The sequence below is a fragment of the Panthera leo genome, chromosome F3 (genome assembly GCF_018350215.1).
Source record: "Panthera leo isolate Ple1 chromosome F3, P.leo_Ple1_pat1.1, whole genome shotgun sequence".
NCBI lineage: Eukaryota > Metazoa > Chordata > Mammalia > Carnivora > Felidae > Panthera > Panthera leo.
Window position 1 is genome coordinate 64,699,307 of NC_056696.1, and position 70,039 is coordinate 64,769,345.

A 70,039-nucleotide genomic window follows, 5' to 3' on the forward strand; every position below is an offset into this window, starting at 1 on the left:
AATTGCCAGGGCCCGGAAGGCAGGGAGGGAGGGGCACAGGTGATCCTTCCCCTGTGGCTGAGGGGGCTTCCCAGCCCAGGGACGGAGAGCGACTGGGAGGGTTCACAGGGTTGCTGGCCCTGAATCTAGGAATTCTAACTCCCAGCCTTCCCCTCCTCCCCCACTGGGGACCCTTTGGGGGCAGGGAGGGCTTGCAGCAGAACCGAAGTCCTGACTGGGAGGAGGGAGCAGACCTTCCCTTTCCCCCAGTAGCAGCAGGTGAGCCGTTCAGGACCCAAGGTTGTGTAGCAGGAAGCCCCGAGGGCAGATAACAGGCAGGGCCTCCTGCCCTCAGCACAAGTGAAAAGAGAAGTGCCCAGGCCCAGAAGCTTTCTCTGTCTTGCCGGGGGCAGTCCTCTCAAGTGACCTCAGCCCTCTCTCCTGGGGGTTTCTGGCCCAGGGCAGAGGAAGTCTTGATTGGGCAAACATTGCGACTCAAGTGGTGCCCCTTCTCTGCTCAGCCCCTTCCCTGCTCGCTGCCCCCTTCCCAGGTCTGGGCCTGCTCTCAGCCCCACCCCCCGCACCGGCCGCTCCCTCCCAGGGCGGGGGTGGGGAGTGGGGCCGCAGCTGGCGCCCAGGCCACGGAGGGTGCCCGTGGCGGGGGTGGGTGGAGGAGGGTGCGGGGCCCCCCTCGGCAGGAGGACCTCTTGCCCACAGCGTGGGGGAGGCCCGAGGCAGCCGCACACACCCTGCAGCACCGCTGGCCCTGGCCCTCTGGCCCTTCGGCCACGCTCCCCGGAGCCGGAGCTGGGGCTGCAGGTGCCGCCTTCCTCACAAGCCCAGACACCCCGGCTGCCTCACCCCCACCCCCGGCACACACCGATCTTGCATCCGGTGGCGGTCCCGATCCGACCCGCAGCCCCCCAGCCTGACAACTCGGAGACCCTCAGGCTTAAGTTTGAGAACTTGCTCGTGTCTCCTGCCCACACCACTCCCTGGAATAGAGGGCAAGAGATGGTAATAGATGGGGGAAACTGAGGCAAAAAGTGGGTGGGCTCAGACTGCCCACCTGCTTCTTTCCCGGCCCGGCCTGGCCCCCAGAGTGCTCCCCTCCCCCATCGTGACCGGTCCCGTGGCTTTTTCCACTTGCAAAGGCCTTTGTGGCCAGTGGCTGGTTTGGGGGCCCTAGGCGAGGCTCCCTCTGTTGTCTCCCTAGGGGAGCCCCCAGGGACTAAGATCTCTCCAGTCTCGGCCCTGCCCCACCCCCTGCCTCCACAGGCAGGGCCAGCAGCCCCCCAGCTCCCTCCTCTGGGCTGTGGGACAGGGAGAGGGCCGAGGGGCTGGCCCTGCATACTAATGGCCTGCCCATTGTCAAAGCCCCTTTGTGCCAGAGAGCTCCATTGAGGCGGCTCCGGGGCGGGCACAATGGGGGCTCTGTCCCTGAGTTCCCCCAAACAGTCACCTGCTTTCAGAGCCTCCCCCCCCCACCACCCCCACCCGCCCCAGTGTCCGGAGGGCCAAGGGAGCGCGGGGGAGTGGGCCCAGGGCCAGGGGGGATGGGCAGGAGGCGACCCTCCCCCCCCCACCCCCCGGGGCAGGCTGGGGAGCTGGGCACTGGTGGGGAGAGGCCCCCAGCTCACGGGGAGGGGGTTGGGGGGGGGAGGGTGCAGTCTGTGGATGGAGCTGGGATGCAGGCTCTGGGAGGCCAGCGAAGGGGAAGGGGTGTCCCCAGCGCCCACTCCTCCGTTCCACATGCCCGGGCCGGGCCCGCGGCTGCCCGCCTCCGCTCCTCCTCCGCTGGGCTCATATATGCAGAGACACACAGGCACACACTCATCTATGCAGCCCCAGACACGGATCCCGCACGCACGCTGGAGCGGATGTGCGCAGACCTCGGTCCTCCCGCCACCCACGTGCGTATGCACCTGCACGGCCGCGCCCCACCCCTCATCCCCTTTGCACCCCTCTGCCAGCCGCTGGCGGCTCAGCGCCACCCCCCCTCGCCCTCTCTGCCCCCTGCTGCTCCAACACAGGTTATAACAAGTTTGCACTTGTTGTGACCTCAAGAATGTAGCCCTGGGGCGGGTAATGTCCCGCTGCCGCAGACCTGACCGCTTATACGTTAACCACGGACACGGCCTCCTCTGCTGAACTGAGTGCAGCTCCCACCTCGCCCCACCTTGGGGGTTTCGGTGGCCGGGAACCCCGCCCCACCGCCCAGCCGAGCGCACAGAGGGGAGCTGTGCGCCACGAGCAAACCCAGCCCGCCCGGCGCAGGTCCAGTGTGACTGTCCCTTGCTTTTGCCCAATGCGCCCCGTGTCACAGCCCCTCGTGGCCCGAGAGGTCGACGGGGCAGTGCTCATTGCCCGTCTCCCACTAGGGCTCTGGGAGGTGATGCCACGTGTCCAGGTGGCTAGGCTGGGACTGGTCACTGTCAAGTCCCCACCTTCCCTGGGATGGGGTTGGGGGAGTGCTGGGGCGGGGGGTGGGGAGAACAGCAGGTACAGGGACCTTAAAGAGGATTCTGGGTCTAGAAAGGACCTCAGAAAGTCACCTTGGCCCTTCCACTGTCCCAGGGCAGGGTGACCCTACCTCCGTTCACTTCCTGCCCTCACGTCGGCCCCACTCCTGCCATTGATTCTGGATGGCTGGAGGGAGAAACCCCGTGGGTTCCTTAGCTGGGCTTTAGGGTTTGGGATCTGCGTTTAGAAGTCCTTCAGATGCCTGGCTCTGACCTTTCGTGCTAACACCCTCCGTATGTACAAGGATCCGTCCAGGGTGTCTATGCCTCCCTCCCCTGCTATTCTGGTCTGGGGCATCCTTCGGAAGCTGGGACCAAGCAGACTAAAAAGGGAAGAGACAGAGGGCCCAGTAGGACCCCAAGACCTGGGGCGGCAGATGGGGTCACAACACCTGCAGCAACTTCCTTAGATGGACGGCTCCTGATGTTGGGTCCCTCGCCTGCGAGGGTCGTTGGACGTTGATCTCCATGATGTTTCCCTTATGTCAGAACTGACAGGACCCTTTGGCTGTTTAACTCCCCCCCCCATTGCCCCCCCTCTGGCTGCAGGGTTCTGCTTAAGCTGCCTCATCCATCCGTCTTCTTGATGTAGGAGCACCGCCCCCCACCCCCCAGCCCTTACTCCCTGGTGTGGTTCTTCTGCCTCCAGACTTCCCTTCACGCGTCCCCTGGTGGAGAAGGAGGGTGCCATCGGCGCCCCGGCTGCACTCAGGCCGTCAGTCCCTGTGAGAAGGAGGATGGAAGGCAGCCACCTCTGAATCTAGTTCTAGACTCATCTAGAATCTACAAGTGTCTCGTTAGTGCCTTCATGCCGCTCCTGCCTCATTCTCGTCTTCGAGTGGGGAAGGTGGGTAAGAAATAAGTAGAATGGGGGGGGGGGTGGGTAGACAGACTCCCTCTTGGGTGACGGCGGGGCCCCCTTAGGCCCCCTGTGTGAGGGTCAGGGGTGCCTCTGCACATAGAACCAGGAGCCCCAGGGTCGAAAGGGAATGGACCCCTGGCTGGGAAGGTGGCTCAGTCCCTGAATATGCATCATAAGAACGGGGTGCCTCGGGTCCCCATCTCCACCAGGGGTGAAGGTAAGATTAAATTGCTTCGGGGCGCCGGGCTGGCTCCGTCGGTTAAGCATCTGACTCTTGATTTCGGCTCAGGTCATGATCTCACGGTTTGAGTTCGAGCCCCGCGTCGGGCTTGGTGCTGATGGTGTGGAGGCTGCTGGGAATTCTTTCTCCGTTTCTCTCTGTCCCTCCCCCACTCGTGCTCTCTCTCAAAATAAATAAAATTTTAAAAAAATTGCTTAGATGGCAGTCAGTGCATCTAGGCGGAACAGGAAGCATTTCCCGGGTACAAGGTATTATGAGGCAAAGGGGAAGGACGGAAAGAAGTGGTCAGCTCACTGTCCCCGATGACAGAGGGAACCACCTTTGGTCTCCATTGGACAGAGGCTGGTTGGCCTGGGAGGTAGTTCCCATGACACGCAGGGCCCCGGTGCACCGTGGGATTCCCAGGTCTCTCAAAGAAGTCCCTTGACCATTTCTTTGCCCCCAGCAGAGAGCACCCCTGAATCCGTCCCCTCCCTGCAGGCCCGCATTTTCTCTGTTCCTTTTAGCTCTCTCCTTGTTGGCCTAGATGTGGGCTGGCGGCCGCAAGGCCGAGGGGATTCTGGAGGCCTGAGGATGGGAGGGGGGTGCGCCCTGGGCCGTGGCTGTGGGTGGACAGGGGACGAGCTCGGTGGGTCATGTTCCCAGGTTGGCATCTGGCCCTTCGAGACCCCAGGTCAGTGAAGAGTCTCATGGGAAGAGAGGTTGGGACGAGGAAGAAGTCAGCGGTTCTTGCTGTGGTTCTGATCAGAAATCACGTGCGCTGCTGGCCAGCTATGAGGTCGTAGGGAAGTCGCTTGTTTTTCCTAGGCCTTGTTTCCTCTTCAGGAAACCCGGGGAATCCGCCTGGATGACCCGGGGGCCTCCCAGAATGTGCATTCCGTGACCCTAAGGTGGCAAGGTGGGAAGCGTGGACTCGGCTGCAAACACACTTTGGCCTGTGGTCACCTGGGCCAGTCGGTAACCTCGTGGGTCTGGTTTGCACACCATTGACGGGCGGGCAGTGACGTTCCCGGCAACCCACGCGGGGGGCGTGGGCGTCTGCAGAGGCTTCCCGGAGACCTTGGCCTCTCAGCTGAGGCCTGGGAGGAGGGTAGGGATTGACCAGGCCCAGCGGGAGGGGGCAGAGGGTTTCCCAGACGAGGCCCCAGGGTTTGCCGAGAGCTGTTGGTAAGAGGAAGCCATGGCCTGTCCAAGGCCTGGGAGAGGCTTGGCGTGACTGCACAGGGGACACCGCGAGGGCGGAGAGAAGACAGAGGATGCTGATGCTGGGGAGGCCGGCGGAGACCGGTTATCCCCGACTCCGTCCCAACTGTAATTCTGGGGCTTTCGAGGTGGGTCTTCTGCTCCCCCTCCCCCTCCTCACCATCCTCTTTCTCGGGCTTCTCCTCCCATTCTTCCAACGCTGAGCCCTCTGGCACTCGGTACTCGCACTGGGCTCACCAGGAGCACGTGGTCGGTCCAGGGAGAAGCTCAAGTCCAGAGTGGTCCGACCCTAGACCGTGCAGAGGGTCTACCTCCCACAGGAGACTCTGGACGTCTGGCGTGGAAGCTGTCCTGCCGAGCACTGTGCACCTGCTGTTGGCCTCAGTTTCCCCATCTGGACCCCCACTAGAGAGAGTCCGGAGGGTGTGACAGAGGTGGGCTGAGGGAAGCTATGGGAAACCCAGCTCTTCACCCCGAATAAAGGCTTAGAGGCTGATGGGGAGACCGGGTCAGTGTCCCCACCTGTTCCTAAGGGAAGTTGGGAGGCGGGACCTCCCAGGGCTGAAGGATGTCACACGCAGGAAAGGGGCCGGAGGGAAGAAAGAGTCACGTGGAGGCGCAATCCGATGGGCTCTTGTAAGAAATAGCCCAGCTCCATTCTGGGCACCGCAGAGCACAGAAAGATGAGCAAAATGCAGTTCAGGAATCAGTTCCGAAAACAGTCCCCTGTTGGGGAAGATGGGCTGCTTCCTTCCTGGAAGGAGGGGGGCAGGTACAATGACCCCATAGGAGCTGCTTCTGATGGGCTTCCACACCGGGGAGCATCTCTTCTGGCTCCCCGTCCCCTACGCTCTCGGACCTTCTAGCGCCCCAGGCCCAGCAACTTCTAAGGCCACAGACAAGAAAGTGCGTGGACGCTTTCAGGCCCCCGTCCTAACTCAGGCAGGGAGCCCCACTGGTCCCTGGGACCCTAAGGTCCCATCAGCTTGGCTCCTGTCTAGTTTCTCAGACCCTGCTGGCAGATCTGGTGACAGCTCTCGGTGGCTCGCCGGCCTTCCCACCAAAGCCCTTATCTCCTGGGGCCTGGCCATCCCGGGCTTTGAGAAGCTTGCCAGCTGCCTGGAGCCACCAAGGCGGGGGCCAAGCAGGAGGGCACAGGGTCGAAGGGAGTCACTGAGGAATGTGGCCCTTCTGCATCCCACACGTTCCCTACCTCTTGGCAGGTTGAAAGGGTTTTGCAGGGAGCCTCATCTTGGGAATGATCAGGAGGTGGGATGGAGAATAGTGCATTGGAAGCCTCTTCCGATTCTGGGGCCACGGCCAATCCTACCCCACGAGTCACTGTTCCCCTGAAAAAAGAGCATCATCAAACCCCCTGGCATATGGAGAGGCGGGGCGGGTGAAGGGCCACGGGGCTCGGAGACAGACGTTCGGGCTGAGCCATTGAACAAATGTCAGCGAGACACTTTGTCTCTCTGAGCCCCGCTTCCTCTAATTCTGTGGACACTTTCCTTCATCTGCAAAGTAGGATAATAATAATAATATCTTCATATTTGCATAAGGGCCTTACAGATTTCACGTACTTCATCTCATGTGATCCTGACCATACAATGGAAGGTTTCATTGCCTCCTTAGGTGAGGAAACTGAGCCCCGCAGAGATTAAGAGATTGACTGGAGTTCCCATAGCTAGAAAAGGACCCAGACCAGGATGGCAAATAGTGGGAAAGAATAGGTAGGGGCTTTGGCTGTGACCCAGACAGGCCAGGAAAACTAATAGGCTTTGCTTGCGAGGCTAACTCCGCTTGACTGAAATGGTTCTCTGGGCCACCATGTTGAGGAAGATTCCGAGGCTCAGCGAGCAAAGGTCTGAACGGGTGATATCTGCTAGGGGTGGGAGGGGTGGGGGGGGGTGTGCGATGGCCCCCAGGCTGTGTGGTTGACATCCCCTTCCCCCCGGGGTCAGACTGGGGGTTTCCAGTCTAAGTCCTTCCTCTATGTTAAACAATTGGGTTAAACGCAGAGACGGGCAGCTTATGAGATAACTACGGCTGGTCGCCACCTTCCGGGGGCTGGCGGTCTCTGGAGAAGGAGCCGGACGTGCTCCAGGGAAGATGTGACAGGGAGACAGTGGGCGTCTGCCGAGGGCTCCGAGGCTGGGGAAGCGCAGGAGCCCCTCGCGGGCACAAGCAGGCCGACTGAAGGCCATGGTCAAGAGTGAACGGTCGCTCTACGGCCAGAAGAGGGGGTGCTTAGGGACAAGTGCTGGAAGAAGAGGCTGTGGCCATCAGAGTAGAATGGGATGGGGGGTGGGGAGGGTATGCCAGGAAGCTGCCGAAGCCGTGGAGCCCATCAGATTTCAGGCAGAACGACGGGATGGGGGGCATCCGTGTTGTTGAAGGGCCTGGGGCAGCTCAGGGGAGCAGGGGAGGAAGGTGAGGCCGGAGGCAGGGAGGCCAGATCACTGCAGCGCCCGGCGGAGGTGAGGGAGAATCCAAGGCTGAACTAAGGCCGCCTCAGGGAGACGGAGAGACGCCCACCCGGATGTGGGGCTGGAGGGGAGCCCAGGGTGACTCTAAGGTTCTGAATGGATGGCAGTTCTGTGAAGAGGGGACAGCCCGAGGGGACTCCCTCCACCCCCTGGAGGAGAGAGGACAGGCGTCGAGCACGCTGATGCTGGAATGCTCCAGATAGAGGGCAGAGGTGAGGAGGGGTGAGGAGGGAGGGCTGGGCAGCTGAGGAAGGGCCACAGAGTGGCGGGAGTTGAACACCAAGGGTGGGGCCCACAGTCAGGGTCAGAGGAGAGGTCACGGCAAAAGGGCTGGGTGCAGAGGAAACAGCCAGGCACGGGTGGCAGAGAGCCTGGAGGACAGGCGGGGAGGGAGAGAGGGCTGTGCGACCCGCAGCCCGGGGACCCTGCACCGAGCTCTCCTGGAAGCCTCCACCTCCACGGGCAGGCCCTGCGCCAGCCTCCGTGCAGGTGAAGGGAAGGGAAACGCAGAGACTTTAACCCATTTGCCCCAAATCTCGAAGCCTGGAAGGAGCAGGGCCATTTAAGAGGGGACCGACGTCTCCCAAACCAGGGGGCGGGGGCAGGGAGGCAAGGGGCAAGAAGGGCCAGAGGACAGAGTGCCAAGAAGGGACCACCGGCCCCGGGTCCGGGTGCTGCAGACTGCTGGCGTCGAGGCCCCGGAAACGCCCTTGGCTGTGGCGATGGGAAGGTCAGCTGTGACCTTGGAGAGAGCTCCAGAGCACTAACCACCGCCAGCTTGCGACCGAGGGCACTTGCCTCTAACGTGCTCTGTGGTGGCTGATGCTTTTACCTTTGTTGCTATTAAGTATTAACAGATCGAACCGTTTGATATTGCTGACATGGGACCTGGTTTTTTGTTTTGATTGGCAATTTCTTATGGTTCAACCTAACGGTGAAAGGAGAGGGCCGGGGAGGGGGCCGGAGAGGTTGGATGGGGTGGGGGTGGGGGGGGGGAGCAGGCAGGGAGCACCTAGAGTGGAGGAGCCCTGCCCCCTGGTGGCGGGGAGGTAATCTCCCGCGCGGGGCTGAGGGGCACGTCTGGTGACAGCCTGGTCTCCTCCACTCCCCCGCACCTGTCTGCGCTCTGGACGGCCCCTCGGCGCAGCCGGGGGCGAACTCTCCCACTCATAACCAACCTCTCCGCGAGGATGATGCCCTCAGCCAGCATCTTGGGGCATCAGCTGGGTATAGACTCCCCCGTGGAGACTCTCAGGAGCCCCGCAGACCTCTCGGTCCTCGCCCTGCTTCTACCCAACCCGCCCAGACCCTCCGAGGTCTCCCCCGTCGAGGTGAGGAGGGGTGGGTTGACATCTGGGGGCAGTTGTTGCTCTGAGGTGAAGACCCAAGCGGGGCCAGGCCGGGAGGCTCTTGGGATTGCCGGAGCTGGGACTGAGGGGGCAGTGGCACCCCTTCGTCCTCAGCTGAACCCTGCCCGGAGCCAAGTTCCCCGCACAGGACCGGGATGTGCGGCCTCGCGGCCCCAGACGCTGGGTAGGAGCGGACACTGGCCCGCGTGATGAGTCGGGGCGGGAGGTGTGCTCGGGGGTAGGGGTGAAGGGTGGGGAGGCAGGGGCGTCAAGGAGGCGGTGCCCGTTTGCCGCACGTGACCGGAAGTCATCCTCCATCTAGCTGGGGAAAGAGGGGGTCCCCGAGATGCCACCCTCTGGGCAGTTCTCTGCAGGAACATGGTTCCCTGCTTGCAGGGGGCAAGAGACACTGCCGGGTGGGGGGGGGGGGGGGATGGGGGCAGAGGAAGGGGCAGTGCTCCCCGATCAGCCCACGCTGACAGGCAGGGGTGGTGCCTGGACGGAGGAGAACATCTGACATGGCCCCATCTGTGTCCCTCCCTCTCTTGACTGGAAAACACACAGAGGGGTCAGCAGGGCCAGACAGGGGTCACAGGCTCCCAGGAAATGCTTTGACGGCTTTTAGCCTCTCTTTTGATCAGACTAGGAGAACTTTCCAAACGTTGACACAAGGGAAGAAAAGCCTATTCTTCCCTGGGCCAGGGCCTTGGTGTCAGGCCGAGGCCAGAGGATGGGAGGGAAGGGGACGGAGGCCGAGGGTGGCGGGCAGAGGCAATAGAGACTCAGCTGGAAAGGCAGGCCCCCGGACACGCTCGCTGCCCTCCTGTCCCCACCTCCACCTCCAGGGAGCATCTGGCTCCCTTTCTATTTGTTTATTTTCTTTGGGGCAGGACAGGAGGGAGATTAATGAATAAAGCCATCCCGTCTGAAAAGAACCCCAAACCGACTCCATTTTTCTTGCAGCCTCGAGGGCTTATGTAACCCGGCGCTTTTCTTACTGGCCTCCCTCTCGTACCCGTCCCTCTTCCCCCCTCCCCCTCTCTGCGTTAAGAGCACTCGGAAGCCCAGAACTGCTTCTTTTCAGGCCCCAAAGCTGCCCAGCCATCTCCTTGGAAGCCTCCAGGGTCGCTATTCAACTTGGAGTCAGTGTCCAAAGAAGAGATAATATATTTGGGGACAGGAGGCTGAGTGGCTGTTTCCTCTCTCTCTCTCCCGACGTGGGGGGAGGGCTCGGGCCGGACGCGGGGTCTTAAAGCCAGGAGGGACCTTGATAATCCTCAGACACAGCGCCCCGGAGACGGACCCACCGACTGGTCCTGAAAGGCAGAAGGGAGGGAATGTTCCCTGAGAAGATACAGACATGAGCCCTCACCTGTCACACGTCGGATGTCCTTGAAATCTGTTTTGTCTCTTAAATTAGGTAAAATTTTCATTCCACTCTCTGTCTGTTGTTGGTTTAGGATGAAAACAAGATTTCCCCTCAAAGTCTTTGAGCAAAATTGAAACCACAGGAAAAATGCATTTAATCCTGTGGCCTCGAGGACCTCCTGGCCCACTAGTCTGAGAAGTGGGGGGCCAATGCAACAAACGCCCTTAGTCCCTGATTAAGGAAACAATGGTTTGATGGGCTCGGACACTGCCCAAGGTCACCGCTGTCAGTGGCAGAGATGAGGCTGGCCCCTAAGTTTCTTGCTTCCCCGTCCAGCCCACTCTGCACGCGGTGACATTGCCTCTTAGCTCCTGGCAGGGTCTTAAAACACCCTTGCTTTTTGCCTCCTTCTACCTCCAGGATGCTGTGCTCAGACACACGCCTCGCTCGCTGTCCCGGGTGAGCCTGGCCTCGGGTTCTGAGGCCGATGGTGCCCCAAACCCCTCAGTTTGTGTACAGGGCTTGCCCAACACACAGCACTTGAGTGAGGCGGGCAGGTGCTGGCACGGAACGGGGGGTACCCCAAAGGCGGGTTTCCAGCCAGACGCTCATGATGCCCACGCCCCCTAGTGGTGGCTTCAGGGACACCTTTGAGCCTAAAGCGACTGGACTGATTCACAGCAAGAGCGGGTCCCTGAGGAAACTGCCCCCCTTTCTGATCCCATTTCCAGCCCCTAGATCAAGAGGCTCTTTCCTGGAGGGAGGAAGCGGGGAGAACAGGAGGGTAGGGGGCTTACAATGCCTCTCCTGACCCCTGGGCCTCAGGATGTAGACGGAGGGCAGAGTGTGATGGGGAATTCACAGGTCTGAGCTCTGCCTGCACCTCGCCACCTTCACAAAGCACATCTCCAGGGTGAGACACGGGAGGCTGAGGGACGATCCAGACAGATGTGCGCGGGGGGAGCAGACCGACAGGAAGGTGACAAGGACGGAAGGGGAAACGCACGTTAGTATCAGCCGGCACGACGTACCAGGGGCCGAGTGGGCAGCAAGGACGGCGGAAGAGGGGGGAAAGCAGTTGGGAGCAGAGTCCGAGGAGGAAATGGGGACAGTAGGGACCTGCCACGCCAGCCTAAGACAACAGATCATGGGACGCAGAGATCACAATAAAAGAGCATCGCCGCCAATCATGAGATGCACTCTGGGTGTCACTGCTGGGGACACTGCTGTCCTCCTAACCTGTCAGCAGGTCGAAGCGTCACCTCCTCTGGTGGCTGAGTGTGGAACTTGCCCAGTGGAGGCAAATTCGCTAGTATTAGCCTGAAGCTATAGGAGGAAGGACTTTGGAATCCAGCCAAAAGCTTGGCTCTGTTGCTTGTAAGTTGCGTCTCCTGGCCTCCCCGAATGTCAGCTTCGTCCCCTGCCCTCCCCTCCCCTCTCCTCCCCTTTCCTTCCCCTCTCTCTCCTCCCCTTCCCTGAAGCACCTTCTCTCTGACCCCCTAGCCCCCAGCCTCCAAGTGTCTAAATCCTGGCTAACCTTCAGACCCGCCGGTCCCAATGCCACCTTTCTCTGTAAAAAGCCTTTCTTGAGTGAGACAGCCAGGTGTGGAGGGAAAACCCAGCTCCTGGCTGGTAGTCACTGAGTTGGTTTCCTGGCCTAAAAGGGGATAATAACATTCTTACGGAGTGCTCCCTTGAGCCAAATGTCGCCTTTCCCTTTGCACATCCCCCCAGTGCCTCACGGATACCTCGTCTGTGGCCCTTACCACCTCCTGCCTGCTTTATGGCTGCCTCCCTTTGGGCTTGGCAGGTCCTCAAGGCCAGAACCTACGTCGAATTCATCTCTGTGGCTCCGGGGTCTGTCGTCCTTAGAACCTGGCACGCAGGAGACGCTGAAGAAAGCGTCTGTCGTGTAAATGCGGGGAACTGCCAGGTACTTCCCGCGGCGGCCGCGTCATTACACACGAGGACATCTTTTCCTTGCTTGCACATCTGTTAGTGTTGGCGACCAGTTATTGGGGTTTCCGTGTGTTCAGGAGAAAGAGAAAACATATGAAAAGTCAAGAGCAAAGAGGGAGGGAGGATGGAGAGCCTCGGAGGAGAGGCTCTGGGCCCAAGCGAAGTTCTGTCCGTCCGTGCGGGACAAGAGCTCCCACCATGCGGGAAGGGGCGGTCCGTTCTCTCCCTTCTGCTCATTCACTCACTCCAGAAATACTCCTGGAGCACCTACTATGTGTCCTAATCGTACGTCGGGGTAGTGAAAACGTAGTATGCCTGGATCCTTACTTCAGTAAGCTTATTTGTAGCAGAAGATGGGCGCTTTGCCAGATCGATGTCCCATAAAACGTACAGATGGTGATATATATGTGCGTGTATATGGAAGGTCAGAGGAGGGAGGTATTAATTGAAGCTGTGGGGATCAGGGGCTTCATTTATCCTGGGCTCTGAAGGATATTTCGGTACGTAGGGACAAGGACAGAGGGGAGGCGAGGGAGGGAGAAGAGCACGAACGCATGGGTGCGTAGGGCAGGGACCAGCTGGTTTGCCCAAAGCCATAGGAGAAAAGAGGTGGGAGATGAGGCTGGAAAGGAGGTTTGCAAACAGATCAGGGAAGGCCACCTGTGCCCGGCTGAGTCTGGTCTCTCCTAGATCGATAACGCAGAGACACGGACATTTCCTGAGCTGGGGACGGCACTGAGACGGTGACACTATAATGAAAAGCCGGTGGGCTCGGGAGACAGGGGACCCGAGCCTGAGACCAGCCGCACAGTCCAAGTCAGTCACCTCCCCCAGCCTCAGGTTCCTCCGCCACGAGACAAGGAGTCTGATCTTAACCCCCCGTAGGTACTGAACCTGGGTAAACGCTCTCGGGTTCGTGATCGGAGGTGTGTTTCCGGGAGAGAGAGCGGGCGTCGCAGTGTGGGAAGGACTCGGGGAGAGAAAGAGCGGACAGGTGAGTGGGAGGCCGAAAGGCAGAGAGGACCCGACGTCAGGCCGGGAGATGAGAGGAAGGGACACGAGTGGAAATGGGCAGTTTGTGACGCATGTTGGCGTGGCGAGAGTCTGAGTGTGGTAACTCAGGATGATGGCGTCCTCAGCTGTTCGGGAACCCAGGATTCGTTCACATCGGGGAATGAACACAGGTGGTGTTAGGGCCCAAAGCTCCTTTCAGGCAAGTCGTCACAGAAAACAGATGGAGCCTTTGCCCAGGGTCCTTTCCCTGCCTCTCCAGCCTGACCGGTTTTAGAAGGTGCACGGCTCTCCCCTGTGCCTTCTGCCACGGCCCCGGGTGGGGGTTGACGCATCTTTTCCAGGCACGTAACTTGGCGTAGCTCACTCCCCTGCCCACCGCCACGGCCAGGCTCAGTCTCTCTCTCCATCTGGCGTGGCCCACTCCCGTGTCCACGGCCACGGCCAAGCTCAGGCTCTCTCTCCATCTGGCGTGGCCCACTCCCGTGTCCACGGCCACGGCCAAGCTCAGGCTCTCTCTGCATCTGGCGTGGCCCACTCCCGTGTCCACGGCCACGGCCAAGCTCAGGCTGTCTCTCCATCTGGCGTGGCCCACTCCCGTGTCCACGGCCACGGCCAAGCTCAGGCTCTCTCTGCATCTGGCGTGGCCCACTCCCGTGTCCACGGCCACGGCCAAGCTCAGGCTCTCTCTGCATCTGGCGTGGCCCACTCCCGTGTCCACGGCCACGGCCAAGCTCAGGCTCTCTCTCCATCCTCCCGCTGACCCAGAGGGGAGATGGACGGGTGCCTTGGGACTTGCTTTCTCCTGCCTTTGAAGCTCGTATCTGTAACCCCCTGCAGCATTAGTGGAGCCAGGGTAAGCCTGGGTCCCTCCCCCTGTGTCGTGGCTCCACCTCGAGGTCTCCGGAGGCTCGGCGGCCAGTCTCCCGGGAGCTAAACCAAGGCTGCAGCCCTCACTCGGGCCTCTCTGGGTCCGGGTCAGCTTTCGTCCCCTTCCTCAGTCTTTGGTAATAAGCTGTACCCGGTGCTGGGGAAACAGGCGAGAGTCACGGTCCACGGCCTTAAATGAAGACCTCACAGCTGACAAACCACGGCAGAGCGCTCAGATGGTCTAACGTAGGAACGTGTACAAGGCCCAGGCTTCACGGACCCACGCTGGGGTGAGGCCTGGGGGATGGGGAGCACCGATTATTTCTTGGATGGTCAGGGAAGGCTTCAAAAAGGGGGCAAGTCACCCTCGAGTCGAGAGAGATCGGCAGGAGGTCCTCAGGCAGGCACGGAGCCAGCGACGCCACGGCAGGTCCAAAGGCAGAAAGGGTGAAGCGGTGAGGCCCTCCGCGGAGCTGGAGCCCGGGGTGCGGGTAGACAAGCGGCAGGAATCATGCCGCCAAGTAGGCAGAGACTAAACCATGCAGGGCCTTGAATGCTAGGCTCAGTGGTTGCATTTGATCCCCAAAGCGGTAGGATTGATTTTAGTCACGACGGTCACGACAGCTGGGTGTCCTCGCTCCAGAGCAGAGCTGTGCTCCAGAGGGGCTCTGACAAACCCACCGATTCTGGAGAATAACTGACTCCCGAGCTCGCAGGCGAATCCAGGTTACCTGCAGCGTGAGTCTGGACCTGGGGGGAAGCGGGCCGGGCACCCCCGTGGGTCTGATGGCCCTGGTCTTAGAAAGAATCGTTAGTACATTCCTTAGAGACGGGAGAAGTTGATGGTGTCCCCTTCCCTCTGTTCACCACTTGGGGGCTGGTTTCACCGTCAGACTGTGTCCCTGGGATCTGGCGGGGACCGGGCTGGGGACACAGCACCCCCTGGAGGCAGGACTGTGTGTGTGCCCGGCAGGGCTGGGGCTGCTCCCTTCCCAGGAGCCCGGCCAGCTTGGGGGTGGGGGCGTGGCGGATTGTTTGTCCGCTTCTGCCTCTCGCCCCCTCGGAGAACAAAGCTGCCTGGCCGTGGGAGGTGGCGTGGCAGCTGGGGGACAGCCGGACGAGGCGGAGAGAAAGGCTGGCACCGCAGGCACGCAGCTGGAGGCGGCTGTCACAACAGAGTTCCAGCCAGTGGCCAAAATCTCCGTCCGGTGCCGTGAACGCCCAGCCCCGACGCCGGGCTCCGTGTTCCCCGCACAGGGCCCCGCAGAGGCGCTTTCCCCAGACCACGGCACCCGTGAGAATGGACCCGGGTACACGGAAGCGGTTGTTGCAAAAGTCCTGGGGGCGCCTGGCTGGCTCGGTCGGTGGGGCGTGTGACTCTTGATCTCGGGGTTGGGAGTTCGAGCCCCGTGTTGGGTGTGGAATCTACTTAAAAACAACAACAACAACAACATAACTAAATAAATAAAAAGAAAAAAAAAAAGCGTTCTGGACCGGATCCCAAAGCCCTGGGTTCTGGTTCCAACTCTACCATTAATCTACTTGGGGCAAATCTCCTGAGCCTGTTTCTAATGACTTCTGTACTTACTTCATAGTGTGAGGGCCAAATTACATATTTTACGGACTGCGATGGGATAACATCATCACAGGCTATTGTTTGGGGAGGATAAGCGAGGCTTCCCTTGGGCCCCAAGAGCTTCCGTGCCTGAAGTCAGGCGGAATCTTTCCTCAGCACAAAGCTAGGACTTTGAGGATGGGTCCCCGAATGTCGCCCTAGGATGTCTGGGGTAGCGATGGCGCGGAAGGGGCAGGCATCCTGTCCCCCGTGAGGGTAGGTGAGAGCCTGCACCTCCTCTGTGGACTCTGCGAAGTGCAAGTCCATCCTGCCCTTGGACACCCCCAGGCACGGAGCGCTGTCTGCCTCCCGAGAAGCTCTTTCACGTTTGGCTGTCCTGATTGATACATTGTGCCTTGTCGTCTGGATCTGGAGTCTTTTCCTCTGTGGTGTGGATTCATCGGTGCTGGCGGTTCCTCTTGGAGCTCCAAGAGCAGGTCCAAACCCCTGTTCGTGTGATCGCCCTTCAAACCAAGTATTTGCGATCCGGAATTGCTCAGATAATCTTTGGGCCCAAATACGCAACCCAACATTTATCCTTTTTGTTAGACTTAGCCCATTCCTCTGGCTCCTTTTGGGTCCTAATTCTGCCCCAGACCTTGCATTTGCCATCTGTCCCAGCTTTGTGTCACCCTCGTAACTGGCGGCCGTGTGTTCTATAGTTCTGAATAAAATTAATGTTGCAAACAGGGGCTCCTGGGTGGCTCAGTCGGCTAAGCGTCTAACTCTTGGTCTCGGCTCAGGTCACGAACTCGCGGTTTGTGAGTTCGAGCCCCGCATCGGGCTCTCTGCTGACGGTGAGGAGCCTGCTTGGGATTCTCTCTCCCTCTCTGCGCCGCCCTAGGGGCACCTGGGTGGCTCAGTCGGTTAAGCGTCCGACTTGGGCTCAGGTCATGATCTCACGGTTCAAGAGTTCAAGTCCCGCATCGCGCTCTGTGTGGACAGCCCAGAGCCTGGAGCCTGCTTCCGATTCTGTGTCTCCCTCCCTCTCTCTCTCTGCCCCTCCCTCACTCGTGCTCTGTCTCTCTCTCTCTCTCTCAAAAATAAATAAAAACATTTAAAAAAATAAAAAAAAGAAACTAAAATAAAAAAGTTATGTTCACTCATCCACAGCTTTCCAGGGCTTCCTCCATCCGCTGATAGTTTCTCAGAGTCTCTCAGGAAGGTTCCACATCTTTTCCAGTTTGAGGATCAAACGAGAAGGCACGCTAATGGGCGAGCTTTAAAATGGTAGAGATGTGGGGGCTGTGCTTTGTCTTTACTGCTGCTATTGAGTACTGAAGGGGGCTCTACCTGGGCTCGAATCGTAATTCTCCAAACCTCAGAATTATAAAGCTTCCCTTTTGCTCCAAAGTAGATAAGGGTATTGGGAAGTGGACAAAAGTCCCAAGTGGACGAGCGCTGGTAAGCAGGCTCCTGGCTGCCTCTGAACATTCCGGGATTCTCATCCATTGGTGACCGCCAATTCAGGGTCTACTTGGGTGGGGGGTTTAAACGGGCCCAAATAATTTAGTTTTCCAGATGTCGGGCCGTGGGGAAGATGGGGTAAGGGAGCAGCGTGAAGAATGATAATGCGATGGCCCAGATATTTTGGAATGGAGAAGGAGATGAGCTTCTCTGTTCTCCAAGAAGGACCCAAATCCCTGGAGATCACCCTCCTTCTTCCCAGAAGGTCTGGTCATCAGATCCAGAGTCCAAGGGTTCAGTGATTGAAATCCTATCTCTGCTGGAAAAGTACAAGCTACTCCTTGGGCAGAGCTACCGGCACCTTGCGTGAAGCGAGCTGGCTCCTATTTCAGAGCCTTGTCCCACTTTCTTCCATCAGGACAAACAACGATCCTGAATTTGAGCTTGTGCGGACGTGACCGCTAATCCACACCAACTCTCCTACCTCACCCAGTCAAGGCCAGTCTGCCGCCTCTGACCTGGCATTTCCCTCTGCACCGCCAGGAGGCCTCGGCGTGGTGGTTCCCTCCTCCTTTCCCATCGCTCAGCTCTTTCTGCTCAGGTCCTGCCCGTGCTATTCCCAACGCCACCTGACCCAGACCCAATTCCCCCGGATGATGCAAATAGATGATGGTGATGGCGATGATAAAGTAGTAATAATAATATGCAGTGAAATGGTCCAGGTCCTTAGAAAACATCTCAAAGGGTAGCAGGTTGGGCAGTTTCCGCTGTTTTCTGAGCCAGATGAGTCCCCTGGTTGTCACCAGTGAGTACTGCCCTGGGGCTAGGGGAAAGGCAGGGAAATGAAGGGTTTGTGTGTTTTCGGGGGGGGGGGGGGGGGTGGCCTGGAAGGATTTCAACAGGATAGTCTTTCTTGCCCTGCCATTTATGAGGGTGGGGAGGGATCCTATTTCAGAATGAGAGATCTTGACAGAACTGGTTTTGCGGGGAAGAGAGACCAGTAGAACGCTTTCCTCTGGCCCCACCTTCCAGGACCTGTGCTTGTTACAGAGAATCACAAAGATCAGACTTCCCTGCGATTATCTGCTCCCTGAATGTGTCTGGCTCACCAGGCTGGGAGTTCTTGGAGAGCAAGGGTGAGGTCATTTGCATTGTTGGCCTACCAGCGGCCTGCACGGCGCCCGGCGAATAGCGAGTGCTCAGTAAATACGCGCTAACGGTAAGATCGGTGACCCCGAAACGCACGTCACTTCTTCCTTCGCCGTGGGCGGTGGCCAGGAGTTGGCTGGCCTCCTGCAATAACCCCCGCTGTGCCGTCTCGCTCCCTCCAGATGACGTCGGTGGCCAAGGTGTACTACAGTCAGACCACTCAGACGGAGAGCCGGCCCCTCGTGGGCCCAGGGGTCCGACGGCGGAGGGTCCTGACAAAAGACGGCCGCAGCAACGTCAGGATGGAGCACATCGCCGACAAGCGCTTCCTGTACCTCAAGGACCTGTGGACGACCTTCATCGACATGCAGTGGCGCTACAAGCTTCTGCTCTTCTCCGCGACCTTCGCGGGCACCTGGTTCCTCTTCGGCGTCGTGTGGTACCTGGTGGCCGTGGCCCACGGAGACCTGCTGGAGCTGGGCCCCCCGGCCAACCACACCCCCTGCGTGGTGCAGGTGCACACGCTCACCGGGGCCTTCCTCTTCTCCCTCGAGTCCCAGACCACCATCGGCTACGGCTTCCGCTACATCAGCGAGGAGTGCCCGCTGGCCATCGTGCTGCTGATCGCCCAGCTGGTGCTCACCACCATCCTGGAAATCTTCATCACGGGCACCTTCCTGGCCAAGATCGCGCGGCCCAAGAAGCGGGCCGAGACCATCCGTTTCAGCCAGCACGCGGTCGTGGCCGCCCACGACGGGAAGCCCTGCCTCATGATCCGCGTCGCCAACATGCGGAAGAGCCTCCTCATCGGCTGCCAGGTGACAGGCAAACTGCTCCAGACCCACCAGACCAGAGAGGGCGAGAACATCCGGCTCAACCAGGTCAACGTCACTTTCCAGGTGGACACGGCCTCGGACAGCCCCTTCCTCATTCTGCCCCTCACCTTCTACCACGTGGTGGACGAGACCAGCCCCTTGAAAGACCTCCCCCTCCGCAGCGGGGAGGGGGACTTCGAGCTGGTGCTGATCCTAAGCGGGACGGTGGAATCCACCAGCGCCACCTGCCAGGTGCGCACCTCCTACCTGCCCGAGGAGATCCTCTGGGGCTACGAGTTCACGCCCGCCATCTCGCTGTCAGCCAGCGGCAAATACATAGCCGACTTCAGCCTTTTTGACCAGGTCGTGAAGGTGGCCCCTCCCAGCGGCCTCCGCGACAGCGCCGTGCGCTACGGGGACCCCGAGAAGCTCAAGCTGGAGGAGTCCTTGAGGGAGCAAGCGGAGAAGGAGGGTGGCGCCCTCAGTGTGCGTATCAGCAACGTCTGATGGCCCGCGGCCCCGCCCACCCCGTCTCTCTGGTCTCTCCTCTTTCGGCAGCCCCGGGGGACGGCCGTCGCCCAGGCTAGCTGGAGAGCCCCCGGAAGCACCCATTCTCCACTCCCTCCGCTTTAACCTGGCGGCCCGTGGGTGGGCGAGGCCAACTGGAGTCCGAGCTTTCCTTCCATCGGCCCCTTCGGCCCAGCCCACCCCTCCCCAAGACACGCAACTCCCCGACACCAGGATGGGGGAAGGAGAGGGAAGATTAAGGCTGAGGTGGCTCAGGACGCATCGGCCACGCTTGGAGACTCACATCGGGAGGACCGCGCAGTTGGATGGATAGACTCCCCACCCCACCCCCCCCCACCTCCCACCGCCACCACGAAGTTTGGTGGCCTGGGGCCGGAGCCCCCACCCGCCTCTAATTTCCCACCCAGCTAGTTCCCTAAGGCAAGACTCCGATGGTTGTTTTGGAGTCCGCGCCCTCAGAAATACGGGAATCCGGAATTAATTGATCCTGGGTTCTCTACCAACCCCTGTTGAAAGGAGTCAGGGTTTCTCATAGCATAATTTCTGCTGGCACATTCTGACTAGAACCTTGGTCACCCCCGTTTTCCTTTCTATCTTCTCCAGTGGACCCTGTCTTAGGGTACCCAGTTTTCTCACAAAGCCGCCTCCTCTCTCAGAGAATAGAGGTTGATGTGCGCCCGTCCCGGAATCTGAACCCTTCGGTGTGGAGTGACGAATGCAGAGCCCTCGTCCAAAGCCCTGACCCTATCCTCCAGACAGCCCTGGGGGGGATCTGTCTCCTGTGAGCCGTGGATGGGATGGCCCTTGCGGGTATGTTCCCAACCCCCACGGAAAGGTCTGGAAATGGTGTTCCAGGTACTTACAGGGCACAGATTCCCAAGGAAAGCAACATTAACCCTACCATGCAGGACGAGTACATTCTCAGACCTCCAGACTGCCGTGTGGAGCCTCTGGGAATTGGGGGTGCTTTATGAGGGTTTGGGCTGGGGCAGAACTCTGGCTGGCGGACACCATTCTCCCTGTCACCCTTCTGAGGTGTCAGCTGTTTCACCAGGCAGTGCTGGGAGGGAGGGAGACTATACTTCCTGACCCAACCACCGGGGTCTCCCTGAGCCATTCCCGAGACTTGGGCAAAGTGGGCACGGGTCCCATCTCCACTCCCCTCTGCCGTGAAGAGGAAGAAGTTAAAGGGTACGCTTTAGATCAACCTCAGGCCAGTCCTTGTTCCCTGGTGGGGACTGTGGGAGGGGCCAAGAAGGGCGTTTGGGCACCAGAACGTTCTCTAAAGCCCCAAACCCCAAGAGTGCCTCCTGGTCTCATTTACGTGCCAAGGAACTGCCCCCGTGCCCCCACGGTGGCTTGGCAGAGAGTCCTTGTGCAAATGCAGTGGCAGTTTAAGGTGGACTCAGCCAACCGTTACGAGCTCCAACACTCGCACAGGCCGTGGACACGCGTCTGCGTGCCGAGCTTCGGAGAAACGCACGGTTCTGAGGCTGGACCTGTGGTCACGGCTCACGCGACTGCACCAGGCCCCCTTCTACGCAGCTCTCCTTGAACTCAACTCCATTTTGAAACTGAAGACCCTTCGTTCTTCCCTGACCGTAAACCCCACCAACGCTCCCTAGCTCTCAAGAAAACGAGGACCAGAAAAACTTGAAAATCTGATACAGAGAACAGAAGGCAAAGAGCCAGTTTCTGGGCTCTCGACTTTATTCAACGTTAGACTTACCTGATTTCTTTCTGTGTGTAAGGGCCCAAAATACTGGAGTGTGTGCGTGTGTGTGTGTGTGTGTGTGTGTGTGCATGTACCTTCTCCATCAGCAAGCCATCCTGTGCTAGTTTCTTCTGTGCACGGCTGTGTCCCTCCTGAGGGAAATCCTCTCTCCCGAGTGCCCCGCTGTCTATTTTAGGCCCCCAGACTCAGATTCTTGCATAACAAAATAAGGACATTTTCTGCCTTAACCTTTTTGATTCTCCTCCCAGACCCCAGACTTTGCTCTAAGCTGCACTTTAAATCATACTGTCCTTTTAACACAACCTGGCTTCCTCTGCCATAAGCCTCCCTGGAGGACAACGCTCCCCCCCCACCCTAACCGGCTCTTTGTATCACCCCCTCTTCCTCGGAGCTGAAATCCTTTCTCCGGCTGTCGGACAAGCTTTATAAGCAGCCACGTCTGGTGAGCAGTGGGTCCCCTGACCACAGCAACCATGGACTTGGGATGTCAGGAGAGCACTGGGCACCCATGTTAACCGGGAGATTCCAGACGGGCAAACAAGCGACAGGGAGGGTACTCAGGGTGTGACGAAGACAGAGGGTGGTGCTGAGGGACCTGGTGAAATCACGAAGCCGGAGTCTCCCTTGGACTAGCGGACGAGTCGTAGGCGGAGGCTTGGGAAGTAGCACATGGTACAAATGGAAGGTTTACCTAAGGAGAAAGCGACAGAGATAATATATATATGTAGACAGATGTATGTATATAGATGTTTATAGGACCAAATATACTGAATGTACAGAAAGGAGATCTTAGCATGGGGGCAGTTCTGTTGCTCTGGTTCGGGGGGAGGGCTCCCCAGATTTCCAGACTTCTGCCCAGTGATCCTGCTCTCCATGCGGAGACAGCTGATGAGGCTTTCAGGTTTGAGGACGGGAGAGGGAGGCGTGGAAGCCGCTCTTCAGATGCCCATGAGGCTGCTGACAACCCCTGTGTGCTGAGGCCCGGGAGGAGGGGGACAGGAGGACGCGGGGGGAGGACGCTTGGGCCACGGGCATCTAGAGTCCACTTAACGCTGCGCGCTCCGCCCCAGCAGTGTCCTGTCACTGTAGCACTTTTTTTTTTTGGTTTTAAAATAAAAAGCACCTTCTGTTTCCTGGTCTTGAAGTCTGCTGTATTTCCTTCTTCTACAGGGGTGGGGGTGGGGGGGGACTGCAGTCCCAGCCCCGTGGTGCGCGGGCGGGGTGGGGGGGCTGTCACACCAGAAGCTGACCCCTCGGGGGGGGATGGGAGGCACGGATGGGGATGTCCCCACCCTAGACTCCAAACGCCGGGACTGCACAGGTGTTGGGCTGTGGACGAGCCCCGAGACAGAGCCCCAGCCCTCGCCCTGGCTGCATCCGGCCCCGACACTGTCTATGCCGGGAGTCCTACTACCGGCACCGGGCATCGGGGAGGGCGGGGTGAAAAGGGGGAATGGGGCCACCCGCCCCACGGGAGGCTTCTGAAATCCTGACTCTGTGCTTCACCTCGTTAGCCACGGCCCACCCCTGCCAGCTAAGAAGACCTTGCAAAGATTTCCCTGTGAGGCCCCAGCAGGGAAGGGCAGGCAGTTCTCACACCGCTGCAAGTCGGGGACGCTGCCCCCTCCCCTCGGCTGCTACCGGGTCCTCCCCGCGCCGGTTAACCTAGTGTCTCTGTAAGAAAACCCACCGCCTGGGATGTAGCGTCCGCACGGCCCGTGGGCTTCGGATCGGCCGGTTCTGCCGAAGCACACGTGTCCAGGGACGGCTTTTCCGTTCCCCGCGTTCAGACGAAACCAGCTCTTTTTACCTGGTTAAAAAAGACGTGAGCTTCTTCGGTTTATTTTATTTTAGTCTGTTCACAACATGCTGCTAAACAAAATGGGACGAATCTCTGCTCTAAGTGGAAGCCAATCCTAGTACGGGCCGAACTCACAGGCCTGAGGGAAGGGAGGGTGGAGTGAGGCGGGGACAGAAGAAGGGAGCATGTGGCCAGGCCCCTCCCCTTTCCCACTGCCCTCCCTCCTTCTGGGATCTCCCTTCATCAACCTCATCAACCTCGGGGGCCTTTAGTTTAGCAAATCCCTTTCACACTCGACTTTGGTTTTTTTTTAAAGACCCAGAAATGTGGATATTGGCTCAGCTCAATCTGGGAAAGCCCAGGTGCTTTGGGTCCCGGGCACTGTGCCCTTCCAGCCGGTGATTCACGAGCCCGATTTCCCTTCCATGCTACCGTGTGCGCGCACTCCTTACACATCCTCAAGGCTCTCCAAGCCCGTTCATTTAACTGTGGGGCATCTTGTCCCGACATTCAGAGAAATGGGTTTCTCTTCTACGCTTACCCAGCACTCACCCGAAAAAGATCTGGTTGTCGGTCCCCGGTCCCGAACCCTCTCTGACAAGTAACACATCGTGGAGTCACTGACTCCTGTTCCCTAGAAATGGAAGGACAGAGGGAGGAGGAGGGAGAATACGGGTCTCGTATCATCATCAACAGATGCTTTACCCATGACATTTTCCGCAACACTAGTTTAGGGACGAGCCAGTCATAAGACACGGGAGACAGAGGATGTAGGAAACATCCAGTCCCTCAAACTTTGAAGAAACTTGCAAACTTGTGTGGAAAACAAGACAGAGCCACAAGTCACGGGCACCGAGGCCAATGGCAGGTGGCATCCGCTAAGGACCAGGTATGCCATTTACAACACGTGCTAGAGAGTGAGACCTCGGGGGACAACAATAGTTCACAGGGACAAGCACCAGGCAAGGGAGGATAACAATCTACGAGGTCTGGCTAGAACACATTTGATGGAACGTTCAAGAAACATCAGCAAATGCTGAGTTCCTCTTATGTGGATGGTAAGAGTACCGTTCGAGGAACAGGGATAGAAGACATGACACCTGCCATGAGGGATGGACGGCCTCACTGGGCTTTGCTCTGCTCTCCTGCGCAACTCCCTCCTGTCCGCCAACCCCAAGCCTTGCTAACTCTTACGACGCCCTTCTCAGACCAAAACGCCTGTTAAAACCTATGGCTTGGGGCGCCCGGGTGGCTCAGTCGGTTGAGCGTCCGACTTCGGCTCAGGTCATGATCCCGCGGTGTGTGAGTTCGAGGCCCGCATCGGGCTCTGTGTGGACAGCTCGGGGCCTGCAGCCTGCTTCGGATTCTGTGTCTCCCTCTCTCTCTCCGCCCCTCCCTTGCTCATGCTCTGTCTCTCTCTGTCTCAGAAACAAATAAACATTAAAAAAAAAAAAAAAAAAAAAAAAAGCTATGGCTTCGCCACATACCCCCCTTTCATAGCACTTATCAGGGTGGCAACTTCACTTGTGAATGATCTCACTGATGTCGGTCTTGCTCACCAGACTTTAAGTGCCATGTGAATGGGACTCATGTCGGGGTTTGGTCACGGGCACGGCTGGCACTTAGCCCAGGACCTGCATGTATGCTACTCAAGAAGGGAAGAGGGAGGGAAGGAACTTGCCTGGAGTTCACACCGCTAGTATACAGTGGAGCTCATACGTCTGTTAAACACCCACGGAAGACTTAGGTAGCAGATTTCCTAAGGCATGACGCAATTAACTGATTAAAAACAAAAAATAGAACAGACACTAAACTCTACTGTTCTGCAACGAGAGATCATTCCCACTAGTTAAGGTCTAGGGAGAGTTGGCATAGGAGTAGAGGTTGGAATCCGGCATCCAAGGACCAACAGTAGGTAAGGAAGTGAAAAGAAATTCGGCCCTTTGTAGATGGTACAGCATGAGCAAAAGCATGGCAGGAAGAAAGCACAAGGCTTAAGTAAGGGATGGGTAATAAAGCCGCAACAGAGGGCTTTATAGGTGAATAGATGGCAAAGGTAGGGTAATGGAGGGACTGAATGGCACGTTAAATGGCCCGTTATTTTTTTTCTGTAGGCAGTTGGGAGCCATTGAAAATGTTTGAGGAAGGAAAGGATCTAATTAAAGGGCTGTTTACGGCTATCAGCCTAGCAGCAGGATTGAGAGACAGGAGACAATAAGCCAGTTAAAAGACCTACAAAAGCTTGGGGGGAGGGGCGGGGGGGGGAGGTAAGCACCACAGACCCTCGTGTAGTGTAGGTGGTCAGGACGTATGATTAAATGGAGTTGTTGGAGGTCTGGACTAAGGTACAGGATGCTGAGCCTGAAAAGAATTAGGAATCGATCAAAAAGAAATGACAAAGCGGGAAATATAAGCAAGATCCATGCAAAAGAGTGACTGAATCGGTCAGTATTCCAGCAGAAGCCAGATGGTGCACTCCAAGGGCTAATATGGAGAGGACTCAGTGAAGGGATTTTTACAAAGGTGTGGGCAGGGCTAATAAACCAACAAGGGCTGGTGAGGCACCCAGGGACTCCCGACAGCAGGAAGCCTTTAGCAGTCTTAAACCTGCCCGGAAGGTTACTGGAACCTGGTGAGAGTTGGAGGCAAAGGGAGGGGGCTGGAGTAGCTCCAGTGGAAGTCAGGGTCTCAGGCAGCCGAACTCAGCCACTGCCGAAGATCTGCTAGTCCCCCCCACTGGCCTATTCTGATGGGGAGCCAGAGGGCAGGGGAGGCCGCGTGACGCTGCCCAGAACAGGGCAGAAAAGATGGAGAGTAGATCTGGAAAGGTAATGAGAGCAAGAGATCAATGAGAGGAGGCAGAGAGGGAGATCAGAGTTCACCAGCAACATTTTATTTGCAGGTTAGCCACACGGTAGTTAGAAATGATCTGAGCCAGGGGAGCCTGGGTGGCTCAGTCGGTTCAGCGTCCGACTTTGGCTCAGGTCATGATCTCACGGCTCGGGAGTTGGAGCCCCACATTGGGCTCTGTGCTGACAGTGCAGAGCCTGGAGCCTGCTTCGGATTCTGTGTCCCTCTCTGGCTCTGCCCCTCCCTGCTCAATCTCTCTCTTTCTCAAGAATCAATAAACATAAAAAAAAAAAAATTAAAAAAAAAAAAAAAGATCTGAGCCAGATAGAATTGCTTTTGCTTTCCAGCTCTGCCTTTAGGTCATGATGTGACTTAGGAAAAAAATTACTTGACCTCCGTTGAGTCCTGCTTTCTTCATTTGGGAAGGCAGGGTATCCACCTTGCGTGGTAAGTGTCGAGCACGATGCCTGACACACTGCAAACAAGGCCTCAACAGAGCCGGCTGTTTGAAGTCATCATCACCGCCATCACCAGCAGGACGATGCGCTGTCACTACAGACGCAGCCACGGTACCAAAACGACGGTTAAAAGGAACTATCCACATAAGGCACGTCGTTACACCGAGGCACACAAAAGGAGAAAAAGGTATCGGGATATAAATATGGAGTGTCCACGATTAATACGGTTCATCCAAAGGGTAAATGTACATTGCGTGACGGATGAACGGGGCAAGGGAGAGCAGTCCTGGGAGCTGCATGCTGAGGCTGAATGGACTCACCTACTCTGTAAAACCTGTAAGTCAATATCTGCCCGACATTTCTAATGCGCCTAACATGGCAGTCAATTATGAGTGACTGAAAAGAAACTAAGGATAAGGTATCATCCCTAACCTCAGAAACCCAACAATCTCATTGAAAGCTTACGAATAGAACCCGAAATACATGAGAACATCCTGTGGTTCTGCAGACCAAGTGCAGTGAGTGTCCAAGAAGGGAAAGAGCTAACGGGCTGGAGTCCTTGGTGAGAAATTCAGGGGAGCACGGTCGGGGGAGGGGGGGCCGGGGAGGAAGGGGACGGAAGCTGAGACAGGTGAAGGACATCAGAGAGAGAAAAGCGCTGGGAGTAGGGAGTCCTCCGAGGATGCCACCCTAGAGGGACTCTGGTCAGAGGACGATCCAGATTGCCCTGCAGGTGCCGGACCTGCTGTTCTGCTGCACCTGTGACGTTGGGGCAAAGAGGAAATGGCTGTTTCCACGCTCAGTGCTCACAACAGTGAGCACTAAGCACGGTCTGTAGCCCCACGTGCCCCACAGCTGCCGCGGAGGCAGTTTTTATGTGCACGTGGCAGGAGACCTACCTTTGGGCTTCTAGCTGGGAACGCCGAGCAAGGCACTAACCGCTTTGGTTTTCAGGTTCTTTGTCTACAAAAGGAGACTTGTCATGAGGGTTACAGGAGATGTGCATAGAGATGAGCATGTGACCGGCCTCTGGCACAACGGGGACTGACCAGGAAGAGGGTCTCCCCCTCGTGGAAGTGCTCATTCTGTAGGTCTGTCTGGGGTAGGGCTTTCTGGAAGTCTGGGCAAGTGTGCTGTGTACCCCCGGCTGCTATGAGTGGCCTGGGTCCTGCCGTTGCTCCCTGCGGGGGCTTCCAGGCCCTGTGCCCACACACCCTGCTCTAAGGACACTTGAGACAAACAGAGAACTCTTAGCTGAACAGGAGGCAGGCTGGGAAGGAGAGAGACAGCAGAGGGCCACACCTGGCTTTGTCCTGCCAAGGAGACATGATGGGGCGACGGGCAGCCAGCAGTGGGCTAACTATAACCCTATAAGCAGCCCTCTAAACCAGGGCACTGGAGAGTGGAGAGGGGTTGTTTTTGGTAACCCCACTGCGGTAGCGGGTGTGACCACGGCTAAAAAAAATAAAAATTTTAGATTTAAAAAAAAAAAAAAGAGGAACGTCCAAAATCAATTCAACTTGTACAGAATGCCTACTACCAGCCTGCTAATGTGTTAGGCGCTGAGGCACAGAAAAAGAACAAGATAGTCTCTGTTCTCAAAGAACTCAAGGCGTCCCCACGGAAAACGAGGGAAGCGAGAGGAACAAAAAATCGGGTATCACAAGGCAGTGCGACAAATGCTGTAACAGAGACTGGTCATTCCGTAAGAGAGGGCCGGAGCACCGGGATGGCAGGCACCGGCCAGGGCTTAGGTAGCAGGCAGGGTCTCGTGCGGGAACGACCTAGAGCTTAGAGGCCCCTGCACCCCAATCCGTCCACCCTCGGCGGAAAGGAGGCAACTACATCACACTGCGGATGAAACCGTAATCTGAGAGCCAGGACGTGCTTTTTAAGGCCGGAAGGGTCGAATTGCTGGCTGGGACGGGAAGGCCACCTTGACACAAGGAAGGGCCAACTCCGCAGCGGCGAGACCCGGGGACACCTTCCCCGCTCCCTCCCACCCAGGGCTGCCGGACAAAACAGCAGCCGTCCAGTTCGGTTCCAGTCCGGGCACACGAGGCATAGTTTCAACATATAGGCGCTTCCCGAGTACTCACGGGGCACGCACGCTGGGCCCGGCCCACACGCCTCGGTTCCCGGCGGGCTGGCGGAGGGACGCCCAACAAGCGATCGCGGGTCATCTTCCCTTCATCCGCGGGTCTCCGGCCCGGGGGACGCGGCCCGAAGTTCGTCCCGTCCCAGGCTCCGTCTCCGCTGACCGGAGATGCGGCGGGGGAACAGGCGGCACGCGCAGAGCTAAGCCGCCGCGACTCCGGGACCACGCCGGCCGCCCTCCGGGAGCCAGGGCACCACGCCTCCCTCAAGGACCGGAAGTCCCGCCCCCGCCGAGGGAAGGCGCGGCAGCGACACAGCCAATCCGGAGGAAGGCACGCTCGGCCGGGCCACTGAGAGCGCGGCGCGGCGCCTCCGACCGGAAGCGGGGCGGGGGCGGGGCCTCCTGCCGGAAGCGACCGCCCGGCCGAGGTTTCGGTTGGCGGCCGGCGGTGGGAGATGCGCCCGCGAGCGAAGGGCGGGCGTTCGAAGGCAGCTCGGCGCTGGGGCTGAGCGGCTGAGGCGCCGCGCGGTCATGGCCCCCACCAAGCCCTGGGGAGAGTGGTTCCTGGGCCTGCGGGTGCCGCCCGCCGGCGTCTTCGGGGTGGCCTTCCTCGCCCGGGTGGCCCTGGTTTTCTACGGCGTCTTCCAGGACCGGACGCTGCTCGTGCGGTACACGGACGTCGACTACCGGGTGTTCACGGACGCCGCGCGCTTCGTCACCGAGGGGCGCTCCCCGTACCTGCGGGCCACGTACCGCTACACCCCGCTGCTGGGCTGGCTGCTCATGCCCAACGTGTACCTGTGCGAGCTCTTCGGGAAGTTTCTGTTCATCAGCTGCGACCTGCTCACCGCCTTCCTCCTCTACCGCCTGCTGCTCTTCAAGGGGCTGGGCCGGCGCCGGGCTTGCGGCTACTGTGTCTTCTGGCTCCTTAACCCGCTGCCCATGGCGGTGTCCAGCCGCGGCAACGCCGACTCGATGGTCGCGGCGCTGGTGCTGGCGACGCTGTACCTGCTCGCGAGGAGGCAGGTGGCGTGCGCCGCGGTGTCGTACGGCCTCGCCGTGCACATGAAGATGTACCCGGTGACCTACATCCTGCCCATCGCCCTGCACTTGCTCCCGGAGCGCGGCGACCCCGGCCGGCCCCGCTGCCCCTTCCAGGCCCGCCTGTATGAATTCCTCAAGAGGCTGTGCAGTCGGGCCGTGCTGCTCTTCGTCGCCGTCGCCGGGCTCACGTTTTCCGCCCTGAGCTTCGGCTTCTACCAGAAATACGGCTGGGAGTTTCTGGAGCACACCTACCTGTACCACCTGACGAGGCGGGACATCCGGCACAACTTCTCGCCCTACTTCTACATGCTGTACTTGACCGCGGAGAGCCCGTGGAGCTTCTCCCTGGGCCTCGCCGCCTTCCTGCCGCAGTTCCTCCTGCTGTCGGCCGTGTCGTTCGCCTACTACAGGGACCTCGTCTTCTGCTGTTTCCTGCACACGGCCATCTTCGTGACTTTTAACAAAGTCTGCACCTCCCAGTACTTTCTTTGGTACCTCTGCCTGCTGCCCCTGGTGATGCCGCTGGTGAGGATACGGTGGAAACGCGCCGTGGTTCTCCTGATGCTGTGGTTCATCGGGCAGGCGCTCTGGCTGGCTCCTGCGTACCTCCTGGAGTTTCAGGGAAAGAACACCTTTCTGTTTATCTGGTTAGCGGGTTTGTTCTTCCTTCTTATCAACTGTTCCATCCTAATTCAAATTATTTCCCATTACAAGCAGGAACCCCTGGCAGAGAGAATCAAATATGACTAATTCGGGCTCCCGTTCTTCTGCCACTTCTAGTACATTCGGATGGTGCCGAACGGGCCAGAAGAGAGCTTTGGAGACATTTTTGAACATCCTGTGCACGCTGGTGAAAGTTCAGTTGGGAGCATGAATCCCGGCCCGAGGGAGATTAAAACGAATGGTTGCCTTGTATATAAAGGGGACTCAATAATTGAGGTCCACCTCTAGGAAATCTTAGGCCTCATTCATCGGGAACACGATGGGAAGGAAAGGTCACTTGTTTCAACACCGAAAGGCTGATGAAACTATCAGATGCCAAAAGGTTTTGGAAGAAAAATAGAGGAATGTAGTCAGTCCCGGGGTCTAACCCAGTATTCATACCAGCTACACTATGCTGCAGTCTAAAGCTGTCTTTTCAACCCCCCCACTTTTTCTTTTGAAAGCTTTCCCAATAGCTGTGAAAACTCGCGGAATGTTCCTAAAGTACAGCTTTTAGATGTAAAGTGGTAAATATTAACTCTTGTGCTTAGGTTGGGAAAGTTCATTCTGTATTAAAAGTGGGGGCTTAGAAAAGAGCCCAAAGAATTTAAACTGTAATCATGTTTCACATATCTGTTTCATTACTTAGTTTTTCAGCACTTAGTCTCATGGTATTACACTACCATTTGGTTTTATGCAGAAAGGATTAAATTAAAATTCAGCCATCTTTAAACTGAAGTCATTACATTATTTTAAAATAGCATCTTGCTTTTGATGTTTGAAGTCCACAAACTATTAAGGACATTTTAGTGTTCTTTTATACCCCTTTGTTTTTAATTTTCTGATTGCTTTTTTTTCTAGTTTTCTTTTTTTTTTTAAATGTTTATTTATTTCTGAGAGACAGACAGACAGAATGCTAGCAGGGGAGGGGCAGAGAGAGAGGGAGGCACAGAATCCGAAGCAGGCTCCAGGCTCTGAGCTGTCAGCACAGAGCCCTACTTGGGGCTCGAACCCATGAATCGTGAGATCATGACCTGAGCCGAAGTTGGACACTTAGCCTGACTGAGCCCCCCGGGCGCCCCTAATTTTCTGATTGCTTAAAAATATTTTTCGTCTGGAATTTAAGTGAATCTTGTGTCATCTGTGTTGCGAAAATGCAAAGTAGTAGATTTTAAGTGATAAAAAAATTACACTGTTAGTAAAGTGTTTTCCAGCTTAAAAATACCCCTCTGAAGAAAATTCTATGATGGAAATGGAGACCTGTGTGGGAGGCTCTGGAAAGCATTAAGAAGCATCATTAGTCTTCAGACCAGGAAATTGAGGGAGAGACTGTGGACCTGAGACTTTGCTGGGCAGATCCATTTCCCTTATTACTATCATATTTCTAGGAAAAAATGTTTTCTGAGTTTCGAACAAGCAACCTAAAATTTTTTTTAGTCCCCATCTAGGTTGGGGACTCCCTAAGAAGCTAAAATGTAGGAGTTTGCTTTTGTGGTTTTAAAAGATGAGTAATTAAGTGACATTGTTCTTTCATAGTACAACACACACACACACAGCGCACAACTTTAGAGAAGTAGTATATTTCATATCAGTTTCGGCCAAAAAGAGACTTTGAGAGTAATGTCTGCGGGCTGGTCATAAACAAGAATGCTGTTACTGGGAGCACTTCTTTGATGGATGTGTTTTGGGACCTGCCATTAGAAGGAGGGAAAGAATGGGTGGTTTTGCCTGGGTTGTCGTTCAGTGAAAATAGCAGAGACCATTAATTGTTGGAGATGGTGACCGTTCTTAGAGCATCTAGTCTCATATCCCATGTTAGGTCTTACCTTGAGTACTCTTCGTATGTGATTGTTCATTAGTTGCCTTCCAGCCATGACTTTTTTATCCTTTTTTTTTTTTTCATTCTTTTGTAATAATAATTAAATTTTTTTTTGGTAGAGAGGCACCTGGGTGGTTCAGTCGGTTGAGCTTCCGACTTCGGCTCAGGTCATGATCTCACAGTTTGTGGGTTTGAGCCCCGCATCAGGCTCTGTGCTGACTGCTTGCTCAGAGCCTGGAGCCTGCTTCGGATTCTGTGTCTCCTTCTCTCTCTGCCCCTCCCCTGCTCACGCTTTGTCTCGGTCTGTTTCTCAAAAATAAAAATAAATGTAAAAAAAAACCAATTTTTTTTTGGTAGAACTGGTGGTAAATGGGTGGGAAACATGGAATTCCAGTATCCCAATATAATTGTCTTTTTGGTATTCCAGACTATTTTTTAGATTGTCATAAGTATATTCACTTATTAATTTCCCAATTTGTTTACTTTAATATTCTGTTTTTGTCGCGGCTTACTCTGTACTTACATTGAAGTTGCTGAGTAACACTCCCATCGCACGGATGTTCACATCATAAATAGGTCAGTCTTCCACTGTGAAACCTCGACAGTTGCCTCTAATCTAAGACTTTAAACGTTTTCCATGTCTTAGATCATTCCCTTAACATTCTCAGAGTGTCTGATATTCTTAGAAGTCGGTGGAGTTCTGCTGGGATCTTTGGACAGAGCTTCAAGTGCGGAACCTGCCCTGGGGGGACATTCTCTCCCGAAGAACTGTGGGCATTTCTCAAAAGATGTAGAGGCTGTTTTGCAGCTCGTAGGCTGCAAACCATTTATAAATTCATGAAGTGATTTTATTTTGTCTCTTGAGGGTTTTCATTTTTTTCATTTTTCTTCCTGGTTTTATACAATCTCTTCTTGTCTTCTTTTCACTTGCAGTCTTTTTGGTGTCTTTAGTAGTCCTTTAAGAACACCTTAAAATCATATAGGACTTTGCCTTATTTCCTACACAATTCTTTTTGTTCTAATGATCAATGTACCTTAAGATCAATGTACCCATTTATAGATAAGCGCTAATTATTAGCCTATGAGGCACCGTACTTAAGAGAATCTGTTCTAAACCCAGCAGACCACATGGCTTATTTTCTTCAGTAGTCGCCTTACTGTCTTCAAAATGTCCTTAAATATCTCTAGATAAATTTCCTGGATTAGGTACATTGGAAAGGCTCACATTCTCCCGGCCCCCACACAAGACTCTTAAAACTGTAGATTTTAGTTACTGACTTCTCACCATTTGGCTGAATGACTCTGTGGCATAACATTGTGTCAAAAGTTGGATAAAACTTGGCTTGCAGTTAGTTTTCTGCACCACCACCCGGCCTCAACCATCTGTACAGTGGGTGGAAAAGGGAAAAGATGGAAAATTTCACATGGGACAGTCTCTAAATGCAACCTCGTGTTTTTGTTTGTTCCCCAGTGCTTTCTTATGAACACTTTAAACACGGCCCATAAACCTAGCATCAAAGTTCAACAATTAGTGTTTTGCTGTATTTGCTTTATTTACACGTACTATTTTTAAATTATTACTATTATTGTTTTTAAATTAATGCTCATTTTTGAGAGAGAGCGGGGGAGTGGCAGAGAGGGAGACGGAGGGTCCGAAGTGGGCTCTGTGCTGACAGCAGAGAGCTTGATGTAGGGCTTGAACTTAACCGTGAGATCATGACCTGAGCCGAAGTCAAATGCTTAGCCGACTGAGCCACCCAGGCGCCCCTTATTTTTATTTTTATTTTTTAGAGGAAGAAGGAGAGAGAGTGCAAGCGGGAAAAAGGGGCAGAGAGAGAGAAACTTAAGCAGGCTCTATGCTCAGTGTAGAGCCTGACGTGGGGCTCAGTCCCACAACCATGGGATCGTGACCTGAGCTGAAAAAGTCAGACCCTCAATAACTGAGCCAGCCAGGCACCCTATACATATTATTTTTATTATTTATTTGTATATATAATTTTTTTCTGAACCAAATGAGGTTGCAGACATCAGTGAACTTCACCGGTAAATTCGTTAGACATCTCCTAGAAATAGTCTTTTCTTACAAAACTGTAATGTTGTTATATCATTTAACAGCCTGTCCGTTTTCTAGTTTCTCGAATTATTTTGTGTTTAATCTTAAAGAATAGACCTTGGATTCTCCGGAAGAGCGTGCTAGAGAACCTGTAATTAAGCATTTTGGATCTTTTCCTGGTCTTTACAACTAAGTGAGAAGTAAAGGAATTTACCTCCTATCGAAGTCGAACAAATAATTCTTTGGTGCGCGTCTTTCTGTCTCCCTCCTAGGAAGACCCAGGGTAGGCATCATCCCTAAGAAGTTTTTCAGATAAAAGATTATACGTGTTTAGATTCCTCGTATCCACCCCTCCCCCACGACAACCGATGAACTGATTTTACAACGTGGTGATGGTTAAGTTGTGGCTTTTCGTGATTCACCGATTCAGGATCCCTCTTCTGCCGTACGTGGCTTCGGTTCATTTTCACGGCAACACTTTGGTGTTGGAGTTGGAGCTGGCATTCGTACTCCCGTTTTACAGATGAGCAAAGAGGCTCAAAGATTAGATGACTCACTAAGTGTCCGGGCTAGAATCTGACGAGAGTTTTGCCTGACTGCCCTACTCCTTCCATTCTGTTATGTTTTGGATTTTCCCCGGAGCGCGCAGGCCCGGTAGATGGAGATTGCCGCAAAATAAACAGGACTCGGCACTAACCGTCACAAACGTCGGCCAGTGTGTCCTTCCTAAACTTGCAGTATCTGCTCGAGGGCCAGTTCTCACTTGTGCGGAGGTTCCCGCTGGCCCCAAACTTCTTTTTAATCATCCCAGACATGTCATAATCCCCTCCCACATCCAAATCCTCTCACCAGATTTTATTTTCTTTGCGACGGCTGACTTGATAATGCCCTTTCTCTCCCTGGCCTGGGCTAAAGCTGATTTGCAGAACCGCGCGTTAGCCCCGCTGTGGTAGATCAAGCTATGGAAATTACGTGACCGTAATTTCCAAAAGGTAACTGATCATGATTAGATTCCTCTCTCTCTACCGTGTGTGTCGATTCATGCATTTACAACTCATGACCAATACTTGAGAGTTTGGCATATGAGGACACAGGTTCAGATAGCTGAGGTTCAAGTTCCAGTGTGTGACCTTGGGCGAGGTCCTTTTACCTACGCGGACTAGTTTTCTGTCTGTGAAGTGAGGACGATACCATAATCCTCAGGATCGTCTGCAAGGATTAAATGAGCTACTATCCCGGTGTTGGCACAGAGCTAGCCATTCCGCATCGCCTCCCCAGCTTTAACATCTGTTTACAAGCATTTAAAGAAGGAGCTAATGTGGAGTCTAGATGTAAGCCTTCCTCCCCTCCCCCGGCCCCTCACCCCACCATCCCGGTCTAATGGATATGGGAAAATAACCTGGACTTATACCAAATAATTGTTTAAACTGCCCGTTACTATGACTTCATTCCTTGTAACGTTGATCTGGTTCTTTGAAAAGGCAGTGGTTATATGTGAAAATGTACGTGCAGAATTTTCAGAGGCCTGGTTCCGTCTTGACAGTTGACTAAGCAGTGGAGGTTCGGCTCATGCCCCTCGGTTGGCACTTATGACCCCATCGTGTGGAGGTGTCACTCACGGGGCCGGCGCTCTGTCGTGGGAGCGTGTCTTCTGCCTGGGTCGAAGCATCAGAATGGCATAAGCACTTTTTCCGCGCTGACCCGGGAGAACCATTCATTTAGTAAAAACAAGCGTTTGTATTCTTTATCCTAAACAAAACCCAGACTGACGGAATATTCCTAGCTGCTCAGACACATCGCCAATGGTTTTGTCTGCCATAGGAAGCGAAATGACACAGTGACTATGTAAAGATCATTTGGAGCATGACTGTTTGAAGCTCGGTTCATTTCTCAAAGGAAGTTTTTCACCTTTGCTCCCTATTTTTTCACAATTATTTATAGATCCAGGCCCGTGCCGAGTCCCATAATAGACGAGTAAGACTAGGTCCATGCGCCTGGAGAGTTAACGGTAAAGTCAGAAACATACCCTGTTGATGAAATGCTGTGTGAGACCCCGCTAAGTTCCACAGCAGTCCTGTGATTTGTGCCACGGGGAAGTGGAGGGCGTCACTGCTCTTTTACGGGGAAGAACACTGACGCTCAGAAACCGTGACTTTCCAAGGCCAAATAGCTTGTTACTGGCGAGGACAGGTCTGGTCTGATTCTGCTGTGTTTCATTTTGCAAGTCCTTCTTGATTCCACGTGATGACAGGTGACGACAGCGAAAAACTTCCTTATGCGCCCCACGCCCTTCACTGAGCAAACGACCTGGCACGAGGCGCGGAGCGTCCCCTGTGTGCCAGCCGCCGTCCTGGGTGTTGGGGAGGCCGCTCTACGTGAGGCACTCTCTCCACGGGGCTTGTGTTTTCACGGGAGGCCATGGAGTAAACACGATTGTGGGGATTACCGGAAGGAAAAGAAGGGTGGGCTAAGAAGAGGGGAGCCGCGGCAGGGAGGAGGGGAGGTGGTGCTCCTGTAGACGGGGCGCTGAGGGACGGCATCTTTTTGTTGTTGTTTTTCTTTCTATAAAGTATTCATTTTAAGTTTATTTATTTTGAGAGAGAGCACAGGAGGGGCAGAGAGAGAGGGAAAGAGAATCCCAAGCAGGCTCCACACTGCCAGCACGGAGCCCGATGCGGGGCTCGAACTCACGGACCGTGAGACCATGACCTGAGCCCAAACCCGGAGTCGGTCGCTCAACCAACCGAGCCCCCCGGGCGCCCCCAGGGAAGGCATCTTGGCGGCTTCCGAGCAGAGGCCTGAAGGAAGTGAGGAAGAGACGTTGTTGACGCAGGTGTCCGGGAGAGAGCGAACATCAGGGCAAAGGCCCTGAGGTACGGGCGAGCCTGGCGTGTTGAAGGAGGCGCAAGAAGGGGAGTGCGACCGAGTGGAGCCCACCAGGAACAGCCAGGATCTCACTTGCGGTCGTCAGCAGCCCACCGTGAAGGCGAGTTGACAAGCACCTTTAACGTCGGCGTTTTAACGTCGGCGTTTCCGCTGGCCTGTAATCCAAGGCCTTAAACTCAGCCTACGGTTTCCTGACTTTTGAGCACAGGCTTATTTGTAAAGGAGAGGATGACATACGATGTATACAACGTAGGTTTGAGCAGTGGTATGAAGTTCTTTCGCGCGTTGTTTCGAGACGCGAAGATTTTGTTTCAAATCCCGTTTTCACGGGTGAGAACCCTGACTCAGAACGTAGGCGCTTTGCCCAAGGCCAGCGTTAGCATGAGACAGCAGCACAGCCCGGATCCCCTGGGGCCAAAGTCGCCCCCTTCTCGGGGCTGCCCACGTCCTTTAGATGCGGTGAGATGGCCAACGGGACCTTAGAAGGCAGGACATTCAGGAACAAGCGGCCCGGTAGGTCATTCATTCATTCAGGCCGTCAGCCAACACGTGTGTTAGCCACTCTGTGCCAGGCCCTCAGCCAGACTGGGGGTACAAGGGCGACACATGTCCTGGCTTCCAGAGACTCACTGTGTCTTACAGAGGACACAGCTGGGAAGGTGCTGACGCCCCCACGTGACGCTGGCTGGAGCACAGCGCCTGTAGAGTCGTCGGGAGCGCTTCGCTGGCCCATCCGTCGGACGAGGCTGGCGCAGAGCTTGGTTCATACGAGTGTTCGTTAAACAAGGAGGCCAGTTGTAGTGTCTCTAATACCCTGTCTAAGCAAACCCCAAGCTATGCCGGTCAGTGCCTCAAGGTTAGGAACTCGAAGCTTACGAATGACCGATCACAAACAGCCATGTAGGCTTTCCCAAATAACACAACAGCTTTTTAAAAATGTTTTTTTAAGATTTATTTTTAGGGAGAAAGAGCATGAGCGGGGGAGGGGCAGAGGGCCAGGGAGACAGAGGATCCAAAGCGGGCTCCACGCTGCCAGCATCGAGCCTAATGCAGGGCTCGAGCTCAGGGACCCGAGTGAGATCATGACCTGAGCCGAAGTCGGAAGCTCAACCAACTGAGCCACCCAGGGACCCCTCCAAGTAATGCAACAGCTTAAGCTATAGCCAACCAAATACTGTCCTTGCTTTGTTACCGCCTCTTGTCTGTGAACGCCTCTCCCCAGGCTCCTGTTGGCAGAACGTGCCTCAGCCAGTTTCACGCTGCCCGCTTGGAATTACTTTTTACTCAAAATCTTTTTTTTTTTAATGTTTATTTATTTTGGGGGTGGGGGGAGAGAGAGACAGAGTGCAAGCAGGGGAGGGGCAGAGAGAGGGGGAGACACAGAATCCGAAGCAGGCTCCTGGTTCTGAGCCGTCGGCACAGAGCCCGATGCGGGGCTCGAACCCACGGACTGCGAGATCGTGACCCGAGCCCAAGTCCATCGGTTACCTGACGGAGCCACCCAGGGCGCCCCTTACTCAAACTCTTAAAACGTTTGACATGACTTGGTTTATGTTTTAACACGAGGCACTGAGATATTTGTTGGCTTATCTGCTTTCCTCCAATACTGGGCAAACTCTGGGAGCTTCGTCTGGAACTTGCCTGCGTAAAATCACTCGGTGGCTCATTACCCCCTGGATAATCCTTAGTGCCCTACGCCTTTTATGCTCTGGCCCTTGCCTGCACGGCTAGCATCACCTTCTACCTCCCCGCGCCCCACAGCCGTGCCTTTGCAGCTGTTGATACTCTGGCCAATTCACTCTTCTCCCTTGTCTCTCTCACGGCCGCCCCTTTCCGGATGAGCTTCTTCGTGAGACGTTCTCTGATGCGGTTCTCGGGCACACAGCGTGGGGCGCACCGTCCCCGTGCCTCTCCATGTGCGGGTCTCTGGCGTGTGGCCTGTGAGCTCCCTAGGAACAGCGATGCTACTCCATTGCTTTCGTTTTCCGGGGTCTTCCCAAAACCGGGCGGAGCCCGACAGGGGGCACCTGTCACTGGGCTGCTGAGCAGGCCACGCCCAGCCCTAGGAGGGTCGAATCGAGTCAGGCCCCATTCCATCAAGGGGGAGCCAGGAGAGTGGGCTTTTTTGCCCAGCGCCTGTGGCGCCAGGCGCGGAATAGGAAAGGAGCAGTTTCTGGGGGCCTGTCATTTCCAAATGCCCTCAGGATCCAGCTAGATTCCTAAGCTAGAAGCTTACACTGCCCTCCCCCCGCCATTCCTCCTCCTTCACTCACTACCCACCTCCTCATCTAATCCCTCGATGACTCTTGCCGGTTCCACATTCTAATGTCCCCGGGGCCTCCTGGCACCTCGCCATTGTGGTTGCGGAGTCCGCAGCTCGTCTGGAATCAACAGCTCCCGACTGGTCTAGCTCCCAGCTTTCCCAGCCTTCATTTTATTTCTCCTCCCTTCCCTTTTCTTTCTTTCCTTTTCTTTTTTCATTTAAACAAAAAATTTTTTTTAACCTTTATTGATTTTTGAGACAGAGAGAGAGAGAGCATGAACAGGGGAGGTTCAGAGAGAGACGGAGACACAGAATCTGAAACAGGCTCCAGGCTTTGAGCTGTCAGCACAGGCTTGAACTCACGGACCGTCAGATCATGACCTGAGCCGAAGTCGGACGCTCAACCGACTGAGCCACCCAGGAGCCCCTCTTTTTTCATTTTTTAAATGTTTATTTTTGAGCGAGAGAGAGAGAGCACGCACGCAGGGGAGGGGCAGAGAGAGAGAGAGGGAGACACAGAATCCGAAGCAGGCTGCACCCTGTCAGCAAAGAGCCCAATGTGAGGCTCGAACTCACAAACTGTGAGATCATGACCTGAGCCGAAGCGGGATGCTTAACTGACGGGGCCACCCGGGCGCCCCAGCCCTGCTGTTTCTAAGCCTGTGTGCTTCTCCCGTTCTTGTCCCCGAGTGGGTTAGCTCCTGGAAGACCAGAACTGTGTCGTGTTTATATCCTTCGCTCACAGCCTATGTACTCAGTAAATATTTGTTAAGTAAATGAGGCTGGAGTTGGGAGGGAGCAAATATTTGTTGAGAACCTATTGTGAACCTATATGCTTCTCCCTTCGTTTCGCTCCCCAAAACAACTTTTCGAGAGAAATGTTACTGCGGACAAGCCTCAAATAAACAGTGGGTGTTTTCAAGGTCACGGGCTTGTAAGGGATGGAGTGAGAGTCGGAACGTAAATCTGTCCGGGGGAAACGTTCCTCTCTGGGTGGTTCTCAGCCAGGGGCAATTTTGTCCCCGACTCTGGGTACGTTTTCAGTTGTCATAAGCGGGAGGCGTTACCGGCATCTAGTGGGCAGAGGTCAGGGGTGCTGCTAAGGAACCCACAAACTCAGGATGGCCCCCTTGGCAAAGGTGCATGTGGCCCCAAGTATCAGCGGCGCCCAGCGCCCAGGAGAACCCTGCCCCAGACCCTGTTGACTCTACTGAAAAGCAAATACGCAACCAAAATGGAAGCTGCCGCCAGGAAGCGAAGCCTTAGGGGCTGGTGGGCAATCCTGAGCCGGGCACTGGTTGGGAATGAGGGCTCCTCTCTGTCCAGTCCTGACCCGCCTCTGCGTCTATGCTGCTTTCTCTACGGCATCCCCGCGTCTTTCTTCTTTCCACCTTCTCTCTTTTCTTTTCCTCGGCACACTCTACCTTAGCTGGGAGAAGGCACCCAGGACACCCCCAGCGCTTTCACACCTCTTTCCTAATGAGAAGGTAGAGTCGGTATATGAGAAGCCGCAGGTTTCAGATTGACAGTAACCCCGGAATCCGGGAACAAGGCCAAAAATGTCAGCTTCTGAAATTGACAACAAAAAGTGGACGCGATTAATCACTGTGATAATCTTCCCAGGGAAGAACCCACGAGGACAACCTTGCTAGGGCTGCTGCTGATAAGGCCTGGCAGTTTCCTAATCTCCTCCAGGGTCCAGGGATGCCTCCCCACGAAGGGAAGCATTTAAAACCCACTTGTGTGAGATCAACTGTAATCTAGGAAACTTGAAAATGTTTGTCCCGGGGAAGAGCTCTGATGGGGAAGCTTTAAATGACTCATAAGTGTAACTGCCTGTAATTGTTACGGATGCGTGTGTGTGTGTGTGCAGGCATGCATGCGCGTGTGTTTTCTCAGCATAATAAACCCCAGGGGGGAGGAACCAGCTTTACTTTATTATTACAGGGGTGCGGGTGAGCCATTGACAGCGGTGGGAATTAATGGTGGTGTGTGTGCACAGGGGCAGAGGGAGGGCACAAAAATACTATTCCTAGTGAAGTGATTCTTTTTTTTTTTTTAACTTTTTAAAATGTTTATTTATTCTTGAGAGGGAGAGAGAGACAGAGTGTGAGGCAGGGGAGAGGTAGAGAGAGAGGGAGACGCAGAATCCGAAGCAGGCTCCAGGCTCTGAGCTATCAGCACAGAGCCCGATGTGGGGCTCAAACTCATGAACTGTGAGATCATGACCTGAGCTGAAGCCAGGCACCTAACTGACTGAGCCACCCTGGTGCCCCTCGATCCCACAGAGCCCTTAGTAACCAAGAGTCACTGGAAAGAGAAGGGTCCCGTGAGGCTGAGTTCCAGGAAGCAGACGAGGCAGTTAAGATGGGGTCCTTCGATTGTTTTCCTCAAAGATGATTTCAGTTGTAAGTCAGAACCCAACTTTAGCTAGAGGACTTATTCCAAAAAGTGCTGGGAAGTTCATAAACTCCAAGGAAAAAAGCTGAATGGGGATGCCTGGTGCCAGAAATTGGACAGCTCGGGGACTTCCACAGCAGGTGACTGGCTCCGGGGACCCCCAGTTTCTGGATCTTTATGTCTGGGTTTTAGATTTCCAAGAGAGAAGGTATGTGTGGGGACGGGTCCCAGAGAAGAGGAGACCGTGGGTCAAGGAACCACCTCAGCTGTTGCTGGCCGCAGTCGTGACCATCGTGGCTTGGAGGCGGTGTCCTCTCTTGAAAATACTGGAAGGCCGGTCTCCAGGGCTGCTGACTGCTGGTTACACGGTGGGTGCCCTCAACGCATATTCCTAATTCCTCACTGTTTTAAAATTCCAATTCCCATTGAATGGGGTGGAAGTGAGGTGAAAGGACTTTCAGGAAAAGGAAACAGAAAAGTGCAGCGGCCCTCAGGTAGGATGAACTTGGAATCCCAGAATAATTTGCGGGGAAATGGGGAGCAGAGGAGGGGCCTCCGTAGATCCTGTGGACCAATGGTGAGAAGTTCAGGGCTTTCCCAAGTGCAACAGGAAGCCATTGGAAAGATCTCAGCACGTATAAGTTACATTGAAAAAGATCCCTCTGCCAACCCAGTGGACAGCAGGTTCTAGAAAGACCCACCCGGAGGTTATTGCGGTCATGAGGATGAGAGGCGACGAATGCAGTCAGGATTGCAGAGCCCGGGACCGTGAACAGAGGGTGGCTTCGGCACATAGTTTTGTGTTCTGGAGACAGAACCGACAGGGCTCACTGAAGCATTTGGGGTCGGGCGGAGGAAAAGGGAAATCCCCGACGAAGGCTGGCTTTTGGCCGGGGCAGCCAGGGGGATGTGACCCCTTCCCCGAGCCGGGAAGACTGAGGGAAGGAGTAGGAAAGGGGGGAGGACAGGGTGTTGAGTGGACACGTCAAGTTTGAGACGTCAGAAGTCTCGGTGGGAGAGTCACAGGACAGCCACGAAATTCCAGATGTCCCTCGTGACACGGGGTGGGTGCCTGCCCCGTGGGAGAGTCTAGGTGGACGGTGGCAGGCAAAGGGGACAGGAAGCGGTCAGTCGGGTCAGAGAAACGCCTCTTTGTTTTTAGAGCGTGGGCTCTTAATTTGTAGCTTCTGGACGTCCCTCTCAGTTTATTTTGGGCACTGGCATTTTATTTATGAATACACTCTCGGATTCATCTGTGGCACGTCATACCCTTCGCAGCCCCACACTTTTCCGTGCCCAAGTCACTGGCAAAATCTCTCCGGCCTCTCGGTGTGTTTGAAGGGCTGGCAGGATCTGACTGTTAACCGGGCCTGGAAGGAAGGCCGAGTCTGTCAATAAATCTCTCTCTGGGCCTATAAATATTTGTATAAGGTCCATTAACTGTATTAAGTTGCTATGGATGAAACCAGGCACTTACAGGCAATTCTAATAAACCACATGCAGAAAACCCACTTTGTGGATTATCTGCAATAAAATTTTAGTTTTTCAGAGTGTGGAATGAAAGCCTGCCTAAGCCGTCTTCTGGCAGTTTGCATGTTTCTGGAGTGGTTGTCTTGACCGCTGTTCAGCGCACGACTCTACGTTAAAAGCAGTCTGAGTGGGGGCGCCTGGGTGGCTCAGTCAGTTGAGCGTCTTCTTCGGCTCAGGTCATGATCTCGCGGTTTGTGAGTTCGAGCCCCCGCGTCGGGCTCTGTGCTGACAGCCTAGAGCCTGGAACCTGCTTCGGATTCTGTGTCTCCCTCTCTCTCTGCCCTTCCCCTGCTCGTGCTCGGTCTCTGTCTCAAAAATAAATAAAAATATTAAAAAAAATAAAAGCAGTCTAAGTAAAGCTGAAGTAGGAAGGGAAGCCTGCTGGGGCGCCTGGGTGGCTCAGTCGGTTAAGCGTCTGACTCTTGGTTTCAGCTCGGGTCATGATCTCACGGTTCATGAGTTCAAGCCCTGCCTTGGGCTCCGGTCTGGCAGCCTGGAGCCCGCCTGGGATTCTCCCTCTCCCTCTCTCCCTCTGCTCCTCCCCGGCTCTCTCTGTCTCTCAAAATAAACTTAAAAAAAAAAAAGGAAGGTAAGCCTGCTGATTATATACGGCACATATATTTATATACACACACAGCAAGCTAAACCGTATGAACTATGTCTAATACAACTAAGTTGCATAATAATCAATGAGTCTACCTGAGAACCCCAACTTCCTCCATCTTTTAATTAAAAATCAAGTTTTCCTCTTTTTGAAATCAAAATGGTGTGTCCGTTATGGACAAACACGACGTTAACAAGGAAATTCGGAACACAATAATCGTCAAGTGCACAATCCAGAGGTAACCACTTGGGGAGCTTCCTTTCTGATCTCTCTATAGGCCGTGTAGTTTGGAGTTGCTGTAACATACAATTAAAAATAAACTTAACTTTATTTGTTTTAATTTAAAATAAACCTGATTAGGGGCGCCTGGGTGGCTCAGTCGGTTAAGCTTCCAACTTCGGCTCAGGTCGCGATCTCATGGTCTGTGAGTTCGAGCCCCGCGTCGGGCTCTGTGCTGACAACTCAGAGCCTGGAGCCTGCTTCGGATTCTGTGTCTCCCTCTCTCTCTCTGCTCCTCCCCCATTCATGCTCTGTCTCTCTCTGTCTCAAAAATAAATAAACATTAAAAAAAAAGCATTTAAAAAAAATAAACCTGATTAAAAATAAACTTTAAGGGGCGCCTGGGTGGCTCAGTCGGTTAAGCATCTGACTTCGGCTCAGGTCATGATCTCATGGTTTGTGGTTTGAGCCCCCCATCGGGCTCTCTGAGGTCAGCACAGAACGCGCTTCAGATTCCCTGTCTCCCTCTCTCTCTGCCCCTCCTCTGCTTGCACTCTCTCTCTCTCTGCCTCTCTCCAAATAAATAAATAAACTTAAAATAAATAAATAAATAAAAAAAACCCTTAGCAATGTATCATATTTTTCAGGGAGCCTGGCTGGCTGGGTCAGTGGATGGTGCTGCCCTTGATCTCATGGTTATGGGCTCAAGCCCTATGTTGGGTGGAGAGATTACTTAAAAAAACAAAATCTTTAATTTTTTTTTTTTACATTTATTTACTTTTGAGAGACAGACAGCACAATGCAGCGGAGAGGCAGAGAGAGAAGGAGACACAGAATCCGAAGCAGGCTCCAGGCTCCGAGCTGTCAGCACAGAGCCCGATGCGGGGCTCGAACCCACGAACTGTGAGATCATGACCTGAGCCGAAGTTGGACGCTTGACCGACTGAGCCACCCAGGCTCCTCCCCAAAATAAAATTTTTAAAGTTTATTTTTTTGTTTTTGAGAGACAGAGAGAGAGAGAGAGAGAGAGCACATGTGCGTGTGCAAGCAGGGGAGGGGCAGAGAGGGAGAGGCAGAGAATCCCACGCAGGCTCTGCACTGCCAGTGGGGAGCCTGACAGCCGAGTTCCAAGTCATGAACCGTGAGATCATGACTCTAGCTGAAATCAGGAGTCGGACCCCCAACCACTCAGACGCCCCACCCTCAAAATAAAATCTTTAAAAATAAATAAATAAAGATAATATTTTTCAAGACTTCTTGGGACTTCAAACCACGGCCAAGAATCGCACAGTGTGGACGGACTAATTTAACTATTTTTCACTCAGTGTTGGCATTGTTCCGTCTTTGGTTTTGTGCTCTGCTCTGATATCAGCAATGGCATTTTACAACTAAGTCTTTGTATGCATTCTGATTTCCTTAGATTAAACTTCCAGAAATAGACCTGCTGAGTGGGAGTTTTTGACGCATATTGCCAAATCGTTCTGCATGTTGTTTGTGTATACTTCCATCGGTCATAAATGCCTTTTCAACCTGGACCCAAAGACATTTAAAAAAAAAAAAATCTTGGTCGGATCAATAGGGGAAAATGGCACCATGTCATTGGTTTAATTTGTGTTTCTTTAACTGCTAGTGAGACCGAATGTCTACCTCGTACTCATTGGCCGTGGGCGTTTCTTATCTTGTGACTGGATTTTCCACATCCTGTGCTTGATATATTCTGGATATGCTTGATATTGATTTGGAGGATCTGGCTCTCTCTTTAAGGGATATTGGTCTTATGTGTTTTAAATATTTTTCCTACTTTGCCACTGACCTTTTATTTTTTGACCCGAAATGGTTAAAAAGTGTCTATAATCAAGGTCAGTCTTTTCCTTTTATGATTTCTGTCTTTGTTGTATTTTTTTGTTTGTTTTTTGTTTTTTGGGTTTTTTTCCTTTTGGTTATTTTTAGAAAGGCTTACCCACCCTAGGATCATAGAAATATTTAGCTATTTATATTTTCTTATTTAAAAATTTGTTTTAATGTTTTTTATTTATTTTTCAGAGAGAGAGAGAGTGAGAGAGCGAGCGAGCAGGAGAGGGGCAGAAAGAGAGGGAGACACAGAATCCGAAGCAGGCTCTGGGCTCTGAGCTGTCAGCACAGAGCCCGACGCGGAGCTCGAACCCACGAACTGTGAGATCATGACCTGAGCCAAAGTTGGACACTTGACCGGCTGAGCCACCCAGGTCTCCCTTAGCTATATATTTTTCCCCTGTGCTTGTTTACTTTCATTTTTTACATTGAAATCTTTATCCTGTGGACGTTATTTGGTGTCACATAAGGAGAAGTTTAATTCGATTTATTTCGAACGGTTAGTTACTCAAAAATTAGTTAAGTTTTGTCCTGTCTTACATTTGCTCCCATTATATTTTCAGATGAATCGTACAGGAAAGTGCTGATCAAAAGTTGCCCACTGGAGGCCCACGGTCACGTCTAACCTATGGTTAGTTATCTGCATATAAAAACGAGGAAATTTGTTACAAAACACTGGTTTCACAAATTCTCTTGAACAATCAGAATAGTAAGTCTGAGCTCACTTTCTTTCTTGAACAAAACGTGCAGCTGTCGCCTGTGGTATTCACGAAGGTCCCACCGAGTGAAGGCTACTCCGTTCGTTTTGTTGTCTGCCTGAAGGCATCTGAGGTTGTGATCACCACTGTCAAATTCTGTATATTTATTTTGCAACTGAACATATCACAGAAACTCTCTATTTAGTGCTAATTATGTTTTAGTTAATTTTCTTGATTTTTTTCTTTAATTAAGTAGGCTTCATGCCTAGCAGGGAACCTAATGCAGGACTTGAACTCACAACCCTGAGATCAAGACCCGAGCTGAGATCAAGAGTCAGACGCTCAACTGACTGAACCACCCAGGCGCCCATAATTTTCTAGATTTTTAAAGTAATTACGTCATGCTAAAAATTATAATTTTGCCTTCTCTCTTCCATTGTGTATATTTCCTAATTGTCTTTTTCTTACCTTATCATACTTGCTTAAAACTTCTTAATAATTTTGAATAATGATCATGATAGACATCTTTATATTATACTAGATTTGAATAGGAATGCCCCTAATGTTTGACTTTTGATTTTTTTTTTTTAGTGTTTATTTATTATTGAGAGACAGAGAGAGAGACAGAGCATGAGCATGGGAGGGGCAGAGAGAGAGGGAGACACAGAATCTGACGCAGGCTCCAGGCTCTGAGCCATCATGAGCACAGAGCCCAACGCAGGGCTTGAACTCACGAATCACGTGATCATGTCCTGAGCTGAGGTTGGATGCTTAACCGACTGAGCCACCCAAGCACCCCATGAAGTGAACATTTTTTCATTCTGTCAAGGAGGTATACTTTTGTGGGTCCTTGATGTTTTGATTTCTTGTTACTACCAGTAAAATATGTTGAATTTGGCCAAATGAATTGTCAGCATTTACTGATATTATCCTGAGACTTTTCTCTGAATTTAATACATTATCATAAGAGATCTGCTAATGTCGAACCATGCATGTATTTTTATTATAAATGCTAACGATACCTGACTGTATCTGATGAGCTCTAATAATATACTTCTTAGGCTGATTGCCTAAAAAAAAAAACAATTAGGAATTTTGCATCTATCTTCATGAATGAAGTTTGTCCATAGTAATTTTTCTCTCTCTTTTTGGTGCTTTGTCAGGTCTTTTCTTGAAATAGACTGCATGTAATATTCCTACCACTGCCCATGCTTAATTCTTTTTTATTACATCAGCTGATATATTCTTTAAGTCTGCTAAAAGTTACGTTTTCTCTTGTGTATTTTCTTTGTTTTCCACTTGAGATGTCTTTGTTCAGTCTGTTTTACAGTTTTGTTGGGAACATCCTCTATACGCAGAATAGCGTACGACAGGTATCTGTGCGGTGTCACAGGATATCACCAAGACAAACGCCCCTGCGGCGGCCACCGAGCCCATTGCCACCTGCAAGTTCTTTCCACTGGCACCCCTCCACTCCTTGCCCAGCTGAAACCGCTGTCCTGCATTTTGGGTGCCCTCACTTTTGGCCCGTGGTCCTCCCTCTCAGCTGTGGATCCCGAAATAAGACGTTGCCCAGTTTGACTGCGTCTGACCCCTGCACATACGGAATCAGACTGCTGTTCTAGAACATTCCTTTTGCCCAGGATTTTGTGTGTGTGTGTGTGTGTGTGTGTGTGTGTGTGTGACTCCTTCTCGCTCAAGAGTGCAGGTGAAGCACACTTACGTTCACTGCCCTATCCTTTTCCATTACACGCACTTACTATCTGTCCTGCTGCTGGATGACATTTTTGCGTTTAAGGTTGCTACTTCTCAGCCTAAATAGCCCGTCTGTTTGTTTTCTCCTCGGATGGCTGTAGGCCTTTTTTTTCTTTATCTTCAACGGTTCAATCTTTGCTGGACTGTATCCGAATGAGCCTTATTATATTGAATTTGCCTGGCACTTCTCACATTGGCCCCTTTACTTCTGTATCTGGTCATTTTTCTCCAGGTTCTAATCCTAACAGAGGAAGATCTGTGTTTGTCCAGACGGGGGATGACAGATGTTCTGTTAGAGACTATGTGTTCCATCGAAGTGTTTTAGTGTCAGCAAAGGAAACAAGTTTATGTCTTCTTGACTTGAATCATCTTAGAAATGCCATGGTATGTGAGGGTAACAAGGGGGTCCCCAAGTGTAGGTAGTCCCCCTTCTGGCCAGAAGGGCTCCTGTGTGGCAACGTCCTCCACAAATGAGAGAGTCTCTGAGGGTCACTCGGGCTGGACCGGGTCACCCTGAGGCACGGAAGTCTTTGTCCCCTTCTGTGCCAGACCTCATTCCATCTGGGACTTGTGAAGGGAGAGTGCTAAGTGCATTGACTTGGATGGTCATGTTGGACCAGGAAACGTTGCCTATCTCACTGACAGTGAGTCTCACACTGACACGTGGACCCTCGGTGCGTTTGTGGGGCCTCTCAGAGTCGGCGCGGAGGACAGGGGTGGACAGGTGGCTTCGTTTCCCAATCCACACCTTGAGAAAGTCGTACTCTATTCAGCGGGTTACAAGGGAGCCCGCCTGAAGGTAGCCTGGGGTTTGTAGCTGCCCCCACGGCGGGGGGGGGGGGGGTAAGCGTTTGTCCCCAGTGTCGAATTAGACATCTTTCTCCTTAGTTTCTGGACAACACAACAGGAGGCCGACCATTTGCCAAGGACATTGTGGATGCATGGGAAAAACGCATCGGACGGGAGGCCAGAGGTTTCCTTCGCATCGTCCCTGTCCAGAATTTCTGCGACTGCCGTTTTCTCTGGCTGTTAAGCGGAGTCCGTCTCTCTAATCCTGGAGTCCTGAGATATGTCGTCCTCGTTCAGCGTCACCTACGGTTTTGTACCTGGGGTTTGAAGGATGGAGCCGTCTTGCGATCACATAGATACTTTTATTGCCTTAGGGCCTCACAAATCAGAGATGCCTTCCCTTTGGGAGCCCTCTGGTCACATTGCCCTTTATGGGCCTGAAGCCCCCCCCTAATGCTCATCATGGGGTCACGGCTTTCCCTTTCCTCCTGGGAAACCCATGGGGGTAGCAAGCTGTGACTTTGTTTATTGTCCGTAAGCACAGTACATTAACATTTATACACACCTTTCCTAGAGGAGATAAATGACACATATTACAAGAAGGGTTGACAATACAGTGATTAGGATGTTCCTTCGGCTGGTCCCAGACGTCGTCCAGCTGAGATCGGGAGTCTCAAGCTTACACTTCCTGCTGCTGCAAAGATGCTTTAAGGGTGAGAACACTTCCCCTTGGGAGCTTTCCCGTGGTGCCCGAGGGGCTTGGCTGGGGTCTGGGTGTCTTGCTCCTCGCCAGGACGGAGGCTGGAAGGGGAGGTGGGGAACGTGGCAAGGGAGCTCTCCGAGCTTCGTCTTCAGGCAGGGTCTGGAGACCTCACAAATTACAGCCGATTCTCAGATGGAGGAAAAAGGGGACAGTAAAATAACTCTTTGATTCGTTTATGCCTGTCGGAGTGTTGAAACTCTCACGTCTTCGACTTGAACACCATACAGGTGGGCCCAACCCGAGAAGGATTAGATAATCCTCCTTTATCTAACCTAAAGGAGGATTAGATTAGATAAATCTAATCTGATCACATTTAGATTTGTGCAGGATGCCAAGAGACGGAGACCGGCCCCAAGGACTTGACTGTCTTTTTAAAGTTGTTTTTTTGTTATCGGAAGCAATGCTAAGCAATATTCAGGCACCGACCATGCCACTTCTGGCCCTGTGCAGAAGGCGGGGTTCTTCAACTGTCCAAATAGTCCCGGAGCCCAGAGCTGGGTGCCAGCTGCCCACAGCAAAGCCTCTGAGAGTAAGCAGTGGACAGTGGGGGGTGCTGTGACCCCCGTTTATACTTCCCCAAGGGCAGAAAGTCTGGATCAGCCGTGTCAGCCAATCATAACTTCCTTAGTTATTTAATGACCCGGTGCCCCAGTTTCCTCTTCTGTAAAACGGGGATAAAAAATAGAAGGTACTTTCTGGGGAAGTTGTGAAGATCTGGGCCAGAACAAGTGCCTAATCAATACTAATTATTCATAATATTCTTATTACCTTATTTGGATCAATAAGAAGTAAATTTCTCCCTGTACTCTGATGGAAATGCTTAAATATTAAACTTGATTCATTCATTCAGAAATGAAGATGAATAGGAAACTCATCTAATGGGAAATTCAAAGATGTCTCCTACGTGCCTTCCCTTGTAGATATATAGCCTGTCTTGTGGGTTGGGACGCCCAGAGCCTTCTGTGCTTTGCTTAAGAACAGTAGATGATGCTCACGAAGTCTCTTAATCCCGCGTGCTTCCCATGAGAAGGGCGCTGTTCCATAGTGACAACAGTGGATCTCAGCGCCGTGAAGGGTGCTTCCCGAGAGACTCCTGAAACACTCATTTCGCAGCGAAGATGCCTGCCAGCAAGACCGACTGTAAAAAGAATTTTCTCTCCCATTGACTTGGATCATAAAATCAGAGATACGATCACATGGAAAAAATATCCCAATTGCTTTGGCAAACATTTTTGTTCGGGAAGGAGTAGATAATGTACCTGTTTCATTCCACGATGAAATTGTAAGTCCTTTAAGAGCAGGGCGCTGGGACTCCTGTTTGTAAAGAGTCAGTACAGGGCCTTCCAATGTGGGGGGGGGGGGGCACAGTACATGTCGGTGCTGTCAATTGGCCAGGTCTCTGGGGCAAAACCAGAATTTTTGGAAACTTAAAAATATCCGCGGAATTCTTTTGGAAGTCAGAATATTATTTTAGAAATTTGTGTGTAAGGAGACAAAAAGAGGAGTGTCTAGATCAGAGGAAGAGGAGAAGAGAAGGAGAGGAGCCTGTCTTGGCCCTGCCTCTCTGACATGGCCCGGTGGGTACCCTTAGTGCTTCAGGGACACAAGGATAGAGCCTCTGACGCGGGCGCCCCCCACCCCTGTGATTCAAGACGAGGCTCCTGTGGCCAGGACGCCAAGTCTATACAGCTAATGACGGCAAAGACAGGACCATAACTTGGGCTTGTAACTGTTTTGGGACGATTCCAAGATCGCCCCTCTGCTTTCTCTGTACGACAGGAATTTCTCCTATTTGGATTTACACGGGAGCCTAGTGGAATTAGCCTGAACTGGCTGATTTATTTCCCGTGGAAGGAAACTGAATGCAATCCCACAAGCTACCAGTAGATGTCACTATGTGCCACGTTATCGTGCTTGCGGTCTCCCACCTGACTTTCCCTTGAATTTTAAAATTCCCATCCACAAACTCCTGGGAATCCCTGGATTTATTGGGGGGTGAGGCCGGGGGATGGGGCTGGGGGAGGGGGGGAGCCCAAGAGAGCTATGAGAATTTTCATGTGTTTTAATCATGATGAAAAATTTTAAAGAGTTCTCTAACGAGGTATAATGGCAAAACTCTTAGTTTTAATCCATTTTCACAGAAGAAAATGGGTGTTTCTTAAACCGAACTCCTGGGATGAGAAGTAGGGTTCGTGGGGCTCAAGGAAGGCTCCACATTCTTTGTAATCAGCAGAGCTCCCTTCTTTCCTTCACAGGAGAGGGCTTCACACGATTACGCAGTGTGGGACAGAATTGGGTTTGAGTTCTGGCTCTGGGGGTGGCCGTGTGGTCTTGGGGACGGTGCCCTCTCGTAGACTCGGATTCCTCAACTGCAATGACAAAGACAATGACAACATGGTGTTGTGAGGGCGAGGTGAGCCGATATGTGAAAACACAAAGCCGACTGTCATTAAACGAGCTATGATCCTTTCACTCGATCAAAGCATTTTTAGAGCTAAGATCGTTTGAAAACTACCAAGTATTCCAAGCTTTTGTTCCAAAAGTTGTGGGAACTGTCACTGAAGAGGTCAAGTGACGTCTCAACCGCTTGACTTACACGGGTTCTCTGATTTTCCCCATTTCATAACAACGCAATTATTTATGTGAAACAAGACACATAATCTTCTGCTAATCTTCTCCAGGTGTGCCCCTCCCCACTTGGGGAAACTTGACGTGTCACTGTTTGAATCTGCAACACGGATGAAACAACAACTCCACCCGATGATTTAACAGGCCACACCGTTCAGTTTCTTTTTAAATTTCAATTTTGCCTTTATCCGTTCTGCTTTCAAAAGTAATCCAGAACAAGTGTGTGAGATTTTAGGAAACCGAACTTAAGTGACCATTCCATTGAGGAAAAACATCTCCCCCAGCCTCCCTCCACACTCCACCTAGTGAAAGGGACCCAGGAGAGGACCGTGGCTAAGAGCGGCCTCGTGCCCTCGGGGCGCCAGGCTCCCCAGCAGTCAGCTAACCAGGACTGTCACCTACTCCTAGGACCCTGGTGTGATGGGCAGAGCCTGTTCTTCAAGACGTGGGTGGCGCTGGCATTGCCCCCAGAAAGGGGGGATCCCCCCCACGTGGATCCTAATCCTACCTACCCGCCCCTGTGTCCCCTCCACAGCCAAGGTCGTCCCAGCCCCAGGCTCGCCGTGAACGGCTTAGGCTTCTGCCCTCCTCACCTCTGCGGCTCCTGTGTCTGGAGCGAGCTGAGCGCCAAGCCTGAAACCCCTGTGGGCAGAGCCTCCCTTACCCACCAGGCCCGGCCAAGTTCCCTGGGGTGGGAGGGGCTGCTGGCCACTGCCTGGTGCCTCTGCGGGTCAGGATCCCCCCAGGGAGCCCCCGGAGTTCTCTCCTGCCCCAGCCCTCTCTCCCTGCCTGGAAGACAGCCCTAGAAGACCCCAAGCCATGAGGACTGAGGTCCACAGGCACTGATTCCCAGCCAGTGTCCATGGTGAGCGTGGGGCCAGAGGCCTGGTGGTTCCAGATCCTTCTCATACCCCTGTGGCTCCGGGGCACCCAGCAGAGATAGTCCACACAGGGCTATCTCCCTCCAAAGGTCTCTCTCCCAGTTTCCTGGGGCCTCTCCTGACGCCCCAGATTGGAGTCTGACAGGGATGAGAGGCTATGAGGAGGTCGTGGTTATAAATGGCAGCAACATCAATCAACCAAGTGCCTCTCACACCGTAGTGTGCATTAGATTGGCTGGGGGCGGAGGGGGGAGGTGTTTAAATAATGATTTCCAGCTTCCCCCCGAATTCTGACTCAGCAGGGCAAGAAATGTGCCTTTGCGACAATTACCCCAGGACACTCCGACTCAGGGGGTCCTCAGATGCCCGCCCCATGTCAGAGCTGCTCAATGAGACTGGGAAGACCTTGCTATCTGGGAAGGTGGGTGGGTGGCTCCCAGCCCCGGGGCGGGGCGGGGCGGGGGGTGGCATAGGGTCTGGGAAGAACCAGCCTTCCGGGGCAGCCTCTTGGGCTCCCTCCAGCCTCACTGTCTTTCTCAGCCAGGACCAAGAGGGAAGATTCTTGGCTTAATATAGAGAAGGTCAGGCTGGCTAACCAGGATGCAGAAAGTCATTTATATTAAATTATACTAAATTAAGGCACCTCCTGGCTGCCTTGAACTGAGCTCCTTCCCTTCGTCTTGTATGTACCCCTCCTCTTCAAAGCAGTTAAAGCCTCCTGTATTCTTTGGGGCTCTCCAGAGAGACAGGACAGTAGGAAACAGACAGATGTATGTGGAGATTTCTTGTAAGAATTGGCTCGTGCGATCATGGAGGCCAGGAAGTCCCACAGTCTGCTGTCTGCATGCCAGAGAACCGGGAAGGTGTAATTCAATCTGAGTCTGAAGGTCGAGAGCGTTCGAGGGCCTTATCGACACAGCTGGGCACCCTGTCTGCCCGGTCCTGAGGCCACTGACTTCGGCCTCCAATGAAGGGAGGAAGGTTTTCCATTATCATCATTTATGCATTGAATACTTCCCATGCAGAATGTATTGAATATAAAAATAGCATCTGACCCTGAGTTATTCACAATCTTTTCCGAGACAGGCAAGGCAGGCGGTGAGGCGGATGGGTCAGATTCATGGGCCCTCGGATTAGTTTCAAGTTGGCACACGCCATGCTAATAATGTTCGGGCTGCACCCAGAAGCTGGCCACACTGGCTGCATCGGCGACACGCTGTCCACGCCCCTGCTCTTTCTTCTCTGTGATGGGAGCCTGGTCTTCGGTCACCCATCGATGCAGACCCCGGAGGCCTCAGCTCTCTCATCCAGAGGCCAGGGCCAACCCCTATGCTTTCCTCCTTGAGGGCGTATGGTAGCGTTGGAGCGTAACTGGCTCCCAGACCTGAGCCTGAGTCCCACTTCCTCTACCTCGATGGTACTCATGTCAATTCAACTGATTCTCAGTATAGTCTCTCCTGCTGATTAACCACATTTTCGTCTCACATTTACTCTCTTCTACGCTCACAATACATTAACCACATCTGCAAGGACCCCGTTTCCGAATAAGGATGCATTCTGAAGTTCTGGGTTGACATGAATTTGGGGGGACACCATTCACCCCACTGTCCCCTCCCACCAGAGTATGGACATCATCTACATATTTGATCTCAGCCTGTCTACTGTCTCTCACATGCCTGATCTAGACACATGGCTGATATAAATATTTTTGAAAACTAAACATCAAGATTGAGAGATTTTATCAAATTGTACCTTAAAATTCATGGGCCGTGAATCCGGCCAAACGTCTACAAGTTTGATCGAATGATGCCGAAAGGCGACCCACAGCATAAATCCAAAAAAAATGGGTGGTATAAATCCTGGACAGTTTCCATCCACATTCGGAACCTGAGGATCCATGTTGCACATCAGTTAATAGTTGCTTTTTTGCTTTTATTCATCTTTGCCTGTCCACATCTTTGAAATGCGTATTTTATACTCTGTAGGTGTTTATAAACTGTTTCTCCTTAAATGTATTGGTGAGTGCAGGGGAGGGGGTGGGTAAAAGAACTCAGGCGACGTAAAAGGCATTTATATTTGAGAAGTAAAATTCTGTAACAAAAGAATTTTTTGTCGGTACCTTTGATTACCTAAAAATAAAATGTTTGTAAGTATAAACTTAATATATACTCATTGCAAAAGACTTGGGAACCATATCAACATGAGTAGAAAAGAAAATGCTTTGGGTGCCCGGGTGGCTCAGTCGGTTAAGTGACCGACTCTTGGTATCGGCTCAGGTCACCGTCTCGTGGTTCGTGAGTTTGATGCCCGAGTTGGGCTCTGTTCTGACAGCTCAGAGCCTGGAGCCTGCTTGGGATTCTCTCTCCCTCTCTCTGCCCCTCCCCTGCTCGTGCTCCCTCTCTCTCTCTTTCAAAATAAATAAACTTTGATCTCAGCCTGTCTACTGTCTCTCACATGCTTGATCTAGACACATGGCTGATATAAATATTTTTGAAAACTAGGGGCGCCTGGGTGGCACCGTCGGTTAAGCGTCCGACTTCAGCCAGGTCACGATCTCACGGTCCGTGAGTTCGAGCCCCGCGTCAGGCTCTGGGCTGATGGCTCGGAGCCTGGAGCCTGTTTCCGATTCTGTGTCTCCCTCTCTCTCTGCCCCTCCCCCGTTCATGCTCTGTCTCTCTCTGTCCCAAAAATAAATAAAAAACGTTGAAAAAAAAATTAAAAAAAAAAATAAATATTTTTGAAAACTAAACATCAAGATTGAGATCAAGATTGAAAAGAGAAAGAGAAGAAAATGCTTTCGTAATCTCGACAATCAGAATTAATCATCATTAACATTTGGGGTACGCTTTGTAGTCTTTTTTTGTAACCAGAAGCACATGTAAATATGAAGCGGAAAGGAAAAGACATCCACGTTTACACACATGCAGGCACAGGATGACGGCTGCTTCTGCCTTTATGAGGACGATAGAATTCATCCCAGGGAAGATTCGTTTTAATGTCGAGACATGCCTCGCGGTCTGTATACTGTGCGCGGTGGGCTTCTGGAAAGAGGAGGCGAAGCTAAGGAGAGCCATGAGTTACTCCCCACCAGAGCAGGAGGAAACTTTGAGCTGGCGGCTCAAGGGACTGGGGCACCTGAGGGCCCAGGGGTAGAGGGAAAGGGAATGGAGAAGACGCTCTGCAAGACTGGGAAACGGTAGAATGTACGGAGGTGCACGACCAGTGAGGAAGTCCCTGTTGCCGGGAACGTCCCATGTTAACTGGCAGGTGGTTTCCTGCCCTGCGCCGTGGACTGTACCCTGTGACTCAATGGCCAGTAATAAACGGGTGCTCCTAACGACACCCTTGGGCTGTGCTGCTGGGCTTGAAACGAAGCATGGGCTAGAGTGGAGAGGCGCGAGGGAGCCCAGGAGCCGGGATGGAGGCCGGGAGAGGACGTTACGGAGAATCAGACTATACTGTGGGTGTAGAATCTTGTGCCCTTTTTTCGCGTGGGAAAATCTTGTGCCCTTTTCAGCAGCGTGCCCTCACGTGGCGGACAGTCTTTCACATCGCCGGGGTGTTCACCCTGATACTCGTCTCACGCTTTCCAACACGAGCATTTTCGGGGGCACCTTTGAAGGGAGGACAAGACTCAAGGTGACGTTAAACCGATCAGCACCACTTACGGTCCAGTCACGAGTGCGGCGAAGTAGCATCTACAGTTTCTCTCCCCCAGAGACTAGGTGGAGACCCTGTTCCTACACTATCCACGCGACGCTCTAATAAACAGCCCTGTACCCACAGCGTTGCCCACATCTCAAATTATTTCCTTTAGACCCCCAACGGCGGAATTACAAGGGTCCGAAGACCATTTCAGAATGTTTGACTGGCATGGTCCAATGTCTTTCCAACAAGCCACGTGAGACCCCCAATTATCCTTCCCAAGACTGAGTGATACTATTATTTCATCCCCCTCCCCCCATGTAATAAGACTATTTAAAAAGTCTTTTTTTTTTTATTACTTTTGTTTTTTGGTCACTCCTTGTTGAATGCTATTTTGCCCACCGGCGTTTTACTTCTATGAATTGTCTGTTTCCGTCCGATTAGGGCGGTCATATTTTTCTTACTGACTTTTGTGATCTCGTAAAACAAGAATGTACCTCTCCTGGTTAGTACTGCATGCGTTTTGTCCTGATTTGGCCCTTGCCTTTAATTTTAGTTGTGGCATTTTGGGACCGAGAGATGTTTTAAATTTTCCTGCAGTCAAAATTGTTTATCTTTTCCATTATGGATTCTATATTTGGCGTTAGAGTTGAAGAGTTTTCCAAACCCAAGATGGTGTATTTTTGTCTAGCTCTTTCATGGTTTCATTTTTAACATTTATTTATTTATTTTGAGAAAGAGAGAGAGAAAGAGAGAGCAGGGGAGGGGCAGAGAGAGGGAGAGAGAGAGAGAGAGAGAGAGAATCCCAAGCAGGCTCCGTGCTGTTAGTGCAGAGCTGGATGCGAAACTACGTCTCATGAACTGTGAGATCCTGACCTGGGCTGAAATCAAGAGTTGGAACCTTAACCGACTGAGCCACCCAGGCACCCCACAAGTGTATGTTGGTCTGTGCTTCACTGCCGGAGGCATTCCAATATCCCTTCTTCCCTTTATCTTTAGTAACAGAACTTCCTAATTTGGTGGGGCACGTTTCCCCCAAATTGAAACAATGCCCTCCAATCTCCTTTGCTGGGAGGTACGGTCATGTGGCTATGTGAGATATAAGGCAATGTGTGGTATGTAACTTCCAAGACCATCCTCTTCTTTATGTCTTTTCCTCCTTTCTGACAAATGTAATGTCATCCTGATGACAAGAATGCTGGCAGCCATCTTGGACCATGAGTAAAAGTTACTTGTTGAACGTTATTGCCAAATAGAAGTCTTGGTGCTGACGGAGTTCTTGATGACGTTCTACCAGCTGCAGATTGTTTTATCTTACCTTGTTTAGTCTTTAATAAATAAGAGAAAAATAAACTTTTATAGTGTTTAAGCTATTGTTATTTTTATTGGTCATTGCAGGTGAGCCGAATTCCAACTGATGGGGCATCTTATTAATTTCCATGAGCATCTGCGTATTCATGTAACAAGATTAGACAATTTGATCTTAACACTGTAACACATTTTCGTAGGTGATAATGCAGATACCTCTCTTTCTTCTTTTTCAATATTTTCTTGGTTATTTTCATTTGTTATTCTTCACGGTGGACTTTATGATCAAGGTGTAGATTTGCAAACAAAAAAATTCCCTTGGGATTTTTATTGAAATTGCATTAAATTTATGAGTTAATATAAAAGCACTGACATTTTTACAATATTGAATTTTATCATCCAGAAATACAGTATGTCTCTCTTAAACCTTTTTTATATTCCTCAATATAGGTTTATAATCTTTCTTTATATCAGTCCAATATACTTTTTATATTTATTGTTGAGCATCTTTTTTGTTTATATTGTAAACAGAATTTATCACCATAAATTATTACACTAAAATATAGTTGATTTTTGCAAATTCATATCGTGTAAGAGAGCAGACAAAAGTAGATTTAAAAAATAACTCTGCCTCCTAGATAAATATCATAACTCATCTTTAGAGTTTATGGATCTGTGTCTTAAGCAACTGCCTTGATGGGCATTTTTGCTTGAGAAAGTCACGGCCTCATATTCGGTTTGGCAAGACTCAAAGAGGCCTGGATGACATTATTATAAAGTGAGAAGAAGTTGAAGTGTCTGCGAGCAGGCTGAGAGAGGGGGCGAGGGGTCAAGAGCAGGAAGGGGAGAGGACAGTGAGGGATGTCTGGAGAGGGAGGAGGAGGACTGGAGAGAAAGCGGCTGAGATGCTGTTGTAGACTGGCACCCAAGGATTGTGGCCAGTGGGGAAGTCCTCATGTTGAAGAATCAAAAATGCATCTTTAAGACGACGCCTTCCAGTCAGTGTTGTCACCTACACTGATGTGCCACACAGAAGCTTCTTTATTTTCCCAGTTGCTTTGGTAAGAAGTCTGCTGTATACAGCAGGTTTGGACTAACAGTGCTTTCATGGATGAAGGAACGGGGCAGTATCCAGTGTGGAGCTAAGGGATGATGGAAGAATAAAATTGTTTTGGAGGCAAGTTCAGGGCAAAGACTAAGAATCCAGGGAAATCTAGGAGTCGCGGCAAGAGATAACTGGGAGAAACATAAAGTCCCCTGAGAATCTTATTTAACTGGATGCTGGGTTTTCTACATGGGGTGTAGGATCAAGCTGTTTTGTTTGAATTAATGAGAAAGGTAATCCAAGATGCTGAACAGCTTGAAGATACTCCAGCAGCAGAAATCCAGGTTACGAGTGGACTTCATTACCTTCTTTTGTCATTGGCTTTCATTTCTTTTCTTTCTTTCTTTCTTTTTTTTTTTTTTTTGGCTGATATTGAAAGACTAATTATATAAACGAACAACAGTCATATCATATATGACCATGTGACACTCAACCTTTGCAGCAGCTGACCGGAGAAGTCAAACCAAAACATTGTGGCAAGCACCTCAGCAAAGTGAGGACTTGTCCAGTGACAGCCAGCTCCCCCATTTCTCCCCCTGATTCCAACTCAGAACCAACCAGAGAAAACCAAATATGCTCCCCAAACCAATCCCATGAGATGCATCCAGTTAGCCTGCCCGCAGCCTCCTCTCCAAACATACTTGATTGAACCCTTCCCTCTGTTCCCACTGTTCCTTGCCTGCCTTTGAGTTTCCACCAAAGCAAGTGAAGGTGGCCGACTCCTCTGCTCTGAGGAAATAGCCCATTTTCATTAGGATGGTCTTCATTTATTTTCAAAATATTCTGGGATTTTACAGATAGCAATTGCATAAATGGCAGTTACAACTTCCTCTTTTCGGATACCCATACATTTTTATGTCTTTTCCTGTCTTATTGCATAGGGTTGGAACCACCACAACAGTGTTACCTGATGGGGGCAGTAGCAACCACAGTTTCTTACTCTTTTTTTTTTTTTAATTGATTTTTGAGACAGGGTGAGAGTGGGGGAGGAGCAGAGACAGGGGGACAGAGGATCTGAAGCAGTCTTTGCGCTGACAGCAGCTAGCCCGATGTAGGGCTCAAACTCCTGAACCTCAAGATCATGATCTGAGCCAAAGTCAGATGCTCAACCAACTGAGCCACCCAGGCGCCCCACAGTTTATTACTCTTTAGCGTACTGGGAACATGTCTAAAGTTTTGTCTTTAAATACAACATTGCCTATTGGTTTGAAATGGATAGTCCTTCTCTTATTACATAAGTATGTCTTCATCTGTAGGTTATTTAGGTTTTTCTTTTTTAGTATCAGTAAGAAATGCTTATAGTATCTATTGAGCTAATCTTTTAATTTTTCTCCTTATGGGTAATAACATATTAATAGACATTCTAATTTTGGTCCTTACATTATTCTTACAAAAATAAGCCCACATTATCGCAGTATGTTATTCTCTCAACACCCTGCTGCATTTAATTGGCTAATATTTTATCCAGAATTTTTGTATCTATATGCATAAGTCAGGTTGGTCTGTAATTTTCTCCTTTTGGTGCTATTTTAGTCAGATTTTTGACTTGAAATATATCTCATCAACTATTAATGTTGTAGAGGCTACTTCCTTTTTTCACTAGCATTAACAGCTGGCTGCTGGCTTGAAATACAGATTTTGTTTGTCATGTTCAGGGACTGTGTGGAGACCTACTATATTTGATTAGTTTTTAATGTTTATTTATTTTTGAGAGAGAGAGAGAGAGTTGGGGAGGGGTGGAGAGGGGGCCGACAGAGGATCCCATTGGGGCTCTGTGCTGACAGAACCATGAGATCATGACCCGAGCCAAAGTTAGATGCTCAACTGATCAAGCCCCCCCAGGCGCCCCTAGAGCTACCATATTTGGAAGATGCAGTTCTTTGGCAGTGATTTACAATTTATTCCATGCTTCTTAGTTTTTTCAGACGTACCTTTTTTTGACTCAGCTTTGACAAGTCACAGCTCCCCATAAATTTACCGTTTTGTTCCAATTTTCAAATAAGCTGGCAAAAAGCTTTACATAGAACTTAAAAAAACAGTTACTCCCTACCTGTGCGGTTATAATCGTTAGTTTTAATCTGTGGCTCTCATCCCTAACTTGGGGTAGTTTGGCTTTCTTTCTTTTGTTTTTTCTCCCTCTATAGGTATAGATTTTTATTTGTGTGTGTTGAGTATTTATCTGGTGTGCAGTTAGGGTTTCCCCAAGACAAGGATTTGCATTCAAGTAGGGTTTTTTTATTGTTGTTGTTTTTGTTTTGTTTTGTTTTTAAGTCAACTGTACGCCCAGTTTGGGGCTTGAACTCACAACCCTGAGATCAGGAGTCACGTGCTCAACCGACTGAGCCAGCCAGGCGCCGCTGAGTTCAAATAGTTTATTTGGTTGGTGCAGGGAAACACGGGAGGGGAGCGGGGAGGTGACCCTGGGGAGGGAAAGGCAGTCCAAAAAGGAGGAGTTGTTGAGTCGGCCACCACTGTTGGGACTGGAACGTGATCCCCGGGGACTCTGGGCGGTAAAAGCAGGTGTCAAAGGCATCCCACCCGAGGGATGGTGGAGTGGGGTCATTCGCGCACAGCTCCGGCAGGTAGTGGTCAAGGGCTACTGTGTGGGGCGGTGGGGGATGCTGGCGGTGGGGGGGAGGGGTCCCGGCGATCATTCCCCTGCACTTATAGCCTGTCTTAGGCACGCGCAGAAAGGCCTGCCACAGTCTCAGAAACAGCTGTCGTGCAAAGGAGTGCAAATGCTGACGCTGAAATTTCTCCAGAAGACACCACAGCCATGATGCCCGGGGTCTATGGGAAGCTGCTGTTAGGCGCCCTCTGGGGCTTAATTGTCAACTCTGCTCTTGGTGTCCCGTTCAGTCCATTTTTTATTAGCTTTATTTCTTCTGTTTTTTAAGCTTTAATTTAATGTTCCTCTTTTAACCTCTTCAATTACATGCTTGTTTCGCATTGGTTTTACTCTCCTGTGTGATCGTAAGAGCCTTCTGGATCGGTTATGAGACATAATTGAGAAACTCCTCGTAAAAGTGCTTAGCCCACCCAGTGCCTGTCACGTAGTAACACTCCACAAATGTTAATTATTATTTTTGTTGAACACTTTGAAGTCGCTTCTAATTACCGATTTGGCTATCTCCACTTGAGGCCGACACGCGGTATTTTCATCACCGTTATTGTCCAAAGGTTCTGAAAATCGCCGTTTTGATTTCCTCTTTGATCTGGGAATTATTCTGAAGAGTGTTTTTATGCCAAGTAGTTGGACGTTTTTTGTCTACATATTTTTTCTTTTTTAAAATTAATTTATTTTGAGAGAGAGAGAGAGAGAGAGATAGAGAGGACAAGGGGCAGAGAGAGAGGGAGAGAGAGAATCCCAAGCAGGTTCCTCACTGTCAGCACAGAGCCTGATGCGGGGCTCGAACCCACAAAGCCGTGAGATCACGACCTGAGCCGAAGTCAGATGCTGAACAGACTGAGCCACCCAGGCGCCCCAGTTTACATATTTTTCCGATTTCCAGTTTTACTTTATTGTGGTGTAGGACGTAGTCATGTGTAAGTTCTGGGTTTGGAACTTAAAAAGGTGTTGGTGGCTTGATATGTAATCCAGTTTTAAAACTCTTCCATGGGCGTTAAAAAGACAGAGTGGATTCTTTGTTATTCATTCCATATTTGCCAACCGTACCCCGGCACTGACTCTTGCTGGAGGTCCTCTACTTCCCTGCGTGCTTACTTGGTCCGTAGGAACTGACGAAATCCCCATCCTAGTTGTGTTTTGGCCACTTGTCCTGTTGTTCAGAAACTTTAGGTTCATGGCAAACATGCCCTCGTTGCACGTCGTGGTTCTCGGAAATCTCCTTTATGTTACTTCAAGTCTAGGCCTTTAAGTCTCCTTCACTTACTATATCTCATTCCCCCTTCTTCCTGTCGAACATGGAGTCACTTTGTTTCGCATGTGTCTCCTGTGGGCGGCATAGGGTGGGTGAAGTATGAGAATCTTTGTCACTAAAAAGGGCGATATAACATTTAGATGTACCGTCACAACTATTATGTTTGGCTTTCTGGTGGATGTGCCTGGATCCCTTGGTGTAGTATAGTTAAAAAAAAAAAAAAAAGATACCTGATCATTGTCCCTGGTTCCCGGCATAGAGCTGCTAAAACCTTTGGGTTCTCTGGAGTCATAGGAGTATCTCTTGTTATTCATAAGGAGCCCCCTCACCCATGAGAGTTTACAGGAATGAGAGGACATTAGAAAGCTTCAGGATGGGAGCTGGCCACTAGAAGCTTGGACCTTCCCGCCCCATCTGCACCCCCAACCTGCAGGGAGGGGGAGGGGCTGGAGATCGAGTCTCTCATCGATGGGCAATGACTGACCAACCGTGCCTGCGAAACAAAACCCCCATAGGACCCTTAAATGATGGGATTCGGGGAGCCTCCCAGTTGGCACACACATCCACGTGCTGGGAGGGTGGCACCGCGCGATACAAGGGGACAGGAGCTTCTGCACGCGGGACTCCTCCGGACCTCGCCCTCCGCACCTCTTCATCTGCCGTTCACTTGTGAGCTTTGTGGCAAAAGAGAAGCCGAAGCATATTAACACTTGGAAGAGTTTATTTGAGCAAAAACCTTTGGAAGTGGGAAGGAGCGCTCTGCGGAAGCTGGGGAAAGACACACAGGGAAGGTGCCGAAGCAAGAAAGGAAATTATAGACTGGCCGGAGCTTAAAGCTCACGGGCTCTCTGTGACTGAACGCCCTTCAGGCTTTGATTTCCTAACGTTGAGGCATTTACAGGCTTAGATTTGGGTTTGCTTGACCAGTCTGCCGTCTCAGTCTAACGGGCTCCTTGCTCAGTTAACTTAACAGTAATGAATTGCCATTGCAGATATAGAGTTTCCCTGAGTTCCGGGGGTTTTTCAGCAAACTGTGGGACCTGTTTGGGGGCGGGGTTGTGGGAATCCCGGATTTTGCAGCCAGGCTGGACGGAAGTGTGAGGGAGCCGGGAACCCGAATCTCGAGACCGGCGTCTGAAGCGAGGGCGGTCTGGTGAGACTGAGCCCCGACACCCGTGGGGTCTGGCAGTAGCTCCGTGCACCCACTCTGTGCACTTAGTGTCAGAATCGAAGTGATGGGGCGCCTGGATGGCTCAGTCGGTTAAGCGTCCCACTTCGGCTCAGGTTATGATCTCACGGTTCGTGGGTTCCAGCCCCACGTCGGGCTCTGTGCTGACAGCTCGGAGCCTGAAGCCTGCTTCGGATTCTGTGTCTCCCTCTCTCTCTGCCCACCCCCCACTCGTGCTCTCTCTCTCTGAATAATAAATAAACATTTGAAAAATTAAAAAAAAAAAAAAAGAAGCGAATCGCAGGGCACCCGGCTGGTGTCAGAGAAGCAGAGAATGGGTTGTCGTGAGGACAAAAACCTCGTGCTTGGCAAAGACGGATATTTACTTTTAGTGTGTGTGTTTGCCCCTATTAAGAAACACTTGCTATGTAGACTGGAGACCAGTCCCTGCCCAGCCTTATGGATGGTGGTGCCGCCCGGGGATCAGACCAGCTTCGTGTTGATTCTTTGCTGAGGCTGCTTTTTGTTTATGGCGGCTGCTCATGGCAGGCCTTCCCCCCTGCCCCTCGGGACGCCTGCTGTGCTTCTGGGGGGGGGGGTGCCCCACCTGCGGCCCTCCTGGCCTGTCCCAGCGCCCTGCTCTCCTGCCTTCGCCTGTGCAAGGGCAGGGGGAGTGGCCGAGCTGGGGGAGGAGGGAGGCTCACACTTGTTCGGGGTTGGAGGGGGGGGAGAGGTGACAGCCACTCCGAAGTCTTTCTCCAGGCTTGTCCCCCCTGCCCTCTGTCTCCCGTAGCCTCTCTGAAGTCTCCGACCCGTGCGTTTGGCAGTCTCCTGTGGACATCGGCCGGGGCAGAGTTTGCAGACAGATAGAAGCCGCATTCTCGTGGGAAGAGAAAAGAAACCACGTGGAAAAGTTTATGCAGCCAACTCATGAATTAATGCGGGGACCAGTAAGATGTTCCAACTGGTCCAAAGAGCGTGTGAGAAGCAGACACGGATATGTAGATACAGATTTGCAATTTAATAAAGAAATGTCAGGCTGAGATCGATGAATTAGATACGAAAAGGGTTCAAGTGCTTCAGGGCAATTCTGCCTTCCTTTAGGGCTGGTCGTGTGCTCCACCTGACGATGGATTATTTAAAGGTTGTTTTTTTTTTTTTTAACATTTATTTATTATTGAGAGACAGAGAGACACAGAGCATGAGCAGGGGAGGGGCAGAGAGAGAGAGAGGGAGACACAGAATCCAAAGCAGGCTCCAGGCTCTGAGCTGTCAGCACACAGCCCGACGCGGGGCTCGAACTCACAGACCGCAAGATCATGGCCTGAGCTGAAGTTGGTTGCTTAATCGACTGAGCCACCCAGGTGCCCCATGTTGATGGATTATTTAAAGTGTTTTGTTTTGTTTGAGAGAGAGTGGGAGGGGAGGGGCACACACACACGCACAGAAAGAGAGAGAGAGAGAGAGAGAGAGAGAGAGAGAGAATCCCAAGCAGGCTCCACATTGTCCGTGCAGAGCCCTATGCGGGGCTCAATCTCACCACCATGAGATCACAACCTGAGCCGAGATCAAGAGTCAGACGCTTAACCCACGGAGCCACCCAGACACCCCTGACAATAGATTATTTAGTGGATGAAGAGTTTTGAGTTAGCGTCTTAAGAATTGCCAAATGGCCCAGTCAATAGAAGTCAAGCCCAGTGCTGCACTGGAGACACTCAGAAATCTCTTTGGGGGGCCTCTGGGGGGCTCAGTGGGTTAATTGTCCGCCTCTTGGTTTCAGCTCAGGTCACGATCTCACAGTTTGTGGGATCAAGCCCCGTGTCGGGATCTTTGCTGACAACTCGGAGCCATCTTGGGATTCTCTCTCTCTCTGCCCCTCCCTGCTTGCGTGGGCTCTCTCTCTCTCTCTCTCTCTCTCTCTCTCAAAATAAATAATCTCTTCGGTCTCAGTTACAGATCATTTTTGTGACAGACACACTGTTTTTCCCTTTTCGCTATTTCTGGCCTGAGTGGAGGTGCAGGACCGGCCCCAGTCCTTAACCATTCGGGCTGTGCTGCGGCCGCCTCCCGAGAGACACTTCTCATTTCTCTTACTAATGGATTATTGGCGGGCTCAATATAGTCTTGGCTAAACGAGGTGTCTTAAATTATACAAGAAGCTTCTCCAAAATGTATTACGAATGTCTTATTCATTTGAAAATGCAAACACAAAAAAAAAAAAAAAGAAAAAGAAAAGAAAATGCAAACACAAAAGCTCAGATAAAGGAGAATTGCACGATATACATGTTGAACGAGTAAATCCAAGCATATACTGAGCCAGAAAGCACCGTGACTAGGAAGGGGCTTGTCCTCGCGATCTCCTCGGCGACTTTACCACCGGGGAGAAGGTGAGAGGGAGACCCAGATTCGCCTGCATCATTAATCTCAGCTTTCTTGGGTGAGCATCTCGGCATGCTGGGTGCGATGCCGGTGTTTAAAATCACATATGTTTTTGAACCACATGGTCCCGAAATGAAAGCCACGTACTTCAACTTTTAGGGTAAGTTCCAGCGAGGAGGGAAACACCTCGCTTTCTTAGGGGATTTCCCTGAGTAATTTTCACACTGCATTTCGTTTGCCTCGTACAAAGCCTGCAGGCGTTGTATTAGTGTTTTGACTGCCTTGTAACACGTTGTCGCACATTTAGCAGCGTGAAAAACACACACAGTCGCCGACTCCCAGTTTCTGAGGGTCAGGAGCCCGGGCGAGGTTTAGTGGAGTCCTCCGCCAGGGGCTCCCAAGACCGCAGTCAAGGTTTCAGCCGTGGTGGGGGGGGTGGTGGTGGTGGTGCCTGGGTGGCTCAGTTGGTTAAGCGTCCCGACTTCGGCTCAGGTCATGACTTTGGCTCAGGTCGCGATCTCACGGGTTCGTGGGTTCAAGCCCCGCGTCGGGCTCTGTGCTGACAGCTCAGAGCCTGGAGCCTGCTTCCGATTCTGTCTCTCTCTCTCTCTCTCTCTCTCTGCCCCTCCTCTGCTCACGTTCTCTCTCTCTCAAAAATAAATGTTAAAAAAAGAAAAAAAAAAAAAAAAGAAAAAGCTTTCTCCAGGCTGTGCTCTTACCCAGGGGCTCCACTCGGGGCAAATCTGCTTCTGAGCTCTTTTGGGTTGGTGGCAGCATTAACTCCCTTGGGGCCAGAGGACTGAGGGCCATGGTTTCTTCCTTGATGTCAGCCGGAGGCTGTTCTCAGTTCTTTGCCGTGTGGACCGGAAGCGTCTCCGCGGCGCTTTCCTCATCAGGTCAGCGAGGAGATCCCTCTGACCTCAGGAAGGACCTAGTCCTTCTCTTGAGGGCTTTCACCTGATTAAGCCAGGCCCACCCCCCCACCCCACCCCCTCCAGATCCACGTCTCTTTTTATTAACTCCATGTCAAACGCTCTGGGACCGTAATTACATCTGCGAAATTCCTTCACCTTTGCCATGTTCTGTGGGTCGGAAGCAGGTCACAGATCCTGCCCACGCTCAAGGGGACATTATTCAGGTCCTGCACACCACAGGCCCGGAGTCATGAGGGTCACCCTAAGGGTCTATCTGCCACGGACCTTAACCCCCCCATAGCAGTCAGGGTCCAGCCAGAAAAACCACCACCACACTAGGTATTCTAACAGAAACTAGTTAACGCAAGAAATTGGTTAAATAGCTATTGGAGGACTAACAAGGCATACAAACGTGAGGGAGGGAGGCAGCAAAGACAACAGGTGCAGGAAGCAGCCTCCCTCCAAGGCTGGGGGATGAGGGACGGAGAACGAGGTCAGGGTTAGCGGGAGCTGTGAGCTCGTAGAAGGGGCTGTGCTTAGCCTCGGAGTAGAGCCCCACACTGACGAGCTGGGCTCGCGTCGCGGAGAAGACGCTGTGTGGCCGGGGCTGGTCCCTGTCAGGTGGAGTCACCAGGCTCGTCCCGGGAGTCTGCAAGAAGCTGGAGACCCGCCTGGCAGCTGCTGCCAGGAGGGGGGCATCGCTGGGCTCACGTGCCGGGAGCAGCGAGCCTTGGGAAGAAGAGGGCTCCCCCCTCGCGCCTTCCGGCCTCCGTCCCGCCCCCCTCCTGGCAGAACCCATAACAGTCATGGGCCGGCAGAGGAACAAAACTCAACTCGTGGAGCCCTGCAGCCAGCACCACAAAACAGGCAGGTAGGGGCACACTTGGGACTTAGAGACAATAGCTCGGTAACCAGCAAACGCCTTCCTTAGATAAGCCTGCTAGAACCGAGGTCCCGTAGAAAACCCTGCCCTTGGCCTTCTGGTCTAAACACTGGCGGTGCCGGGAGTTTAGGTGGTCATTGGAGAACACCTCCAATGTGAGTTCTGAACCAGCCACACGAGCATCAGGGGTTATAAGAACAGGGTACCGACCTTGGCTTCATCACGAACAGTCAGCGGCCAGGTGCACAGCCAGATGTGTTTGCTAACATCCCATGAGCCGGACTTACTGCCCCAAACTGCCGGCCTCCCCTGTGGGTTCACGAGATCGCGTGCTCTCTGCTGGGCGGGGGTGGGGGGGTCCCAGGACAGGCAGAGAAGTATCCAGGAGGAGCGCCTGGAGGGGCGGAGGGAGGCCTGGGGGGGCTCCCCCGTGGGGGCTTCTCCACTGCGGAAGGGGAGGGGCGCCCATGGAGTTTTTCTGACTGGTAGGTTTGGAGATACGCTGGGTCACAGCCGGGCTGTGGCTTGAGATCTAGAAACTCCGATTTTTTTTTTTTTTCTTAATCGGAGGTACTTTTGTCTTTTTTAAATTGTGGTAAAATAGCCATCACCTAAAGTTTAGCATTTTAGCCATGGTTAAGTGCACGGTTCAGTGGCCTGAAATGCTTTCCCAGTGTTGTGCAACCCTCTCCACCATGAATCTCCAGCACTTTCTCATCGCCCCAAACTGAAGCTCTGAGCCCATCGGACAGTAAGTCCCCATCGCCCCCTCCCCTCTCCCCTGTAACCTCGGACCTACTTTCTGTCTCTAGGAACTTGACTCCTCTGGGGACCTCGCCTAGTGGGATCATACCGTAGCTGTCATTCTGGCTTGTTTCACTGAGTACGATGTCCCTGAGGTCCATCCGTGTTGTAGCAGGGGTCAGAACGTCCTTCTTTCCTTCCTAAGGCTGAATCACACTCCATCGCGTGGATGGACCACATTTGTTTCTCTGCCGATGGACACTTGAGTGGCTTTCACCTTTTGGTGACGGTGAGTGACACTGCCATGCAGACGTTATGACCGTGGGCGTACAAATATGTGTTCGGAGATGCTGCCTTCGGTTCTTTCGGGTGTATACCCAGAAGGAGAATTGTCAGATCTGCGGTAATCCTCTGTGCATTAGAAACACAGACTTCAGGGGCGCCTGGGTGGCTCAGTCAGTTAAGCGCTGACCTCGGCTCAGGTCATGATCTCATGTTTGTGAGTTGGAGTTCGAGCCCCGTGTCGGGTGCTGTGCTGACAGCTCGGAGCCTGCTTCGGATTCTGTGTCTCCCTCTCTCTCTGCCCCTCCTCTACTCACGCTCTCTCTCGCTCTCAAAAATAAGTAAACATTAAAAAAATTAAAAAAGAAGAAACACAGACTTTAATGGGAAGGGGACGCGGTCCCAGAGTAGGGGCAGGGCGTCTGTGAAGTGCACATCACCCAGTCTGGAAGCTTCCTGGGGCCTATGTGTGGGGAGTGGGCTCATCAAGTAAAGAAGCCCGCACACCCCTCACCTCCAGGCATGGGGTGGTGAG

General features: G+C 52.5%; 2 protein-coding genes and 1 non-coding gene across 3 annotated transcripts; all 3 read left to right on the forward strand.

Moving 5' to 3' along the window:
• Positions 1-1,859: 1,859 nt before the first annotated feature.
• Positions 1,860-19,347, forward strand: KCNJ10 (potassium inwardly rectifying channel subfamily J member 10). Its single transcript, XM_042925866.1, has 3 exons — positions 1,860-1,892; positions 3,151-3,348; positions 18,208-19,347. Exons 1-3 carry the CDS (start codon positions 1,860-1,862, stop codon positions 19,345-19,347), a joined length of 1,371 nt encoding a protein of 456 aa, XP_042781800.1.
• A 7,586-nt stretch (positions 19,348-26,933) lies between these two features.
• On the forward strand, positions 26,934-27,060 carry LOC122212513. The gene has a single exon (XR_006199189.1). It is a non-coding gene; the product is annotated as a small nucleolar RNA SNORA43 (small nucleolar RNA).
• Positions 27,061-28,744: 1,684 nt separating this feature from the next.
• On the forward strand, positions 28,745-30,894 carry PIGM (phosphatidylinositol glycan anchor biosynthesis class M). The gene has a single exon (XM_042925078.1). The coding sequence runs from the start codon at positions 28,842-28,844 to the stop codon at positions 30,102-30,104; it is 1,263 nt and encodes a 420-aa protein (XP_042781012.1). The 5' UTR covers positions 28,745-28,841; the 3' UTR covers positions 30,105-30,894.
• The last annotated feature ends 39,145 nt before the right edge of the window (positions 30,895-70,039 follow it).

Bases quoted from the DNA above. Each gene is read 5' to 3' on its own strand.
- KCNJ10 (XM_042925866.1), top strand. From the start codon at position 1,860: ATGTGCGCAGACCTCGGTCCTCCCGCCACCCAC. The intron at 1,893-3,150 runs GTGCGTATGCAC...TTCTGCCTCCAG, and splicing joins TCGGTCCTCCCGCCACCCAC to ACTTCCCTTCACGCGTCCCC. The intron at 3,349-18,207 runs GTGGGTAAGAAA...CGCTCCCTCCAG, and splicing joins CTCGTCTTCGAGTGGGGAAG to ATGACGTCGGTGGCCAAGGT.
- PIGM (XM_042925078.1), top strand. From the start codon at position 28,842: ATGGCCCCCACCAAGCCCTGGGGAGAGTGGTTCCTGGGCCTGCGGGTG.